The sequence below is a fragment of the Pristis pectinata genome, chromosome 15 (assembly GCF_009764475.1).
Source record: "Pristis pectinata isolate sPriPec2 chromosome 15, sPriPec2.1.pri, whole genome shotgun sequence".
Taxonomy (NCBI): Eukaryota; Metazoa; Chordata; class Chondrichthyes; order Rhinopristiformes; family Pristidae; genus Pristis; species Pristis pectinata.
The window spans coordinates 5,852,715-5,907,363 of NC_067419.1; the positions used below are offsets into that span (position 1 = coordinate 5,852,715).

General features: G+C 49.5%; 1 protein-coding gene across 1 annotated transcript; it reads left to right on the top strand.

Moving 5' to 3' along the window:
• Positions 1-5,577: 5,577 nt before the first annotated feature.
• Positions 5,578-43,090, top strand: LOC127578530 (cytidine and dCMP deaminase domain-containing protein 1-like). The gene is made up of 8 exons (XM_052030670.1): positions 5,578-5,713; positions 10,495-10,601; positions 12,663-12,849; positions 20,107-20,162; positions 20,676-20,800; positions 31,799-31,961; positions 38,518-38,542; positions 43,026-43,090. Exons 2-8 carry the CDS (start codon positions 10,530-10,532, stop codon positions 43,088-43,090), a joined length of 693 nt encoding a protein of 230 aa, XP_051886630.1. The 5' UTR covers positions 5,578-5,713; positions 10,495-10,529.
• Positions 43,091-54,649: the final 11,559 nt, after the last annotated feature.

The following is a 54,649-nucleotide window of genomic DNA, read 5'->3' on the forward strand; positions in this document are numbered from 1 at the left end:
ACATAGTGGAAGGTGCCTGGAATGTGTTTCCAGGGGAGGCGGTGAAAGCTGATGTGACAGCAACAATTAAGAGGCACTTAGACAGACACATGAACAGGCAGGGAGTACAGGGACACAGACCACGTGTGCGCAGATGTGCAGTTTAAATTAGCATCATAGTCAGCACAGACAACACGGGCCGAAGAGCCTGTAACTGAGCCATACTGTTCCGTGTTCTAACTTCTTACTGGAGTAGTGTGCCCAGCTTTGGGCTCCACACTGTAAGAAGGATGTGAAGGCTGCTGAGAGGGTGCACCGGTGTCACTGACTCCAGTTACGTGGATGCACTGGAGAAGCTGGGGTCACTCTCTTCCGAGCAGCGAAGATGGTGAGGGCACCTGACGGAGGTAGTTAAAATCATGAAGGATGCAGGTGAAGTAAATGGAGGGAAAGTGTTTTCATTGGCGGAAGGGTCAAAGTACCAAGGGCCTAGACGGAAGGTGATTGGTAAAAGAGCAGGCCTGTTCCTGTGCTGTACAACTCTATGACACTCGGTTCCAGCTTCACTTACTTTCCTGGGATTTATCACCTTCTCAGTTCCGTTGTTCCTTTTACCAATTGAAGGCAAAAATCTGTATCAGTAAAACTGGCAAACTGCACATGACCATTTGCTGATTTCTGCCATTACAGATCAGTCACAGACACCAACTCTGCTGTGCTCATCTCTTCCAAAATGCCTTGCTCTGAGTGTAAAAAAGCAATCATCGCATCTGGCATAAAGACAGTGATTACTGTCTGGGAAGCCAAGAAAGAAAAGGAAGGACCCAAGGAGCCTGGAGAAGGAGACAAGCAACTCAGCGCTGGCGCTTCGGGAGACAAATGCAGAGGACAGGAAGAGGATGTTAAGGATTCAGGAAAAGGACCCAAGGAATCAGAAGAGGAAGGTGCAAAATCAGAAACTGTGTCACAGGAATTGGCAGAGCCTCTGAAGGAAGACGACTTGAAAATTATAGAGGTAAGCAGAAAAATACATTGCATCTTCATCCCTAGTGTCAGGTGATTGGTGTGTTAGCGTAACACTATTACAGCGCCAGCGACACGGGTTCAATTCTTGCCGCTGTCTGCAAGCAGCTTGTATGTTCTCCCCATGTCTACATGGGTTTCCTCCGGGTGCTCCAGTCTCCTCCCACATCCCAAAGGCGTGCAGGTTATGAGGAACAAAAGCATCTTGCGGATCTTGTTTTTCAAAACCCTATCATTAGTTGAAAACTGAAAGTATCCCAAACTGAACCAAAAATTAAAATCAGAACATTCAAGCCCCAATTATGATCTATCACTTGAAGTCACGTGTCAAGGTGAGAGTGGCCCAGTCTCTTCTCTCAATGTGGCTCAGCAGGTGAGCAGTGGTTACATTACCAGAGAAATAATTCAGAGGCCTGGACTGACACTTCAGCAAGCACAAGTTGAAATCCCACCACAGTGGCTGTGGAACATAAATTCAGGTCAATAATCTGGACTTTTTTTCGAATATTGTCATTAGTAAACTGAGCACACAACCTAACTAGTCCACTAACAGCAACTAATGGAAGAAATCTGCTGTCCTTCCTGGGCCCCAGACCACAGTAACATGGATAACTGTTAACTGCCCTCTGAAGTGACTGAATAACTAAACACAGTTCATGGGCAATTCAGGGATGGGCCATAAGTGCTGGCCTTGCCAGTGGCGGCCAGATCCCAAAAACTGAATAAAATGTCACTTCTTCATTGAAAGTTTGCATTCTGAAATGTGAGTGATTCAATTATTTATTGCTCTGCTCAGTTACGTAGCGGAGTAGTAAAACGATTTTAATTTATTCTAACTAACTAGTTCAGTTAGGCATTTAATTACTAGTTTAGTTACTTTGGCATAACATTGTGGGCTGAAGGGCCTGTTCCTGTGCTGTACTGCTCTGTGTTCTATGTATGTGGAATGAGCTGCCAGAGGAAATGGTTGAGGCAGATACAATAACAACTTTTAAAAAGCAGTTGGACAGGTACATGGATAGGAAAGGTTTGGAAGGTTATCAGCCAAATGCTGGCAAATGGGGCTAGTTTGGATGGGGCATCTTGGTCGGCATGGACCAGATGTACTGAAGAGCCTGTTCCGTGCTGTATAACTGTCTCTCTTTTCTGCCTCCTTTTTACAGTGGAAGTGTCCCAGTGACCTGCAAGGTAAGGCTCAAACATTGTGATCTGCAGCAATGAGTTCATGTTCTTTCTTTGCCAGTAGTTAAAGAAATGAGATCTTATTCTTTAGAAGGTGATCTTTTGAAACATAGGGGGCTCGACAAAGTGAACGTGGAGATGTTTCCACCAGTGGGAGAGTCTCGGACAACGGTATTGGTATTGGTTTATTATTGTCACTTGTACCGAGGTACAGTGAAAAGCTTGTCTTACAAACCGATCGTACAGGTCAATTCATTACACAGTGCAGTTACATTAAATTAGTACAAAGTGCATTGATGTAGTACAGGTAAAAACAGTAACAGTACAGAGTAAAATGTCACAGCTACAGAGAAAGTGCAGTGCAATAGGGTGCAAGGCAGATTGTGAAGTCAGAGTCCCTCTCGTTGTATAAGGGAACCGTTTAATAGTCTTATCACAGTGGGGTAGAAGCTGTCCTTGAGTATGGTGGTACGTGCTCTCAAGCACCTGTATCTTCTACCCATTGGGAGAAGAGAGAATGGCCCAGGTGGGTGGGGTCTTTGATTATGCTGGCTGCTACACCAAGACAACGAGAGGTAAAGACAGAGTCCAAGGAGGGGAGGCTGGTGTCTGTGATGCGCTGGGCTGTGTCCACAACTCTCTGCAGCTTCTTGCGGTCCTGGGCAGAGCAGTTGCCATACCAAGCCGTGATACATCCAGATAGGATGCTTTCTAGGGTGCATCGGTAAAAGTTGGTGAGAGTCAGAGGGGACAAACCAAATTTCTTTAGCCTCCTGAGGAAGTAGGCACTGGTGAGCTTTCTTGGCCGTGGCATCTACGTGATTTGACCAGGACAGGCTGTTGGTGATATTCACTCCCAGGCACTTGAAGCTCTCAACCCTCTCGACCTCAGCACCGTTGATGTACACAGGTGCATGTACACCGCCCCCTTTCCTGAAGTCAATGACCAGCTCTTTTGTTGACACTGAGGGAAAGGTTGTCGTCATGACACCATTCCACTAAGCTCTCCATCTCCTTCCTGTACTCCAACTCATCGCTGTTTAAGATACGGCCTACAACGGTGGTATCATCTGCAAACTTGTAGATGGAGTTAGAGCAGAATCTGGCCAGACAGTCATGAGTGTATAGGGAGTAGAGTAGAGGGCTGAGGCCGCAGCCTTGTGGGGCACCAGTGTTGAGAATAATCGTGCCAGAGGTATTGCTGCCTATCCTCACTGATTGCGGTCTGTTGGTCAGAAAGTCAAGGATCCTGTTACAGAGGGAGGTGTTGAGTCCCAGGTCTCAGAGTTTGGTGACAAGTTTGCTTAGGATTATAGTATTGAAGGCAGAGCTGTAGTCAATAAACAATAGTCTAACGTAGGTGTCTTTACTGTCCAAATGCTCCAGAGCTGAATGTAGGACCCGGGAGATGGCATCCGCTGTAGACCTGTTTCGGCAATAGGTGAATTGCAATGGGTCCAGGTTGTCTGGGAGACTGGAGTTGATGTGTGCCATGACCAGCCACTCAGAGCACTTCATGATGGTGGATGTCAGAGCCACTGGTCGGTAGTCATTGAGGCATGTTACCTTGCTTTTCTTCGGTACCGGGATGATAGTGGTCTTCTTAAAACAGGTGGGAACCTGAGATTGAAAGGAAGGGAGAGGTTAAATATGTCCATAAGTACTTCTGCCAGCTGATCAGCACAAGATCTGAGCACGTGGCCAGGGACACCATCTGGGCCAGATGCTTTCCTCGTGTTTACTCTCCGGAAGTCTAATCTTATGTACTCAACGATGACCAAGGGTTCAGTTGCATTGGAGGCTGTCAGGGTGGGTGGTGACAATCCACTTCCCTCCTGTTCAAAACACGCATAGAATGCATTAAGCTCATCAGGAAGGGATGTGCTGTTGTCAACTATGCAGCCCATCTTTGTCTTGTAGCCTGTTATGGCATGTAAGCCCCGCCATAACTGACGGCTGTTCAGGGACTCTATTTTGAGTCGGTACTGCCTCTTGGCATCCCTGATAGCTTTCCAAAAGTCATACCTCGATTTCTTGTACAGATCAGGATCCCCAGATTTGTGTGCAGCAGTCCTCGACTTCAGTAGGGAGTGGATCTCCCAGTTCATCCATGGTTTACTGTTTGGGATCACCCGTATTGTCTCCTTTGGTTGACAGTCCTCCATCCACCTGCTGGTAAAGTCCGTGATGGTGGTGACATACTCATCAAGGCTGGCAGCTGAGGACATGGTTACAAAGTTATAGAGTGGTCATTTAAAAGTGAGAAGCATCAAAATGTCTTCTTGCACAGGGCGGTTAATCTCTGGAACCCTCTTGCCCCAATTTAGATGATGAGGGTGTTTACGGTGGAGGAAGATACACTTTTGACAGAAGGGATTATTGAGGGCCAAGGGGATCTGGCACAGAAGAAGAGCTGAGGCCTGGGGCAGATAGGGCAGGATCATATTGAATGGTGGGGCAGGTTTGAGGGGCCGATTGGCCTCCTCCTACTCCTGTTTCCCTTGTGTTTGTGGCAAAAGCCCTCCTGCCCTTGCACTCTCTCCCCCTCCCTTCTGTGTTTATTGACTCCGGGTTTAGTCTGGCTGTCTTTCTTTGATCTTCCCATTTGGCTTTCTGCTCCTGGAATCGGTCAGGTCACCTTCTCCAAGTATCAAATGACCACTGTAGGATGGGTAGATGCTGCCCATCGACTTCTCCGATCTCAGCACTTCTGATCACTGCAGACCTCACCGACTCTGTTCATCTCCGGCACCTCGCACTGTGGCGTCATATTATGCAAGACTTTTAACTAGTCGAGCTCTCAGTGTCTGGGCCTGCAAATACTGCTGTAAAATTCCAGGAGGAAAGTTACAACACTCCCCAACTCTGTCACACCATTTTCATTAAGCTGCTGCCAATGTTGTAATGCATGCTTGAACTTCTGTAAATAAAACCACCCTCTTTACAAAGTGAAATGTCTTCACTCTCTTTCTCTGCCCTCACTCTCTGCCCCCTCTGCTTCACTCTCTGCCCCCTCTGCCCTCACTCTGTCCCCCTCTGCCCTGACTCTCTGCCCCCTCTGCCCTCACTCTGTCCCCCTCTGCCCTCACTCTGTCCCCCTCTGCCCTCACTCGCGCTCCCCCAGTTCACCTTCTCCCTCTCCCCCAACCCCCGCCTCCTCCCCTCCCGTTGCCCCTCCTCCCTCTGCCTTCCTCTTCCCACCCTTTCCTTTCACCTCCTTGCTCTTCTTTAACCCCCTCACATTCTCTTAACTCCGTCACCCCCTCCCCTCCCCGTGCCCCCACCCACATTCTCCACCACCTCGACCCGACCCCCCCAGTCACCACTCTCACAAATCCCCTTTCCCCACAGCGTTCCCATGTAATTCTCACCGTCCATATTCTGACGCACTGATCATTCCAACAGCATTGCTTTCTGATTCGTTTTAAATCTCCTTTGCACCCAAATTCCAACTTGGAACAGAGCTGCTCCTAAACTACTTTGTTAACTTTCAGTTCCCGAGCAGAGCAGCAAACAGCCGGATCCTCAGGTAAGCCGAGTCCTCACTGCCTGCGCAGAACCTCAGCTACTGTGTGTGCTGCTCCTCAGCACCCGTGCAGAGTTGGCGTCCTTGGCGCAGCTGGCAGGGACTGTGGGAGCTCAGTCACCGCTGCCGTCACCGGTCGCAGCTCAACTTAAGGGAGGGCAGAGCCGCGCAGCCGTTAGAACCGCTGCCCTCCGGCTCCAGACACCCGGGTTCCAGCCTGACCTCGGGCGCTGTCTGTGTGGAGTCTGCACGTTCTCCCTGTGCCTGTGTGGGTTTCCTCCGGGTGCTTAAGTTTCCTTTCACATCCCAGAGACGTGCGGGTCGGTGGGTTACTTGGCTGCTGTGAATTGTCCCCGGTGTGTGGGTGAGGGGTAGAATCTGGGGGAAGTTAATGGGAAGGTGGGAAGAATGGGTTACTGGGAAATAAGTGGACAGCTGGTAGAAAAGAGCTGGGATAGGCTTGATGGGCCAAATAGCCTCCTTCCATGCCAAGAGTTAATCTGGGAGTCTGGAAGTCCCTTTCCACTGGAAATACGAATGTTTCTCATCGGGACTTTGCTCAGTCTCCACCTTTGTGACAGGACCCAGATTTCCACTGCACACTCTGCAGAGTTCATTTGTTCAAGATAAATAATGAATGAACCTCTTAATGACTTTGATACACTTTGTGCATAGAAAATTGGTATTAGTTTATTATTGTCACATGTACCGAGGTACAGTGAAAAGCTTTTGTTTGTGCGCCATCCAGCCAGATCACTCCTTAATGTAAGTACCTCAAGGTAGTACAAGAAGAAAAAAATACAGAATGCAGAATGAAGTGTTACAGTTCCAGAGAGAGTGCAGTGCAGGTAGACACATAAAGTGCAAGGGCCATGATGAGATAGACTGGGAGTTCAAGAGTTCATCTTTATTGTATAAGAGGTCCGTTGAAGAGTCTGATAACAGTGGGATAGAAGCTGTCCTTGAACCTGGTGGTACGTGTTCTCCAGCTTTTGTATCTTCTCCTTGATGAGAGGGGGGGAGAAGAGAGAATGACCGGGGTGGGAGGGATCCTTGGTTACATTGGCTGCTTTCCTGAGGCAGCGGGAAGTGTAAACGGAGTCAATGGAGGGGTAATAAAAACAATGGTCTACGTTTTGCTTTTGTGGAATTAATACTTCAATTCTTTTTATTACAGGCGGAATCTCCTGGTGAGTAAAAGTATACAATCTTTAAGGAAATTGTATGCATGCTCGTTCACAGATATAAAATCTAATTTTAAATAGTCATCCCTTTTTATTATCCTTTGATGTTTTTTCTTAGAATTTGGCATTCTTCAGGTCATCAACCAGAAACATTAACTCTGTTTCTCTCTCCACAATGTGGGCAGGCACAGTAGTGCAGCGGTTAGCGTAACGCTTTACAGCGCCAGCGACCCGGGTTCAAATCCGGCCCCTGTCTGTAAGCAGTTTGTACGTTCTCCCCATGTCTGCGTGGGTTTCCTCCGGGTGCTCCAGTTTCCTAGGACATTCCCAAGACGTACAGGTTAAGAAGTTGTGGGCATGCTATGTTGGCGCCAGAAGCGTGGCGACACTTGCGGGCTGCCCCCAGAACACTCTACGCAAAAGATGCATTTCACTGTGTGTTTTGATGTACATGTGACTAATAAAGATACCTTAAATGCTGCCTGACCTATTGAGTGTTTTGCCATTGGCACCATGCAGTTATTCCCAATGCTAATGGTTTTGGAAATAAACCCTCAGCAGGTCAGGCAGCATCTGTGGAGGGAGAAACAGAGTACACCTTTCAGGTGAATGAACTTTCATCAGATCTGGGAGAAGTTAGAAATCAAACAAGCCTTTTGATGTGGAGAAAGTGGGGAGCGGAGGAGAGTGTGAAAGGGAAGGTGTGTGATGGAGTGGAGGGATCCACTCACACGTGTGGTGGAGCAAGATGAGGGAGATTGCAGGAAGGATTTCTGGAAGAGATGTTAATGGGAGAAGACAAATAAAATCTGGAACTAAGGGGAGGAAAATCTGAAATTCAAGAGCAGGATTTGCTCATAATTTGAGGACACAGTGCCCAGCTGGAAGATGAGGTATTGTTTGCCGTCATCGAGTGGTTCAGCAGGGAAACAGGGCCTTCAGCCCATCGATTCCATGCCAGCACATTTACCTGAATCCTACACCAATCCCATTTTATTTGTTCTTCCCACACTTTCCTCAGCTCCCCCCCCCCCCAGATTCTACAACTCACCTACACACTGGGGGAAATTTACAGCGGCCAATTAATCTACCACCCTGCATGTGTTTGGGATGTGGGAGGAAACCAGAGCACCTGAAGGAAACCCAGAGGTTATAAGGAGAACATGCAAACTCCACACAGACAGCAGCCGAGGTCAGGATCGAACCCGGGTCTCTGGTGCTGTGAGGCAGCAGCTCTACCAGCTTTGCCAGTGTGCCGACCTTACACTGGGCTGCTGGAACAGTATACAAGGCCAGCCACATCAGCGTAGAAGCAGGATGGAGAATTAAATCACAGACAAATGGTAGTATTGGCAGTGAAAAACACGATGATGCTGGAGGAACTCAGCAGGCCAGGCAGCATCCGTGGAGAAAAGCAGGCGGTCAATATTTCAGGTCAGGACCCTTCTTCAGGACTGAAGATAGGAAAAGGAGGAAGCCCAATATATAGGAGGGAGAAGCAGAGCAGTGATAGGTGGACAGAAGAGGGGAGGCGGGATGGTTCTCCCCATTGCCAGTCACTTCAACTCCCCCTCCCACACTATCCCTGATAGGTCCGTCCTCGGCCTCCTCCACTGCCAGGAGAATTCCAAGCACAAACTGGAGGAACAGCACCTCATTTTCCGTCTTGGAACCTTGCAGCCTAACGGCATGAACATTGAATTCTCCCACTGTAGGTAATCCCCACCCCCTTCCCCACACCCCACCCCCCAACCCCCCCCACCAGGCTTCTTCTCTTCTTCCCTTTCCCAGCCTATCTCTTTATTCTACACTTTTGTTCCCCTCTCTCTCCCTCCCTTTGACCCACCCGCGGTGGATCTGCTCTGCCCTCCTTCCCCGCACCTGCCCATCACTAGCTCTTACCTGCATCTACCTACCACCACCCTGTGCCCACCCCACCTCCCCTCCATTGTCCACCTATCACTGCCCTGCTTTTCCCTCCTATATATTGGGCTTCCCCTCTTCCTATCTTCAGTCCTGAAGAAGGGTCCTGACCCAAAACGTTGACCGCCTGCTTTTCTCCACGGATGCTGCCTGGCCTGCTGAGCTCCTCCAGCATCATCGTGTTTTTCATCTGGATTCCAGCATCTGCATCTGCAGTTTCTGTATATTGGCAGTGTTTGCCTTCTGCTCTGACATCAAGTGTCATCATCAAACAACCCAAGAGAAACACAGTATGGAACAGGTATCGGTGTCATCCCATCCATCAATCCCAAACGAAGCTCATGAAAGGGGTGGCGGCAGCTGCAAGGAACAGCAATATGGCAATCCTTTTTTAATGGAATATCACAAAGGTCGTTCAGAATTATTCTCAAACTGAAATTGAGCAAAGTTTGACACTGTCACATAAAGCACTGCCTGAGCAGATGGACAAAGGGATATAATGCAGAGAGGTTTCAAAGAACATCTTAAGAAGGAAGTAATTTGGATGTAGTTCCAGAACATGGGTTTGAGTGTTGGGTGATTAAAATCAGGAGGCCACTGGAGGGCAGCACTGGGCAAGTGCAAAGATCCAACATCATCGAGCCGAAGAGTTATACAGCACAGAAACAGACCCTTCAGCCCAACTGGTCCATGCTGACCAAGATCATATCTGACCTTATAAATGAGGCTGAAATGAGGTGAGCAATGTAACATCCCAAGTCAATGGCAATGCTCAAGACGATGATTTAATTTCGTCAGAAGGTTGCCTTCCTGCCTGCTCACAGCACTGATGTTTGAGGTACTGTAAGTAAAAAAAAAGGGAACATTAAAGTTATTCTAAGTTCTTCGTAAGCACTTCTTAAGGAAGAGTAATAACCCTCTCCCTGATCCACAGGAATCCACATTTTGGATTTCCTCAATCAAATGGTTTTGCAATGAAATATTTCAATAAATAAAGTAATATTTTAAGCTGAAGAGAAAATGGGCTTCATGCTGATACTGTATTCAGTGCCAGATATCCAGTTTTCCACAAATAATCACAATATATTCAACCCAATTGCACTGCATCAAACTACTGTTTCAATTGGCTCAGTGAGCGCGTTTTCTTGTCTCATGGCTGAAGAAAGGTTGCATGAAGTAAAGAGACCAAGTAGGGAAATATAGCAGAGCACAGGTTTCAGGATAGACTCAGTGTGAGACAGTACTGATGAAAAATCACCAACCTGAGGTACTAACTCTGCTCCTTTCCCCACCAACACTACCTGACCTGCTGAATATTTTCAGCAATTTCTATTTCAGTTCAATTTAAGACAAATTATCTATTAATTAATCAAAAGAAATTAGAACAGCAGGTACAATGTAGTTTTCCAGGGAAATATATCCTAAAGCTGCCTGATTAGCATGACTCCCAAAGCTTTTGAGGTAATTCTATTCAAGGGCAGAGCCTTTTTGTTTGGTTGGTAAAGTGACTGACAGAACAAGTGGTCTCAGCATCCTCTGCCTGGGACCCTCATCACTTCATGTCAACTGTCACAACTGGTATCTCAATATTATTGTCAAGAGCAAATAGGTGGTCAGAGAGGTGACTGTGACCTCTCAGAGTGGGATCTCACACTGTGTCTCCTTGGTTGGACGTAGGTGGCCTGATCCGCTTGTCAAAGAAAGATGACCTGATGATGTATCTGGCTTTGCACATGGAAAGATCTCCCTTGTGTGAGGAGCCAAAAGAAAAGGACAATATTAAAGTAAGTACTTTAAATATACGAGATAGAAGCAGGAGTTGTCCATACCATGACAGTCTGAAAAAACAGAATGCAGAATATAGTGTTACAGTTACAGAGAGAGTGCAGTGCGGGTAGACAAATGAGGTGCAAGGGCCATGACGAGGTAGACTGAGAGAGCAAAAGTTCATCTTTATTGTACAAGAGGTCCATTCAAGAGTCTTATATCAGTGGGATAGAAGCTGCCCTTGAGCCTGGTGGTACGTGTTCTCCAGCTTTTGTATCTTGGAAAAACCTTTAGATCGCTCAAAAGATTTTCCTTTCATAAAGCCGTGTTGCCTCTGCTCAGTCATTTACCTGAGTGTTTTGGGTGCACAGTTACCACTTCCCTAACGATGAACTCCAGCCATTTCCCAACAACTGATTGGTGGTTTTCCCCCATGTTCTCCCAACATGGCCAACTGAATAACAGTGTTACACGTCAACCATCCCAAATGACTGGGACAAACCTGAAATCCGGGGAAGCTTAGACATTCCACTCTCCTGGCCGTTCCTCGTCATTGTGACCAGGTTGTCCCTCAGGCTCTTGGGCCCACACTGAACCTGGCAAATGCTGTGAGAAAGACTGAAAGGGCTTGTTTCAGACCACTGGCTGGTTGGCTCCATGCCACTGCAGTGTAATAGTGATCCAGTTGGTCCCTTTTACCCCTGTAAGTTATTATTCTCTTCAAGTGCTTGTCCATTTCCATGTCAAGCAATGACTTCCAGATCATACACATACCCGCAGGCAATAAACTTTGGGTTCTTGACCTTTCCACCAAAGGAAACACTTGTTCTTTGTTGGGCCATTCATACATTGGACATTGTCAAACATTCAAATCTGGGCAGCCCATGAGGTTGATCATACAGGCGATCCCCACATCACCACTGTTCAGCTAAAGGAAGTTCACACTTACAGAATTTACAAATCACTACCCAAAAGTTTGAGGTACGGGATAAAATTCACTCTCATGGAATCTACATGCACAAAAGTAAATAAATCAACATAAAATTTATCTGCTTTCAACTTGCGTTTCTTGACGCTTGCCCAGAAGACGTGGCCTCATGTTACAGAAAATCACAATACGGATAGTTTTCGAGGAATGCAATCCCCTGTTACCATAGAGTCACTTGGACTGATACCTGCAACTGGTCTCTGCCCAGTACTGGGACGATACTGCTGTCCTATGCTCCCCCCTGCTGATTAGATACAGAGTGAAGGTCCGACACCAACCCATGAGTGATTCCCAGTGACAGGAAATGGGGTGGAGTTGGGAATGGGATCATCCTGTGAGCCAGCAGAGACTGGCTGGTAATTGGTTTATTATTGTCACATGTACTGAGGTACAGTGAAAAGCTTTGTTTGCGTGCCATCCAGACAGATTCATTCCAGGGAGTACAAGGGGAAAAAACAGAATACAAAATATAATGTTACAGTTACAGAGGGAGTACAGTGTGGGTAGACAAATAAGGTGCAAGGACCATGACGAAGTAGATTGAGAGATCAAGAGTTCATCTTTATCGTATAAGAGGTCCATTTAAGAGTCTTATAACAGTGGGATAGAAGCTGTCCTTGAGCCTGGTGGTACATGTTCTCCAGCTTTTATATCTTCTGCATGGGAGGGGGGAGAAGAGAGAATGACCGGGGTAGGATGGGTCCTTGATTATGTTGGGTGCTTTCCCGAGAGAGCGGGAAGTGTGGACAGAGTCAATGGAGGGGAGGCTGATTTCCATGATGGACTGGGCTGTCCCCACAACTCTCTGCAACTTCTTGCGGTCTTGGGCACAGCAGTTGTCATACCAAGCTGTGTTGCATCAGGATAGGATGCTTTCTATGGTGTATCTGTAAAAATTGGTGAGGGTCGACGGGGACATGCCAAATTTCCTTAGCCTCCTGAGGAAGTAGAAGCGCTTTCTTGGCTGTGACGTCTATGTGGCTGGACCAGCATGGGCCAAAACGGCCTCCTTCTATGTCTGAAGGAGATGGAATACATAAAACTCAGAGCTGAAGGTGATAGGTCCTCTCTACCTTTGTTTTAATTTCAGTTTTATAAAACCGGCATTGCTATCCTGAACACCAAGGGCAGCAATCACATACTTGCCATTGACTGCTCCAGAAATGGGCTTCATGCTGTGCAGAAAGCACTTCTCTCCTCTCCAAGGTGTCTGCAGGGATGTACCATCTACCTGTCCAGGTATCCCTGTATCATCTGTGCAAAACTACTCATTCAAGGTACGTGTGGGGTAATGGGATGACCGGGGTTCCCGAGTAAAGTCAGAAATCTTCCTCATTTCATCCCTGCAGTGAGGAGGAAACCTAGCAGAACATTTCTCAATAAGGTATCACCGTAGGATGCGTACACAACAACAGAGGGAATCAGAAGCTTGAACAAAGGGTAAACACTCATGGGAAAAGTGTGGGAGCTACGAGAGAGCTGACAGACACAGCAGTAGGCACTACGAAAGAGAAGAGAGGCACAGGGTCAAGGTCATGGTAGAGGGAGGGGACAATGAGGAAGGAGTCCATGGTAGAGGCATGGAGCAGACAGCTGAGAGACCAGAGCTGGCGACAGAGGAACCAGTAGAGGTGGTAGCAAGGCTGGAGTAGAGCATGCAGTAGGGGGAAATGCACACAGACTAAAATAGATTGAGAAGAGGAGGCAGATGCCATGAATAAGTAGCCAGGGACCATGAGAGAGGAACCACTGGGTTGGGTGAACGTTATGATGGAGGTGATTTGGAAACCAGGATTAAATCTGCCTCGACCACCCTCAGCGAGGTTACAGACAATGGAAGTCACACAGGAACAGGAGTGGGCCGTCAAGATCACACCTGATCTCCTACACCAACACCATTTACCTTGTGCTGCCATCATTCCTGGGTCTGGAGTCCTCAGACGGGACAAACATTCTTCCTGCATCTGTAGCCCTGTAATTGCCTCTCAATGAGGTAACATCTCATTCTTCTCACCTGTAGAGTGCAGAGGTGCAGCCCAGTCAACGCCCTCCCATGTGACAGATACATCATCCCCAGAACCAGTCCAGTGAACCTTCACTGAACTCCCTCAAGAGCAGTTCCATCTTCCGTTGGCTAAAGAGAGCAAAATTATACACAATACTTCAGGTGATGTCTCACCAAGAGCCTGCATGCTTACAGGAAGACATCCTTATTCTTGCAATCGAATCCTCACAGTACAGGCAACAGGACTATTTGTCTAATGAACTGCCTGTTGCACCTGTATGGTGTTGGCTTTCAGTGACAGGTACAAGCACACCCAGACCCTCTGAACATCAACAGCTCTCGGTCTCTTAACATTTTGAAAATACTCAGCGTTTCTGCGTGCCATTTCGATTGGCCTTCCCGCCCCCACACCGACCCGTCTGTCCTCGGCCTTCTCTACTGCCAGGGTGAGGCCCAACACAAACTGGAGGAACAACACCTGATGTTGCGCCCGGGTAGTCTGCAACCCAACGGCATGAATATTGAGTTTTCCGAGTTTAGTTTTCGTTCTTTTTCGTTCCCCCTTTTCCCCTCCCCCTCCCCCCACCAATCCTCCTCTTGCCCTCTCATTTTCGTCTCATTTCTCATAACACCCCCCCCCCAGCCCCGCTTCACCCACCTTCGACCCCTCCCCCTCCTGGTTCCATCCACTCACTACACCCACAATGTTCACACACAGGTTCTCCCCACCCCCATCTTATTCTGGTTCCAACGGCCGTTCACCTCTCCCCCAGTGGTTCCCATTCCCCCCTCCTTTACTGATCAGAGTCCAGTGCTGGTGGCCCTTTGTGTTCCCACTTATCTCCCTCCAGCGGCTGCCTCCCACCTCCACCCTCCCCTCCCCTCACCTCGCTCCATCTGGTTTATTCCCCTTTTTCCTCTCTCTGCCTTTGTCTGCCTCCATCTCTCATTCACCTGCCACTGCCTCCCAGATCCACCCCCCTCCCTGGCACCACCTGCCTGTCATCTCACACCCCTCCTCAGTCCACCAATCACCTCGGAATCCCTTCCCCTCACCTCTCCTCCTCTACTCTTTACACCGGCCATCTCCCCCTCTCCACTCTCGGTCCTGATGCAGAGTTTCGACCCAAAACGTCGACATTTCCTTGACCCGCTGGGTTCCTGCAGCAGATTGTTTGTTGCTGGATCCAGATTCCAGCATCTGCAGTCTCCTGTGTCAGCATTTCTGCTTCCTCTACCAAAGCGGATACCCCCACAATTGTCCGTATTGTACCCCATCTGCCAAATTGTTACCCACTCACCCAACTTGCAGTGTCAGAATCTCCGTCTTCTGTAGCTACCTGTATCGTATCGCTCTACACACACTTGCGAAAATTCTTTCATTTCATCAAATAATGACCCTAACACTACCCATAATTAAACTAATGGAATATATACAGTTGTTAACATTTTACTATCATTATTACCAGCTTGAAAAATTCTTTGAAAGTTTATGGTTTTGTGTATCTCAGTAAATCAGGTCGTCCATGGGAAACCCCTGTGTGCCTTTTGAGCTTTGCATCGTCATCACCACCCACATCCCCACTTCGTTTGGTGTCATGAGCAAACTTGGAAATGCTGCATTTGGTCCTCTCGGTCAGGCTTGGGTACGGATGAGCCTCAAGCGCTGATTGCTGCGGTACACCACTGGTCATACAACATAGAACAGCACAGCACTGGACAGGCCATTCGGCCCACGATGTTGTGCCGACCTTGATGCCGATTTATACTAAATGTCTTCCTCCTGTGTATCATCCACATCCCTCCATTCCCTTCATATTCATGTGTCTGTCTAAAAAACCTCTCAAGCTCCACCAAGCTGCCCGCTCCCACTGCTACCCCTGGTAACCCACTCCAGGCACCTACTACTCTGCATAAAAAAATTTGCCCCTCATGTCAAACTCCCTGCCCACCCCCCCCCCCCAAACCTTAAAAGCACATCCTCTGGTGTTTGACATTTCTACCCTAGGGAAAAGATTCTGACTGTCTACCCTATCTACACCTTTCATAATTTTAAAAACCTCGATCAGGTCTCCCCTCAGCCTCTGACGCTCGAGGGAGAACAACCCAAGTTTGTCTAACCTTTCCTTATAGCTCAGACCTTCTAATCCAGGCAGCATCCTGGTGAACCTCTTCTGCACCCTCTCCGCAATCTTGACAACCTTCCTATAATGGGTCACAGTCTGTCTTGCTGAGGTTTAATCCCATATTTTGTTTTCTACCTGCTAACCAACTCTCTGTCCACATGTTACCCCAATTCCATGTGCTATAACCTTAATCACTAATGTCACATATGAAGCCTTATCGAAGGCCTTCTGAAAATCTAAATATACCACATCTACTGGTCGCCCTCATCTACTCTGCCAGATGCATCCATGAAGAACTCCAATGGATTACTCAACCATGATTTCCCTTTCATAAGTTCACATTTCTCATACTGTTATTTTCTAAGTGGTATCACGTCTTTCATTTAAATTCCAGCATTTTCCCCACTGCTGTTTCAGTAGAATAGGTCAGTCAATCCCAGTTGTGTGTCTCTCTCTTCTTAAATCCTGCGGTCACATTTGTACCCTCCTGTCTTCAGGAGCCATTCCAGAATCAGTCAAATTTTGGAAGAAGACACAGCCAAAGCACCCACTGTCTCCAAAGCCACCTCTTTCAAAGCACTGGGATGCGGGTCATCATGTCCTTAGTATTTATCGGTGTTTGGGCTCATCGACTTCTCAACACTTGCGTATTGAACCCTGGAATTCGTGTTTAACCCCGAGGTAATCTCTCTTCCATCAGGTGGTGTTCATCACGTTTGCTATTGGCCTAACCTGGAACGACTGGAAGAGGAGAAACCAGAGGTTAGGGCTGACATCACCAGTGTTAGTCAGCTCTTTCTTGAGGCTAGAGTCATTTGTGACATGTACATCCCGATAGTGGACTTAGATACCGTTCAGAGGAAGATTTCACCAAAAACAAAAGTGATACCAACAACAGACCCCATAGAATGCAGGTCAATCTTTAACTTGCCTGAAGAGGTAATGGCAAACATCCTGGAAGCTCTGGATTTGTTGCATATTAAAGAGAAAGATTACAAGGCCATGTTCATGAACCAGGTACAAAATGCATATGATTGCTACAGAGCGCTGATAAACAGCTCTGATGGAAGTTTTGAAAATGCAGAAGCGGGACAACCCAGTGAACCTGAGGAAATTGAGAAGAGGAAATATATACATGCCCTGCAGCTGTGCTTCCTTCTGACTGCATGAACTGGTAAGGAAAAGTTGACTTCCCCTCCATTCCTGCCTATGGAAGTCTGTGTGTGCCCATTGAGTAGATTGTTGATGCTGGACCTGGGAAACTCACAGTACATTGCAAAAGGGACACCCTCGATGTGCTGGAAATTTGCAATAAGAACAGAAACTGCTGGAAATCCTGAGCAGGTCAGGTAGCATCTGTGGAAAGAGAAACAGGGTTGATGTTTCAGGTTGATGACGTTTCCCCAAAAGTTCCAGACAAACTTTGTTGCAGAGAGAGGGGACAGGGAGGAAAAATCAAATTTCAGGCAATAAATTCAGCAACCCCCAACTTACACCTTCTCCAGGTTCTTCATTGTGCCTTCACCTCTTGCTCCATCTTTTACCATCTCTACTGCAGAGCAGATTCCCCAGGGTGTTGCCTGGATTGGAAGACTTTAGTTACGGGGAGAGATTGGACAGGCTGGGCTTGCTTTCCCCGGAGCGAAGGAGGCTGAGGGGTGAGCTGATGGAAGTATATATGATTATGACAGGGTAGATCGTCAAAATCTTTTTCCATGGCAGTGGGATTGAAAACAGAAGGGCTTAGATTTAAGAAGAGAGGAAGGACTTTTTAAAGGGATCTGAGGGGTAAGTTATTGATACCTGGAGCTCAATGGCAGAGGAGGTAGTGGAATCAGATATAATCACTACACTTAAGGAGACATTTAGACAGATGCTCAAGTAGGCAAGGCATAGAAGGCATGTGGGCAAGTGGGATTAGTGTAGTTGGGCAAAAAGTCAGGATGGATATGTGGGCCAGAGGGCCCGTTTCTGTGCTGTACGACTGTATGACTCTCCTTTCACAGGTCCTCTCCTCTCCTTCCTCCTTTACCTGAACCTTAATGACTTACATTTATCCAGCGAGAAGAAGGATCATCGGCCTGAAACGTTGACTCTGTTTCCCTCTCCAGAGGTGCTGCTCGACCTGCTGAGAATCCCCAGCATTTTCTGTTTTCATTTCACATGATACATTGGTTTTTGTTTTATTCACTTTCCTTGGGGTTGCCAAGTGAGTTGGACGTCTGGGACCTTTGTTCAGTCCTTTTTTATTTCAACTTTATGTAATTCCACAAGATAAAAGCGTCAGAAGGGAAGCTCTGCCTCTCATTTAATTCAGCACACCTTGTTAACCACCCGTACCAATTTGTGGTGGTAATGATGGTAAAACTGCTGGTGTTCACTGTTAGAACACTGAAAATTGCAGCAACTTTGAATTTTTTATGCAAAGAAGTTTAATCTGGAAGTTGCTGCTGCAATTTAGCTAAAGGCTGCAATGGCAGAGTCCCTGACAATATAACCAGCACTGAAATTAACAGGGCTGTGAACTAAATTGGTCGCTAGTTGCAAAGTTAACTCACCAGGCTGAGGAAGTGCATTCAATTCTTCCCTGTCACTGGGGAAGGTTTTAATGGAAGACTTCCATGTGGCTGTAACAGATCTTAAATATCTTGTGAGCTTACAAAGACTTCTTAGAACCTTTCCAGTGGCTTGTTAATGTAGGAAGACTTTTAACCATGTTTCCAAGTCAGTTTTTTTATATATGTGAGTCAGTTTAGAAACGTAGAAGACCTACAGCACAATTCAGGCCCTTCAGCCCACAAAGTTGTGCAGAACATGTCCCTACCTTAGAAATTACTAGGCTTACCCATAGCCCTCTATTTTTCTCAGCTCCATGTACCTATCCAAAAGTCTCTTAAACGACCCTATCGTATCCGCCTCCACCACCGTTGCCGGCAGCCCATTCCATGCACTCACCACTCTCTGAGTAAAAAACTTATCCCTGACATCTCCTCTGTACCTACTCCCCAGCACCTTAAACCTGTGTCCTCTTGTGGCAACCATTTCAGCCCTGGGAAAAAGCCTCTGACTATCCACACAATCAATGCCTCTTATCATGTTATGCACCTCTATCAGGTCACCCCTCATCCTCCGTCACTCCAAGGAGAAAAGGCCAAGTTCCCTCAACCTGCTTTCATAAGGCATGCTCTGCATTTCAGGCAGCATCTTTGTAAATCTCCTCTGCACCTTTTCCGTAGCTTCCACATCCTTCCTGTAGTGAGGCGACCAGAACTGAGCACAGTACTCCAAGTGGGGTCTGACCAGGGTCCTATATAGTTGCAACAATACCTCTTGGCTCCTAAATTCAATTCCATGATTGATGCTTCTTTTAAGTCAGTTTCTCCTTTTCAATACCTGTGGATCTATTTGATAATTTGGCAACCCCAGACCTGTACTGGATACCCCACCAGGGTTTGATCAAATATCAAAGATAATTAGTTAATTTCTCTGGTTTAACGTAACTATGCAGTGATGGTGATCATTACCAGTAGTACTACCTCTGCAGTGGTAGACATAGAGTCAAGAGATATACAGCACAGAAGCAGGCCCTTCGGCCCAACATGTCCATGCTGACCAAGGTTTCTTCCTGAGCATGTCCCATTTGCCTGCATTTGACCCATATCCCTCTAAACCTTTTCTATCCATGTAACTGTCCAAATGTCTTTTGTAATTGTACCTGCCTCAACCACTGCCTCTGGCAGCTCGTTCCATTTACCCACCACCCTCTCCGTGAACAAGTTGCCCCTCAGGTCCCTGTTAAATCTTTCCCTTCTGACCTTAAACCTATGCCTTCTAGTGTTTGATTCCCTTTCCCTGGGAACAAAGACTGTGTGCATTCACCCGATGTACGCCTTGCAGCAGATTCTTTTCGCCCGGAGGGTGGTTGGAAGCTTGGACGCACTGCCTGCAGGTGGTGGAGGGAAAGACTCTCACAACATTTAAGAATCTCGAGCACTTGGACTGCCAAGGCATCGAAGGCTAGGGATCAAGTGCCGGTAAATTGGCATTGGTACAGGTGGGTCAGCATGGATGGGATGGGCAGAAGGGCCTGTGTCTGCGCTGTGGCTTTATGACCTCATTGGTGACCCACCAAAGAGTTTTGCATTGTCAAACTGGCCCTCCCAGCAGAACACTGGTGCCCACCAGGTTTGTGCTTGCAGTGTTCCTGGGGTGGTCTTCCAGGTGTCTGTGGCCCGGCAAAAAGGCTTGTCCTGCACCCCGGGGTCTGCGAGCCCACCTGGGAAGTCAGGGCTCCCACAGACCCAAGCACAGCTGTGGCTTCCGGGCATCCAGAGGTCTGGTGGCTTCGGAGACATTCGGCTGTAGAGCCCTGAGTCACAGTCTCCAATAATTCTATGTTTCAGATAATCCTGGCCAAGCTATTGGAGTAGGAGCATTGATCTGCCAGGACGATTGCTTTGTGAGTACTTCATGTGAATTTGTTTTGCTCATTTGGAAAATTACACCTTCCTCTGACGTACAGAGTACCTTCCTTCTCTGACAAGGAGGATTTGGTCTCATTGGCTAAACTACAGGTGGAGGTAGAGGTGGTGGAGGTGGAGGTGGGGGTGAAGGTAGAGTTGAAGGTGGTGGAGGTGGGGGTGGGGGTAGAGGTGGAGGTGGGGCTGGAGGTGGAGGTGGTGGAGGCAGAGGGGGTGGGTGTGGAGGTGTTGGGGGTGAAGGTGGGGGTGGAGGTGAAGGTGGGGGTGGGGGTGGAGGTGGAGGTGGGGGTGCTGGAGATGGGGATGGGGGTGGTGGAGATGGGGATGGGGGTGGTGGTGGGGGTGGATCTGGAGTTGATCGGGGCCTCCAGAGGGAAAGTATTGGAGGGATACAGGGGAGGAGTGGGCAATGGTGCCAGCTGGATGAGTCTACCGGAAGTGGGATGGCCTCCTCTTGTCCCGGAACGGTTCTAACCATGATCGTCCTGCAGGTAGGAGTGGGCTACAACGGTTTTCCAAAAGGGAATCTCCACAGCCACTATCTTCAGAGTCCCCAGCATTCAGGGAAGACCGAAAACCTGCTCATCTGCGCAGAGGCTAACGCTCTCTATTTCAGGTGAGTCATAAAGTCAACAGCGTAGGAGGCAGACCCTTCGGCCCACAGTGTCTGTGCTAGCTATCTGGCGCCCTTGCACACTAATCCCCTATCCCCGCACTCTGCCGGTCGCCTTCTCTGCCCTGGCATTTCAGGCACTCCTCTGAATAAGAGAAAGGCTCCTTTAACCTGGCACACCCGAGTCTCCAGTGGTGCCAGAGTGGCAGATTTTCCAGATAATCAGATGTTAAAGCTCCATCACATTGACTTTGCTTTTTCTTTGGTCAAAGTCGAGTTTCCGTATGGACAAGTACGTGTGTGCACAGGTGCTATGAATAACTTGCAGCAGCATCACAGGCACAGAGCATTAGAGACACAAGATTCACAAGAAAAGCATAAATTAAACATAAATTATGCAAAATTATACAAGACAAAACACAATTAGAAAAAAAAAGCAAAGTCCATTGCAGGGCAAAGTGGTCAAAGTAGTCATAGTGTTGCTAAACTGTAGTGACTAGGGTTGTGCCGGTTGGTCCAAGAACCGAATGGATGAAGGGAAGTAGCTGTTCTTGAACCTGGTGATGTGGGACTTCAGGCTTCCGTACCTCCTGCCCGATGGTAGCTGCGTGAAGATGGCATGGCCCGGAGGGTGGGGATGCTGGATGTTGCCTTCTTGAGGCAGCACCTCCTGTAGATACCACTGATGATGGGGAGGTGTGTGCCCGTGATGTACTGGGCAGAGTCCACTACTCTCTGCAGCTTCTTACATTCCTGTGCATTGGAATTGCCGTAGCAGACCATGATCCAACCAGTCAGGGTACTTCCAACAGTACATCTGTAGAAGTTTGTTGGAGTGTTCAGGGACAAGCCGAACCTCCTTAACCTCCTAACAATGTAAAGGGGCTGGCACGCCTTCCTTGTTATCGCATCTACGTGCTGGGCCCAGGACATGGCATCCAATATGTTAACGCCCAGGAATTTATAGCTGCTGACTCTCTCTACCGCCCATCCCCCAATGTAGACTGGTGCATGTTCACCCTGCTTCCCCTTCCTGAAGTCAACCATTGATGTAACACACTGGAATGCTAAATTTTCCAGTAACCACTTGGTTTAAAGGGAGTGTGGGAAACAAGGCCCCGTTTTCAATGGAGTGTGGCCAATGGAATCAGGAGAGTGGAGAGGGAGGGGGGGAACCAGGGCCCCAGTGAGTGGGGAGGGAGAGGGGGAGCCAAGGCCCCGGTGAGTGGGGAGGGAGAGGGGGAACCAGGGCCCCGGTGAGTGGGGAGGGAGAGGGGGAACCAGGGCCCCGGTGAGTGGGGAGGGAGAGGGGGAACCAGGGCCCCTGTGAGTGGGTGGGGAGATGGGGAACCAGGGCCCCTGTGAGTGGGTGGGGAGAGGGGGAGCCAGGGCCCCGGTGAGACGGTGGGGAGAAGGGGGGGACCAGGGCCCCAGTGAGTGGGTGGGGAGCACAACAAACTTCTGGGTCATCACTGGTGCCTTTCAAGTTGCAGCAGTTTGGGCCACTGGATCTGTCCATTTGCCTCATTCCCTCCTTTCACCTGAGCCAGATGCTAAACCATTAGGATTTCCGAATCATCGGAGAGCGGATTGTCGGAGATTCCCTGTTCTTCTCGAACGTTGTGAGATCACCTCTCCTCCCCTTCAGGCTGTACGTCCCAAACTTCAACCACTTTCAAGGTGAAAGCAACCTTCTTTAAATGCCCTCTGTAATGAGCGGAGGCCCCAGCACCGATCGCTGTCACATACCACTCCTTACATTTGCCAACCAGGAAACAACCTGGCAATGCCGACCCCTGTTCTCCCCACACTCACCTGTGACCTCCCATGGCAGCAGCTTTCACTTTCCACAGTGACCTTCCAGTGACCCTCTGTCGAGTGCCTTCTGGAAGTCTAAGTGTGGTACCTCTTCCAGCTCCCCTGGATCCACAGCACGTCACGTCTTCAACAAACTCCAATAAGTTGGTCAAACTTGATTTCCCTTTCACAAAACCATGTTGATTGCCTTGAATTTTATCTCTGTGCTTTGTTCTAACACCTTTCCTCACAGCTTCTACCATTTTCCCTCTGACGGATGTTAAGTGAACTGGCCTGGAGTTACCCACTTTCTGTCTCTCTCCCTCTTTTGCTGAATGAAGGAACTCTCAAGTCATGTAGTCACACAGACACAGACCGATCGGCCCACCATGTCCACACTGACCACACGTCACAGACACAGACCGATCGGCCCACCATGTCCACACTGACCACACGTCACAGACACAGACCGATCGGCCCACCATGTCCACACTGACCACACGTCACAGACACAGACCGATCGGCCCACCATGTCCACACTGACCACACAGCACAGGCACAGACCGATCGGCCCACCATGTCCACACTGACCACACAGCACAAGCACAGACCGATCGACCCACCATGTCCACACTGACCAGTGGGCACCCACCTGTACCAATCCCATCTTCCATTTTATTTGCTACTTCCCCCCACCTCCGAATCTAGAAAATTGCAGAAAATTAAAACTAATATTGGTGAAGCCGTCTCAGTAAAACAGCCGGGATAATCAAAGACCACACCCACCCCGGACATTCTCTCTTCACCCCTCTCCCATCTGGCTGAAGATGCAAAAGCCTGAAAGCACCTACCACCATGCTCAAGGGCAGCTTCTATCCCGCTGTGATAAGACTATTGAACGGTTCCCCAGTACAATAAGGTGGACTCTTGACCTCACAATCCACCTCGTTATGACCTTGCACCTTACTGTCTGCCTGCACTGCACTTTCTCTGTAGTTGTGACTCTTCACTCTGCATTCTGTATTGTTTTACCCTGTACTACCTCAATGCACTGTGTAATGAATTGATCTGTACGATCGGTATACAAGATAAGTTTTTCACTGCACCTCGGTACAAGTGACAATAATGAACCAGTTCCAATTCATTTGAGACCCCGGGGGAAGTCCCTCGGGACCTGGATTCCTGTCACTCACTGCTACAACAATCTGCTCAGTGCTTTCTTCTTACACACAGAAGGAGGCCATTCCGTCCAGCAAGTGTATGCTGGCTCAGAACGGAATCCCATCAATCCCATTCCCCCAACTTATTTCCCTACAACTCATTCTCTCTCCTCTCACCGAGGCAGTTCACAGCGGCTGATTGACCTACCGAGCCGTATGTCTTTGGGATGTGGGAGGGTACTGGAGACCACCACCCACCCCCCCCCCCCCAATCTCTTGTGCTGTGAGGCAGCAGCCCCACCTTCCGGTCAAGGTGCCGACGTATAATTCACAGTGAAGATCTGTCTGGTTCATCTGCCATCTCCTGGTTTTCCATTATTAATTCCCCAGCCTCACTCTCCACAAGGCCCAAGTTCACTTTGTTAACTGATTTTTACATACATACAGAAATCTATTACAATTTGTCAGGGGGATGAGATTAAAAAGCAGGACTTTGTAACACCTGGATTCCTGTCGGTGCTGTGCCCAGTGAATTTAGAAATAGGAGAATGGAGTAAATGAGTGTATCGGTGAAGGAACGGTGCAGGGGGTGTAAGATCCCTCTGGCATGGGCACCTGTCCTGGGACAAGTGGGCCCTGTACCAGGTTGCTTCTCGACAGTGCTGCCACCAGTCACCAGTCTGTGCCGACCGTGATGCCAAACTACACCAATCCCACCTGTCCGCACATGGTCCGTATCCCTCCACTCCCTGCCTGTTCATGTGCCTGTCTCAATGCCTCAAACGTAGCTATCGTACCTGCTTCCATCACCTCTCCAGGCAGCACATTCCAGGCACCTACCGCTCTCTGTGTGAAAGAACACATCACATAAACCTCCTTTAAACTTCACCCCCCCACCACCTTAAAGATGCCCTCTGGTATTTGATATTTTCACCCTGGGGAGAAAGACTCTGTCTATCTACCCTATCGATGCCTCTCATAATTTCATAAACTTCTATCAGCCCCTCAGCCTTCAAAGCCCAGAGAAGACAATACAAGTTTGTCCAACCTCTCCTTGTAGCTAATACTCCCTAATCGGACAATGTCCTGCTGAACCTCTTCTGCACCCTCTCCAAAGTCTCTACATCCTTCCTGTAACAGGGAGACCAGAACTGTACACAAGACTCAAAATGTGGCCTGACTGAAGTTTATACAGCCGCAACATGAGCTGCCAACTCTTATACTCAATGCCCCGGCCAGTGAAGGCAAGCACGCCGTACACCTTCTTTACCACCCTATCCACATGCATTGTCGCTTTCAGGGAGCTATGGACACCAAGATCCCTCTACAAATCAATGCCCGAAAGTTCTTGCCATTTATTCAATACCTTCCTATTGCAATCAACCTTCCAAAGTGCAACATCTCACACTTGTCCGAATGAACCTTCAACTACCATTTCTTTGCCCATTTCTGTAACTGGTCGATATCCTGCTGTATCCTTTGACAATCTTGCTCACTGTCCACTGCTCCACCGATTTTCGTGTTGTCTGCAAAGTTACCAATCAGACGACTTACACTTCCATCCAGATCATTAATATATATCACAGACAACAGAGGTCCCAGTACTGACACCTAGGAACACCACTGGTCACAGACCCCAGTCAGAGAAACGCCCCTCCACCACTACCCTCTGTTTTCTACAGCCGAGCCAACCTTGAATCCAATCTACCAAGTCTCCATGGATCCCATGTGCCTTAATAGAACCCTAGAACCATACAGCACAAAACAGGCCCTTCGGCCCACCATGTTGTGCCGTCCATCAAACCACCCTCACACTACCTAACCCCTTCCTCCCGCATATCCCCCCATCCCACACTCCTCCATATGCCTATCCAACAAGCTCTTGAACCTGTTCAATGTATCTGCCTCCACCACCACCCCAGGCAGTGCATTCCATGCACCAACCACTCTCTAGGTGAAAAATCTCCCCTGAACCTCCCACCCATAACCTTAAAGCCATGACCTCTCGTCTTGAGCATTGGTGCCCTGGGAAGGAGGCGCTGACTGTCTACTCTATCTATTCCTCTCGGTATTTTATATACCTCTATCATGTCTCCTCTCATCCTCCTCCTTTCCAGTGAATAAAGCCCTAGCACCTTAAGCCTCTCCTCATATTCAATACTCTCCAATCCAGGCAGCATCCTGGTAAATCTCCTCTGCACCCTCTCCAATGCCTCCACATCCTTCCTATAATGAGGTGACCAGAACTGAACACAATACTCTAAGTGTGGTCTAACTAGAGTTTTGTAAAGCTGCATCATCACCTCGCGGCTCTTAAACTCAATCCCGCGACTTATGAAAGCCAACATCCCATTGGCCTTCTTAACTGCTCTTTCCACCTGTGAGGCAACTTTCAATGAACTGTGAATATGAACCCCCAGATCCCTCTGCTCCTCCACACTGCCAAGTACCTTGCCATTCACCCAGTACTCTGCCCTGGAGTTAGTCCTTCCAAAGTGTACCACCTCACACTTCTCCGGACTGAACTCCATCTGCCACTTGTCAGCCCAGCTCTGCATCCTATCAATATCCCTCTGTAAGCTCCGACAGCCCTCCACACTATCCACAACACTGCCTATCTTAGTGTCGTCTGCAAACTTACTAACCCAGCCCTCCACCCCCTCATCTAAGTCATCTATAAATATCACAAAAAGTAGAGGTCCCAGAACCGATCCCTGCGGGACACCACTAGTCACTGCCTTCCAATCCGAGGGCACTCCTTCCACCACAACCCTCTGCTTTCTACATGCAAGCCAATTCCTAATCCATACAGCCAAGCTTCCTAGGATCCCTTGGCCTCTGACCTTCTGAAGAAGCCTACCGTGAGGAACCTTATCAAATGCCTTACTAAAATCCATGTAAACCACATCCACCACACTGCCCTCATCAATCTTCCTGGTCACTTGCTCAAAGAACTCTATCAGGCTTGTGAGGCAAGATCTTCCCTTCACAAAGCCATGCTGGCTGTCCCTAATCAGTCCATGATTCTCAAGGTGTTCATAAATCCTATCCCTTAGAATCCTTTCTAACAGCTTACCCACCACAGACGTGAGACTCACCGGTCTATAATTCCCTGGCCTATCCCTATTACCTTTATTGAACAAGGGGACAACATTCGCAACCCTCCAATCCTCCGGCACCATCCCCGTGGACAACGAGGATTCAAAGATCCTTACCAGCGGTTCAACAATCTCCTCCCTAGCCTCTCGAAGCAGCCTGGGGAAAATCCCGTCAGGCCCCGGAGATTTATCCGTCTTAATATTATTTAACAACCTCAATACATCCTCTATCTTGATATCTACAACCTTGAGAACATTACCCCTACCAGCACTCCCTTCCGCATCATCAAGACCCCTCTCCCTGGTGAATACCGAAGAGAAGTACTCATTGAGAACTTCTCCCACTTCCGCCGCCTCCAAGCAAATTCTCCCACCTTTGTCCTTAATCGGACCTACCTTTACCCTAGCCATCCTCCTACCCTTCGCGTACTTGAAAAAGGCCTTGGGATTTTCCTTAACCCTACTAGTCAAAGCCTTTTCATGTCCCCTTCTAGCTCTCCTCAGCCCTTTCTTAAGTTCCTTCCTCGCTACCCTATATTCCTCATGGGCCCTGTCTGAACCTTGCTGCTTATACTTCACGTATGTTACCTTCTTCTCCCTAACAAGTCGTTCCACCTCTCTCGTCACCCACGGTTCCTTCACCCCGCCATTCCTTCTCTGCCTCACCAGGACATATTTATCCCTAACATCCTGCATAAGATCCCTGAACATTGACCACATCTCCATGGTACATTTTCCTTCAAAAAGGACATCCCAATTTACACTCCCAAGTTTTCTCCTTATAGCCTCGTAGTTCACCCTTCCCCAATTGAAAAACCTCTTGTCCTCTCTGCACCTGTCCCTGTCCATGACAATTTTAAAGGTTATGGAGCAATGGTCACTGTCCCCCAAATGCTCACCCACCAATAGATCCTTCACCTGTCCCGGTTCATTTCCTAAAACTAGATCTAACATGGCATTCCCTCTAGTCGGCCTGTCAACATACTGCATCAGGAATCCCTCCTGGACACATTTGACAAATTCCGTCCCATCTAAACCTTTGGCACTAAGCAGGTTCCAGTCTATATCTGGGAAGTTGAAGTCTCCCATTATAACAACGCTGTTATTTTTGCTTCTCTCCAAACACTGCCTGCCAATCTGCTCCTCTATATCTCTACTGCTACCGGGGGGCCTATAGAATACTCCTAGTAGAGTAACTGCTCCTTTCTTGTTCCTTAATTCCACCCATACGGACTCTAGAGATGATCCTTCTACAACATTCATCTTTTCCACAGCCGTAACAGTGTCCCTGACCAGTATCGCCACCCCTCCCCCTCTTCTCCCCCCTTCCCTATCCTTCTTAAAACACCGAAAACCAGGAATATTCAATATCCACTCCTCTCCTGACGTCAGCCACGTCTCAGTAATAGCCACGATATCATAGTCCCCCATACTTATCCAAGCCCTCAGTTCATCCCCCTTATTCCTGACACTTCTTGCATTTAAGTAAACACACTTCAGTCCATCTACCTTACTACTTTTATAGCCTGTATTCTGCTTCTCCTTCCCCAAAGCCTCACTACCTATTTGAACTAACTTTTCCCCATCCCCTTCTTCCTCTGACCTACTCCTCCGGTTCCCTTCCCCCTCACAAACTAGTTTAAACCCTCCCGAACCACCCTAGCAAACCTAGCCACAAGGATATTGGCCCCCTTCTGGTCGGGTGTAACCCGTCCTCTCTGTACAGGTCCCACCTTCCCGAGAAGAGATCCCAATGATCCAGAAATCTAAAACCCTCCCTCCTGCACCAACTTCTCAGCCATGCATTTATCTGCCACCTCCTCCTATTCCTACCTTCACTATCACGTGGCACTGGCAGCAATCCCGAGATTGCTACCCTTGAGGTCCTGTTCCTCAATTTTCTGCCTAGCTCCCTGAACTCACTCTTCAGGACCTCATCCCCCTTCCTACCTATGTCGTTGGTGCCAATATGGACCACAACTTCTGGCTGCTCTCCCTCCCACTCAAGAATTCTGTGGACCCGATCAGTGACATCCCGGACCCTGGCACCTGGGAGGCAACATACCATCCGGGATTCATGCTCACTGCCACAGAACCTCCTGTCTGTTTCCCTGACTATCGAGTCCCCTATCACTACCACATGTCTCTTTCCCACCCTTCCCTTCTGAGCAGCAGTACCAGTCCCAGTGCCAGAGACCTGGTAACTGCAGCTAGGTCCCTGCAGGTCATCCCCCTCAACAGCTTCCAAGGCAGAAAACTTGTTACTGAGGGGAACAGCCTCCGGGGTTCTCTGCTCTGTCTGCCTGCCTGACTTCTTCTTCCTCTTCCCTCCCCTGACAGTCACCATTCTATCTGCCTCCTGAACCTCAGATGTACCTACCCTAAGGGGGGTGACTGTCACCTGATGCACCGTGTCTACATAACTCTCTCCCTCCCTTATGCTGCGCAGTGTTTGTAGCTGCGACTCCAGCTCATCAACTCTGAGCCAATGTTCGTCCAGCCTCAAGCACTTACTGCAGATGTGGCTATCGTGGACCACAGCAAGGTCCATGAGTTCCCACATCAAACAGCTGCAGCACACCACCATGTCCTCCATCTGACTACCTTTCTTTTTTCCCTAGTTAGTCCCACCTACAAATCTATAATGAACAACAGGTAAACCTTGCCTTTACCTACTTACCAGCTACTTACCCTCCTTGCCCCTTCACGCCGAAGCCCCTTGAGCCAAAGCCCAGAACACTCTGCTGCCACTCACTCCGCTGCCCGCTCTATAGGCTGTTTCCTTTTTAAGCTGCCCGCGCCGCGCCTGCACAGTCCAGCCCCCACTCGACTACTTAGAAAAAACTTATAAAAATCTAACCCTTACACTAAAAACCTTAACAAAAACTAACCCTTCACCTAAAAACCCTAATAAAAGTGATAAACAGAGAAAACACTTAGCTGCTCCGAAGTCCTCCGAACCGAAGCCCAAGTCCTCCGAAGTTTTTTTTCTCTCTCCTTTTTAAGCTGCCCGCGCCGCGCCTGCGCAGTCCAGCCCCCACTTGACTACTTAGAAAAAACGTATAAAAATCTAACCCTTACACTAAAAACCCTAACAAGAACTAACCCTTACACCTAAAAACCCTAATAAAGGTAATCTTCCAGACCAGTGTAGAGTTTGTGGTCGACTGAGAGTGACACAGGTCAGTTGGTACTTCCCCGTCCCCAACAGTGTTTGCTGTTTGTCCCGGCTCCTCCGAACCATATTCCCGGCTGCTCCAGGTAATCGGACCTATCATTGAAAGGAACGGAGGACCAGTCACACCAATTGCCAAAGAACATGGCCTCATTTGTGCTGTAGTTATGGCACTGCTATTGGTTATTATTGTCACATGTGCCAAGATGTTGTGAAAAGCTTTTGTATGCGTGCCACCCAGACAGATCATTCCACACATAAGTACATCGAGGTAGTAAAAAGAAAACAGAATGTAGAATATGGTGTTACAGTTACGGAGGAAGTGCAGTGCAGGCAGACAAATAAAGTGCAAGGGCCACAGTGAGGTAGACTGGGAGATCAAGAGTTCATCTTTTAGCACATGAGAGGTCCGTTCAAGAGTCTGATAACAGCGGGATAGAAGCTGTCCTTGAGTCTGGTGGTTCGTGTTCTCCAGCTTTTGTATCTTCTGCCTGACGGGTGGGGGGAGAAGAGAGAATGACCGGGGTGAGATGGGCCCTTGATGATGTCGGCTGCTTTCCCAAGGCAGCGGGAAGTGTAGACAGAGTCTATGGAGGGGAGACTGGTTTGCGTGATGGACTGGGCTGTGTCCACGACTCTCTGCAATTTCTTGCGGTCTCGGTGAGAGCAGTTGCAGCTTACCAAGACCGGATACCAAGCCGCAATGCATTCTGTGGTGCATCTGTAAAAACTGGTCATCGGGGACAGAAGGAATTGGCCACAGGCACTCCTCCACCCCCACACGACCGTCTGCAGAGGCAGCAAGCTCGTTCAGGAAACTTTGACCTGAGGGCCCATGCAGCCTGTGATCATCAACCCCCCCACTCTCCCACCGGTTCCCACATCCTCCCTGACAGATTCCGCAAAGCAACATCCAAACAAGGCAGAGGAGGGGCCTCACCGGACCCCACATTTGTTTGGGAAACTCACTAGTGTGCTAGAGGGAGGTGCTGAGGAGAAACTCCCCTCCCCGTGACTCACAATCAGAGAAAGCAACCGCTTTTGCAATCCCTCAGAGGGGCGACATACATAGGGCGTTGGTGAGACCACACGGAGTTCTGTGTACAACTCTGGTCGCCACACTATGAAAGAAGGTGACTAAGCTCGAGAGGATGCAGAAGAGATTCACTGGGATTTTACTGGACTGGAGGGCTTGATTTATAAGGAGAGATCGGATAGGCTGGGACTGTTTTCCCTGGAGCATGGGAGGCTGAGGGGTGACCTTGTAGCGGTTTATAAAATCATGACAGGTGTAGATAAGGTGGAATCTTTTCCCAGGGTAGGGGGCTCTTAAACTAGAGGGCATAGGTTTAGGGTGAGAGGGGAAAGACTTAAATGGGATCTGAGGGGCAGGTTTTCCACACAGAGGGTGGTGGGTATATGGAACGAGCTGCCAGATGAAGTGGTAGAGGTGGGTACAATTACATTTAAAAGACATTTGGATAAGTTCCAGGATAGGAAAGGTTTTGGGGGATATGGGCCAAATGCAGAAAAATGGGACTAACTCAGGAAGGCACCTTGGTCAGCATGGGTGAGTTGGGCCGAAGGGTCTGTTCCGTGCTGCATGACCCGATGCCTGAGGCATGTGCAGTGCTGTCACACAGTGGCTGAGTTGCTACGATCAGTGCAGAGAGGAGCTGGTGCTTGACTCAGTTTGAGTCTCTGCCTATGTTCCTCCTGTGCTTATTGTGCTCTGCCTGAAGTGAGAACATTTTCTGTGTTTTTTCAACAGATATAAACAGGATCTGAAAGAAGCAACCCTGTACACCAGCAACTACCCCTGCCCCCAGTGCATGGATTTAATAACAGCAGTTGGAGGCATCACAAAGATCGTTTGTGTGAAGCCCAAAGAGAAAACTTTGCACCCACCTCCACAGGGCACAACTTGTTGGATGGTAAGTGCCTATGGGAACAGGAAAATCAAACACACAGCAACCTTCAAACACTCATTAAAGAACCTGTGATTTACTCAGTGATCCCCTTTCCCCTCCCCTGCCCTCCGCTCTCAGCTCTCTCCTTCCATCTCCCAAACTGCACCTGCTCCCGACTTTTACCCCTTACACTGGAACACAGCAGCACTGCTCAATGTCCTCAAACAGTCAGTAAAAAAACACTCGCAATTCAGCAGAAAATACGGGCAGCTCCGTGGAAGAAGCCGTTTTTACTTTGCCCACTCATGCACGAGAAAGGTCATGAAGCCACTACGGTTCCACTGAAGTCCACGAGTTTGAATCCCATCTCTTTCCCCTTTTAATTTGGATGAAAACATTCACTAAACACAGCCAATAAAGGCCAACGTGAACAACTAAATTGAAAAAATAACATTTTCCTTATTTAGAAATTCTATCTCTGGTAGAATCTGAGGTTTACTAAGAACAACACAGGTTTGCTTGTGCTGGGGTGACTTCATCGTATGACGATCATTCAGATGGATCACAACCTCAGCTGGTCCACGCACTCGTACGTGGTGTATCCCGGGAGTGAAATAGGGAACCTGTAACTTCCAGCTCAGTTTTGCCTTCTGTCATATTCCCAGTCTCTTTCACAGCCTGAGCTGCTGTTTTATATGACACATGGCTCCATAGAAAGCATCCGATCTGGATGTATCACAGCTTGGTAGGGCAGCTGCTCTGCTCGAGACTGCACAAAATTGCAGAGAGTGGTGAACACAGCCCACCCATCACACAAACCAGCCTCCCCTCCATTGACTCTGTCTACACTTCCCACTGCCTTAGAAAAGCAGCCAACATAATCGAAGACCCCACCCACCCTGGACATTCCCCCCTCTCGCCACTCCCATCAGGCAGAAGATACAAAAGCTTGAGGACACATACCACCAGGCCCAAGGTCAGCTTCTATCCCACTGTTACAAGACTCTTGAACAGACCTCTCATACAATAAGGATTAACTCTTGATCTCTCAGTCTACCTCGTCATGGCCCCTGCACTTTATTTGACTACCCGCACTGCACTCTCTCTGTAACTGCAACACTATTTTCTGCATTCTGTTTTTTCTTCCTTTTCTACGACCTTGATGTGCTCACATATGGAATGATCTGTCTGGATGGCACACAAACAAAAGCTTTTCACAGTATCTCGGTACATGTGACAATAATAAACCAATTAGCAATTCCCATTAATTCCTGAGGCACTTGGTAAAGTTGCCTCTGCAGTCCACTGCAGGCAACTCTGAGAAACCACCTTTGACCAAGGTCATTCTCACATCTGAAACCATGCCTGCGAGCTTGAAGAACCTTTGGGAGCCGCTTCTGTCCAGAAAGAACGGACATCCCCCAAAAACGGGCCAGCAACATCCACATCCGTGTTGGAGCAACAGTTGGGAGCACCTCTGGGTGGACTCTTGTGATGACCTTGACATTGTTTTCGTTCCTCCGCTTCAGCTGCTTGTTTGTTCCAGAAAACTTCCAGCAACTTGCTGGCTGCGAGGTTCACCCTGGGTCTCCTGCAAGTGGCAGCTTCTGAGTAACTGCTGTGTCTTGTGGAGGAACCACGTCGCTCCCAGTGCTGCAATAATGCAGTGCCGTGCAGTGCAGAAGAGGACAGCAATATGTTGTCTCCTCCTTCTCGTCCATGCTGAGTGCTGTCAAATTGTTCTACCTCACCATGGCAACGAGCTGTTGGGTTGTGACTGAAGTAATGTCCGTGTACAACCTCGTCAGGCTCCCACATGGAGGTGCACCAACTGACGGTCAATGCAATACACCAACCGTTTGACTGTACCTCAGACCTCAGCTGTATGCACGCATGCCATTGCCTATTTCTGCACTCTGGCTGATGCCATTTGTGGTATCGACCTGGATCCACCAAAAAATACCCCACAGAGGCTTGTGATGTTCTGGCTGTACACGTACTTGTGGAACTTCTTCACTCTGTAGATGATGGCTAAACATTGTCGATCTGTCACTGATGTTGAACTGCTTTGGAAAGGACCTTGAAGCAACGGTCACTCATACAGAGTGGCACAGTTACACTGACACTGTAAGGCATCACCTCGAAGGGCAGCAGCAACGGCCTCACTGGATCACGAGGAACAAGAACCCGCGAATTCCATAGCAACTGCTTCCACTCTCCGTTCTTTTGCCCACACCCACTTGTCCAAAGATTCAGCCACTTGCCCAGAGGTCCCAACACTTCGCTTGAAGTCGTTGAGGAATCACAATTGGGTCTTTCAGTTGATCAGACGAGAAGCATCCACCACTGCTTTGTCCTTGTTCTCCTCTGGGTGGAATCCTTCATCATCTCTCTGATAATCAAGATAAACCACTTCTGGGGCAGCAAAGACACTCCCCTTTCCTGGAAACATTGACACACACTTTCCGAATTCTTCTATACCTGCCGTTGATTGCCAATAATCGCGTGACACGTCAAGGGTTGTGGAGACAAGATAAGATAAGATAAGATAAGGCAGGATCTTTATTTATTAGTCACATGTACATCAAAACACATGTGAAATGCTTCTTTTTGCGTTACCGAGAATGTGCTGGGGGGCAGCCCACAAGTGTCGCCACACTTCCGGCGCCAACACAGCAGGCCCACAGCTTCCTAACCCGTACATCTTTGGAATGTGGGAGGAAACCGGAGCACCGGAGGAAACCCACGCAGACACACGGGGAGAACGTACAATCTCCTCACAGACAGCGGTGGGAATTGAACCCAGGTCGCTGGCACTGTAATAGCGTTACGCTAATCACTACACTAGTCCTCCTCCCGTCTAGAGGACTCTCAAATCACTCGGGAGAAAGGGTTATCTGTCTATCTTTGCTTCTCTGGTACCTTATGGTCTCCCCAGACCCTAATGGCGACATTTGACTTCACCACGGGAACAACTGGAGCAGCTGCAGCAGAAAAATCAGCCATTTCACTGACATCTGCTCCCTGTCGTCACTTCAGGATTTCCCCAACCTTTGCCTTCATGCAGTAAGGGACGGGCCATGCATTGAGGACCCAAGGTAGAGCACTCTCCTTCGGTTGAAGCTTGGCTTTCACACTTTGGTTCATCACCAGTCACCTTGGCGCACTTACCAAGTGCAGCCAATGCAGACAGCTCTGGTCTCTCCCCAGTACAGCCTTACGTGTGACAATCTGTTCTGGTCCATCAAATCTCTTCCTTGTACTGGGACAATTCCCTGCCACTGCCTGTAGCTTCACACATCCCCGTCACCGTGATCCCGAGGTAGGGAGATGGATGACTCCTTGAGCTCCTCGTTAAACTCCTGCTCACACGTCATCAATACCACTGCACCGATGTCAGTCTCCATTGGCACTTTCCTTCACTGCGTACTGATGCACGGAGAGTTTCAGTACAGTTCGAAACAATCCCTCTCATTCTTCACCTTGTTCATCGAGTTCATGTGTACGATGTCCCTTATCCAGTAGGCTCCAACCTTGCTGGGTTGCTTGGAGAAACCATGGTCTCAGTTTACTTTCAAGCAAACTGCTGTTAACTGTCGACACACGAGACTGTTGATGCTGGCATCTGGAGCGAAAAACAAACTGCTGGAGGGACTCAGCGGGTCGGGCAGCTTCTGTGGAGGGAAATGGCCAGTCGACGTTTCGGGTCGAGACCCTTCATCAGGACTGGTGCAGGGTTTCACCCGAAACGTTGACACTCCCTTTCCCCCCGCAGATGCTGCTCGACCCGCTGTCATTTGCCTTCCTCTCCCCTCTCCTCCCCTCCCCAGTTCCTGCTCTATACTTCCCACTATCCCTCCCCCTGGTTTTCACCTCTCTAATCTCCTCTCTCACACCTTCTCTCCTCCCCTGTCCTCTCCCTTCTTTATCCCCATGTTCTTTCTCCCACCTCGCTTTCTACCACCCACTTTCCTCTAACCTCGCCTCTCTTCCATCTTGGAACACCGCTCATCCCTATCCCCCTTTCCCTTCATCATTCCCAGTCTCGTCCCTCTCCTCCTCCAACTATCCCAGCCCAGGCTTTTCTCCCCCCCCCCCCCCCCCACACACACTGCTTCCAGACCCCAACCTCTCTTTTCACCACTGATTCCCCTTCTCTTTACATTCACGTTCCCTTCTCCCCCTCTCCTTCTCCCCCTCTCCTTCCCCCCTCTCCTTCCCCTCTCCTTCTCCCCCCTCCTTCCCCTCTCCTTCTCCCCCCCTTCCCCTCTCCTTCGCCCCCCCCTCTCCCCCCTTCTCCCCCTCTCCGCCCCCTCTCCTTCCCCTCGCCTCCCCCCTTCCTTACCCTCTCCTTCCCCCCACCTCCTCCCCCTCTCCTTCCCCTCTCCTTCCCCTCTCCTTCTCCCCCCTTCCCCTCTCCTCCCCCTCTCCTTCCCCTCCTTCCCCTCTCCTTCTCCCCCCTTCTCCCCCTCTCCTTCCCCTCTCCTTCCCCTCTCCTTCCCCTCTCCTTCTCCCCCCCCTCCTTCCCCTCTCCTTCCCCTCTCCTCCCCCTCTCCTTCCCCTCTCCTTCTCCCCCCTTCTCCCCCTCTCCTTCCCCCCTCCTTCCCCTCTCCTTCTCCCCCCTCCCCCCTCTCCTCCCCCCCTCTCCCCCCTCTCCTTCTCCCCCTCTCCTCCCCCCTCTCCCCCCGCCTCCCCCTCTCCTTCTCCCCCTCTCTCCTCCCCCCTCCTCCCCCTCTCCTTCTCCCCCTCTCTGCTCCCCCCTCTCCTTCTCCCCCTCTCCTCCCCCCCTCTCCTTCTCCCCTCTCCTCCCCCCCTCTCCCCCCCCCCTCCCCTCCTCCCCCCTCTCCTCCCCCCCTCCGCCCCCCAACCCCCCCCCCCTCCTCCCCCCCTCCTTCTCCCCCTCTCTCCTCCCCCCCCTCCTTCCCCCCTCTCCTTCTCCCCCTCTCTCCGTCTCTCTTCCTTCCCGTTCTCTCTCCAACAGCCCTCCCTATACTTGTCCCTCCTCTCTCTCCTCCCTCCCTTCTCCCCTTCTCTCTCTCCACCTCAACCTCTCCCCCTCCCCCTTCTCTCTCCCCCTCCCCATGTCTCCCCACAACCCTTCATCTCTCATCTTCTCTCCTCTCTCCCCTCCCTCACCTCTGCGCCCTCGCTCCATCATCTTTCTCCCTTCCCTCCCTCAAAATCTCTACCCTCAACCCCCTCCCTGCAGTTCCTGCCCTCCATCTTTCCTCTCCCACCTCGCCCCATCTCCCTCTGCCCTATCTTCCCCTCCCCCACAACGCCCTGAGAACCGAATAAACAGAACAAAATGTGGATGTGACAGACTTGTGACCGTTTACTTCTTTGAACAGAACCGTGTCACCCAATATTCCTTCCGTAGACAGGGCCCAGCACCTTACACCCATTCGTCTTGCTTTAAATGTTGCCTTGATACATTCAGCCTCGCCGAGGTTATTGAACGATACAACCTGGGAGACTCGGGATAATGACATTCACCTCCTTCAGTGAATCCGTAACTGGGTCATCGACAGATACAGCTCGGAAAAAGGCCCTTTGGCCCGTCGAGTCCATGCCAACCATTCAGCACCCCTTCACACTAATCCCATTTCATTCACCCCACATTCTCATCAACTACCCCCTGGTTCTACCGCTCACACTGGGGACAATTTGCAGGGGTCGATTCACCCACCGACCTGCACGTCTTTGGGATGTGGGAGGAAACCGGAGCTACTGAGGGAAACCCACGAGGTCACAGGGAGAACGTGCAAACTCCACACAGACAGCACCAGGGATCAGGATCGAACCCGGATCTCTGGAGCTGTGAGGCAGCGGATCCACTAGCTGCACCATTGTGCTGCCCTTTCGGTGACTAGCCTGTGTCTGACTGCACCCTACCTGCTCTGGGGCTGCTGGATTCAGCTGAATGATCATTAAAAATTATAATTGTGGGAGCCCTAAATCTCCAATAATATTCCAAGTCGTGTTTGTCAGAGGCTTTTCCGGAGCTCTCTCTATATCCGCACTGGGAATATTTCATATGCCTCAAACATAAACTGTAGTTATGTTCATCAAACTTTGCTCTAATCAACCCAGAAAGAGATTGGATGCTTTGTTGCCGTGACAATGACCCACAGCAGGCACAGTAGTGTAGCGGTTAGCATAACGCTATTACAGCGCCAGCAACCCGGGTTCAATTCCGGCCGCTGTCTGTAAGGAGTTTGTACGTTCTCCCTGTGTGTCTGCGTGGGTTTCCTCCGGGTGCTCCGGTTTTCTCCCACATTCCAAAGACGTACGGGTTAGGAAGCTGTGGTCATGCTGTGTTGGCGCCGGAAGCGCGGCGACACTTGCGGGCTGCCCCCCCAGAACACTCTCAGTAACACAAAACAATGCATTTCACTGTGTGTTTTGATGTACATGTGACTAATTAATAAATATCTTAAATAAGGTGATGCTCCTGCCTTGATATCCTGCAGTGGTTCAGTTGCCAGATAATTTGACTCAGAGCTGTGTGTTGTGTTTCTGCACATTGTGTTGTATTTATGGCTGACTCCCTCTTTCTTTCTTCCTCTCTCTCTGACAGTGGAAACAGAACATCAACCTGAGCGGTAAGAACTTCAGACAAAAACGACGTTATTTGCCCCCACAGAACCACCTCTGAAATGGCCCCACAAGCCCACCAGCTCAGGGGCAACAGGGGAGGACAAGGAGGCTGCCTCCTGCCGTCCACACTCCAGAAGCCAGTGAAGCAAATACCTGCATTCCTCCAGTTCCAGTCTTCAGAGTTGCCCCAGAATACAACCGCTCCATCATAAGCGGCTGCACCTTCCGTGTTTCCTCCTGAACTCCCTCCCTGTCACTCCCCAGAACCTGCTTCTTTTGCCAGGTTTTTTAGTCTCTTCTGTTGAGTGGTCTTCACATGGCACAATATCAAACTTTGCCCACTCGTGCCGCTGTGAAGCACACCGGCATATTTTACAAGTTGGGAGTGTTTTACTGAATCACAGCCAACTTGCAATACGGGAGGAGGCCTTTGATCCCCTCGGGTCTGAGTTCCCCAGGTCCGCAGACCTGCGGGTCACAGCTCCTCATGTACACATCCCAGTCTTGCATAGAACATAGAACACTACAGCACAGTGCAGACCCTGTGCACCTCTCCCTGTGCAAATCTCCTCTGCACCCTCTCTGAAGCTTCCACATCCTTCCTATAATGAGGCGACCAGAACTGAACACAATACTCCAACTGTGGTCTAATTTCTATAGAGTTCTATAGAGCTGCAACATTACCTCGTGGCTTTTGAACTCAATACCCCGACTAATGAAGGCCAACACTGCATACACCTTCTTAACAACCCTGTCGACCTGCGTGGCAACCTTGAGGGATCTTGAGCCCTTGAGCCACTCCCCCATCTCTTTTACCTCTGTCCCTGTCCCTTTTGAAACATCTAAACCCTGGAATATCCAGCTGCCACTCCTGCCCTTGTGAGAGCCAAGTCTCTGTAATTGCCACCACATCAAAGTTCCACATACTTACCCACGCTCTAAGTTCATCAGCCTTGTTCCTGATACTCCTGATACACATGATGAGGGTTTCTGCCTCTCGCACCCTGCCAGGCAGTGAGTTCCAGACCCCACCACCCTCTCTCATTTTCCTCATCGCCCTTCTAACCACGTACCTTAAACCTCTAGTCTTCCTGTTTATCTTTGACCTTCATAAGTTTATACATCTCAGTTCAATCCTCCCTTCATCTCCTCTGTCCTGAAGGAAGCAGCCACTCCCTGTCTGACCATACCTCATATCTACAGTTTTCCGGTCCTGACAACATCATCACAAATCTCTTCTTCACCCTCTCCAGCTCAATCACATCTTCCTGTGATGTGGTGGGTGAGCAGAACTGCAGTACTCAAGCTGTGGTCTAAGTCGTGTTGTACACGGTTCCGGCATAACCCTCCTGCTCTTATATTCTGCGCCTTCCTAAGCACTTCATTGACCGGGCACGTTAAAGATCTGTGGACCTAGTATCCGTCCCTCTATTCCTCCGCAACTCTCATTGTCGTCCATTCACTGTGGATTTCCTCACCCTGTTGCACCTCCCCCAGTGCATCACCTCACATTACTGTGGATTAAACTCCGCTTCAGCCCAAATGACCAGTCCAGCTTTACCTCCCTGTGACTAAAACTTTCTTCTTCATTGTCAGTGACTCTGACAATATTTGCATCATCTGTAAACTTCTTTATCATGCCCCTACTTTTAGAACTGAATCGTCAACGTTACTCAAAGCACAAGACCAAGCACTGATCCCCGAGGTACCGCTGTGGCAACAGGTTTTCTGTCATAAAAACACCCATCAACCACTACCCTTTTCCTCCTGAAATTGAGATGATTTTGAATCCAATTTGTCCCGCCCTTGGATCCCGGGGGCTTTTCATTTTCATCAGACTGACATGTGGGACATTGTTGAAATTCATGTAGATTACATCAGGCGCGCCGCCCTCATCGATCCTCCTTGTTACCTCCACCAAAAAAATCTGTCGTTGACATGACGTGACTTTCTCTAAACAAATCCATTTTACTAACCCTGGTTAATTTGTGCCTTTTAACTGTTCTGTAGAGTGGATTCCAGTAACTTGCCAAACGCTAAACTAACTGATCTGAGTACTTCTTAGACAACGGTACAACATGAACATTCTCGAATCACCAATAATCATTCCTCTACCTGGGGGAGATTACGGAATTGTAGTCAGAGCTCCTGGGATATCTCAGCAGCTTCAAATGTATTCCATCTGGGCCTGGTGTCTCACCTACATTCAAAGAACGCCGGGCTCCTCAATACGCCCTCCTTTACCATGTTTATCCCACCTAACATTTCACATTCATCTAACTTGACAGCAGCAGCAGCCCCCTCTCTTGTAAGGACTGCTGCAAAATATTTATTGTAAAACCTTACCCATGTCATCTGCCTCCGCACCTTGGTGACCTCGCTCGATTTTCTTTGAATTGATTTGCCAATATGTTTTCATACCTTCTCTTTGCTTTTCTAATTTACCTTTTCATTTCACTCCTACACTTTCTGCATTGTTTAGGCTTTCTATTCCGTTACACTCTCAGCATCTGACAGTGGCCTCCTTCCATTGCCGTTCTCCCCTCGATACATCTCGTCACCCGGGGACTCCAGATCGGACACATTCCAGTCTTCACTTATTGGGGGAAGGGGCACCTTGATTACCCTTGAATCTCCTTAAGTGCCTCCCATTGCTTTGAGACTGATTAACGCCAAGTAACCATTTCCTGTCTGATTTATTAAATCACTTTGTCCAGTAAAATTGGCCTTCCCCCTCATTCAAGATCGTTCTTCCCATTTCATCTTTGACCTTCTCCATGACCGAGCTAAATCTAACTGAATTCTGGTGGGTCGCATTGAAAGAGTTTGTGACAGTTTCCCGGACTTCCACCCTCCCCTGTTGGACTCCCTACTTAGAGTTATAGAGTCATACAGCATGGGAACAGGCCCTTCAGCCCAACTTGTCCATGCCGACCAAGTTGCCTAAGTGAGCCAGTCCCATTTGCCTGCATTTGGCCCACATCCCTCGAAACCTTTCCTATCCATGAACCTGTCCAAATGTCTTTTAAATGTCGTAATCGGCCCACGTCTACCACTTCCTCTGGCAGCTCGTTCCATATACCCACCACCCTCTGTGTGAAAACGTCGCCCCTCAGGTCTCTTTTAAATCTTTCCCCTCTCACCTTAAACCTACACTCTCTAGTTGTAGATTCCACTACCTGAGGAAAAAAGCTGTGACCATTAGCAGTTAGTGTAACGCTATTACAGCGCCAGCGACCCAGGTTCAATTCTGGCCGCTGTCTGTAAGGAGTTTGTAAGTTCTCCCCGTGTGTCTGTGTGGGATTCCTCTGGGTGTTCCGGTTTCCTCCCACATTCCAAAAGATGCATTTCACTGTGTGTTTTGATGTACATGTGACTAATAAAAATATCTTAGCTTATCTTTGCCCCTTATAATTTTATAAACCTCTGTAAGGTCACCCCACAGCTTCCTTCACTCCAGGAGGAAAAGTGCCTGTCTGTTGGCCTTCAGAGCTTTTTGGGGAATTCCATACCCTCTGCACTCTCTGGATCCTGGTTAATATTTGGGTGACTGAAACCTTCGACTATTAACATCCTCATGGGGAGGTTTGCATTTTCCAGAAATTTACCGGTGGATTTGCCCTTCTCTCTCCTGTTTGGAGGACAATACTGCACTCACAACAGTGTGACTGCACCTTTTTGTTCTGTAGTTCAACCCATACAGCCCCACTTGATGATCCAACAACATCCCTTTCTACAGCTTTTATTGTTTCTTTAGCCAATATTTCCCTGCCCCGTCCTTTTCTATCTCCACTGGAAGCTCTGTTTACCACTTTAAAGCTGCAGTCTCTTCCTCCTTTCAGTAAGATCTTTTTAAGATTTTTTTATTAGTCACATGTACATCGAAACACACAGTGAGATATATCTTTTGTGCAGTGTTCTGGGGGCAGCCCGCAAGTGTCGCCACGTTTCCGGCGCCAGCATAGCATGCCCAGATCTTCCTAACCCGTACGTCTTTGGAATGTGGGAGGAAACCGGAGCACCCAGAGGAAACCCACGCAGACACACGGGGAGAATGTACAACCTCCTTGCAGACAGCGGCCGGAATTGAACCCGGGTCGCTGGCACTGTAAATAGCGTTATATCATGCTTTCATCAGTGCCGTCAACTCAGCTGCCTTATTCATTATCCTCCTTGCATTTAGGTGGATACCACGAAGCACAGCTGGATTCCTTTTTTGGTCTAGTTTGCAACCTTTGATCACTCCCTCCCTCTTCTTTCAGCTTCTCCCCCACACTCTGTCAGTGATGATTGTACAGAGATCATCAGGAGGTGATGCTCACCTTGTATATACCTGCTGTGAGAGGCAGACCGGTGTGATGGGTTTAAGGCATTGCAATCTGGGCATGTGTTGGGAATTGCTTTATAAGCAGTAAATTTGTTTTTTAGTTCTCACTCTGCAACATTGACAAGCAAGCGTATAACCACAGGACCCTCTCTTTCTTGCAGGAACCTCCGCAAGGGCCCTGGACTCCCCTCAGGAGCCTGAGCAGGACCCCAATAATGAGGGATAATGTGGCGTTCAGGGACCGATGCATTGCAGCGTAGATCTTACTGCAGCCGGGCCGCTGTGCAAGCAAGCATAACCCTGCTGGAGGCAATGGGACAACTATTCAAACCCAGCATCAGTCTACAATCTTCCTCCACAGTCCCCTAGAAACAACCCAATACTTCTGCAGTTCAATGACATAATCTCTTTAAACATTTAAACTGAATAATAGACATCGAGAAAAAACAAATGAAATAGGAGGTTTGAAAGGCCGGTGAGATACAAAGGGGAGATAAAGCATTACGGGAGGAGAGAGAAATGTTTTAATTTGGCTCCAAAGTTTACTGGTTGGGAAACAGATCTGGGAAATAGGTGACAGCTCAGGCAGGTGGCTGACTGTCCACCTGAATCAAACCCTGATTAGCGTAGCTGCCGTTGCAATTCCCTTGCTGATTGTTAAGCAGGACGTGCACTGGTGGTTGCACCTTTTTTACACAGTGCACCTGCAGACCAAGGAGGTAAAGAACATCTGATTTGAAGGGTGGAGCAGTGGCTCAGCAGGTAGAGCCGCTGCCTCACAGCGCCAGAGACCCAGGTTCGATCCTGACCTCGGCTGCTGTCTGTGTGGAGTTTGCACTTTCTCTCTGTGACCGCCTGGGTTTCCTCCGGGTGCTGCGGTTTCCTCCCACATTCCAAAGACGTGCGGGTCGGGGAGTTAATTGGCCGCTTGTGAATTGTCCCGAATGTGTAGGTGAGGGGTAGAATGTGGGGAGGGGTGGGGGGGGGGTTGGGAGGAATAAAAAATGGGATTAAGTTGGGATTAGTGTAGCGGGTGGCTGATAATCGAATGATGGGCTGAAGGGCCTGTTTCCGCTGTATGATTCCGTGACTAAGATTGAAACAAACAGCTCTTTAGCATAAAATATTATAATGCAACCTCTGTGTTATGTGGTGGGGGGGGGGGAGTAGCGGGGTGTTGGTAATTGTATAAGCAATATGAGAACACGTTGAACAGTGTGCCCAGTATTGTTCATGGGTCAGTGTGTGTTTAGCAGTGCTTATATCTGGCAGGTTCGGGTTTCAGTTGTTAGGGTGTAATGGTTAGGGTGTAACAGATGGTTAGGGTGTAGTAGGACGAAAATGACTTCATTCTAGAGGGGGGGAAGGTTAAAGGCGACCTGAGGGGCAAGTTCTTTACGCAGAGAGTGGTGGGTGCCTGGAGTGGGTTACCAGGGGTAGCAGTGGAACCAGGCAGTTTGGTGGAGTTTAAGAGGCCTTTAGACAGACACATGAATATGAAGGGAATGGAGGGATGTGGGTGATACACAGGAACAGGACATTTAGTATAAATTGGTATCAAGATCAGCACAATATTGTGGGCCGAAAGGCCTGTCCGGTGCTGTACTGTTCTACATAATCAAACTCCAGCTATCAATGACACTTTATGTTTACAAAGCCAGTGACGAAAAGAATGTGTTATTTTGAATCAAATTTTTTAATCCAGCTCATGATCAAATTTGTGTTTTGATGGCGATTTAAAAATCAATGGTGATGACTTCCATTTAAAAGGGAAATTCTTGGTTGAATAAACAAAAATCATTAAAGCCGTTTCCTACCGATCAAGTACTTGAATGAGTGTGAAGTAGTTTGAGAAGTCGAATGGGTGGCTCAGTGAGGTACGAGTCTTCTCAAATGTCCTTTCTTTCAAACGTTGATCCTTCCCAAAATTATTGGGAGCCTCCTTGAAATAGAAGCTAAAATATCATTGAAGTCAACCTTGTTACGATGGACCTGTTTCACCTTGCTCTACTTTAACCAAAGTGAGGGCCCAGATCGGTATAAAATATAACATATTTTACAACAGCAAGCAATTATGGCCCATTGCTGATAATGTCAGTCGTGGCCCCAATAATGAACAATACCAGGTTCAGGAAAAAAAAGCTGTATGAGGGCAGAGAAAATGTGGGAAAATCATGGAAAAATATCAAAGAAAATCTGAAGATATTTTATATGGACACAAAGAACAAGAGGAAAGAAAAGGGTCACCCACGTGTAGAGAGCGAGGATGTGGGTAGGGTTCTTGATGAATATTCCACAGCTCTTTTCAAAAAAAGAAGTGTTGCTATAGTCAAGGTGGATATAGAGGATGATACAGGATAAGAGTGTGAAATACAGGATGGATACACACAGTGGAAGAAGTATTGAGGAATTTTGCGTTGTCCGATGAATTGTCCGGCCTGGGTGTCAAATGAAGCAAGGAAGGAAATTCCGGGGGCTTTGTCCATTATTCCTAATCTTTCCTGGCTAAAGGCACAATGGCAGATGTTGAAGGACTCCCGACATTGCACCGTTGTTTACAAAGGGAGGACGGGACAAACAAAGTAATTAGCTTTGGTGGTGGGCAAGTTATTGGAATCCATTCGAAGGGACAGTATTAACTATCATTTCAAAGGCAAAGATTCATCAGGGCCAGTCAGCATGGATTTGCTCAGGGAAGTCTGCGTCTAACTAACGGGATCGAATTCCTTGAGGAAATGGCAAGGAGGTTCCATGAGGGCAATGTGCTTAATGCAGGTTGCATATTTTATCCAGGTGTTAGACAAGGTCCAACAGAGAAGGCTTGTCTAAAAGTAAAAGCCCATGGCATCCAAGGGTAAGTGGCAAATTGGATCCAACCCTGCCCCAGTGGTGGGAAGGTGAGGGCAATGGTGGATGGGTGTGTCTGTGACTGGAATGTTGAGGGTCCCCACAGCTCAGTACTTGGTCACCTGTAACATATATCAATGATTTACATAGAAATCTGATGGGACAATGAAAAAGTTTGCAGCTAATGCAGAACTGGGTGACAGTGAGGAGGACAGCTTTAGACCCCAGGGAGATATCTTCTGGTCAAATGGCAGGGAAGTGATCAATGGAGTTTAATCCAGCAAAGCCCGAGGCAAAACATTAGGGCAGGGTGCAATAAGACAAGCGAATATATAATAAATGGAAGGATAATGAGAGATGTGGAGGACCAGAGAGAGTGAGTCCACAGATCTTTAATTGGTAATTGATTTTTTATTGTCACATGTACCGAGGTACAGTGAAAAACTTAGTTTCCATGCCATCCAGACAGATAATTCCAAACATAAGTACATTGAGGTAATACAACAGATAAAAAACAACAATATATGGTGTTACAGTTACAGAGAAAGAGCAGTGCGGGCAGATAAATATAGTACAAGGGCCGTGATGAGGTAGATTGTGAGCTCAAGAGTTCAACTTTATCGTATAAGAAGTCTGTTCAATCGTCGTTTCACAGTGGGATAGAAGCCGTCCTTGAGCTTGGTGGTACATGTTCTCAAGCTCTTGCATCTTCTGCCTGATGGGAGAGGGGAGAAGAGAGAATGTCCGGGGTGAGAGGGGGGCCTTTGATTATGTTGGCTGCTTTCCTGAGGCAGCGGGAAGTGTAGACGGAGTCAATGGAGGGGAGATTGGTTTGTGTGATGGACTGGGCTGTGTCCACAACTCTCTGTAATTTCTTTCGGTCTTGGGCAGAGCAGTTGCCGTACCAACCTGTGATGCATCCGGATGCGGTACTTCCTATGGTGCATCTTACAAAGTGGTGAGGGTCGACGGGGTCATGCCAAATTTCCTTAACCCTTCTGAGGAAGTAGAGGCGCTGATGTGCTTTCTTGGCTACGTGGCTGGACCAGATCAACTAAATGCTGCTGTTTACACCTTGGAACTTGAAGCTCTCAACCATCTCCACCTCAGCACCAGTGATACAGACAGGGGTATGTGCTCCACCCTGCTTCCTGAAGTCAATGAGCAGCTCTTTTGACATTGAAAGGTTGTTGTCTTGACACCATGCCTCTGTCTCTTTCCTGTAAAGGTAGCAGGACACGTATAAGACGGCTAAGAAGACAAAAGGGGTGCTTTCCTTTATTAGAATAAATACTGGAACAGCAAAATTAGGCTAGAACTGTATACAATACAGCTAGACCACCGTTCAGCCTGTGCACAGTTCAGAATCAGGTTTATTATCACTGACACGTCATGAAGTTTGTTGTTTTGTGGCAGCAATACAGTGCAAGATATAAAAGTTACTGTAAGTTACAAAATAAATACTGCAAAAGAGGAATAACAAGGCAGTGTTCATGGGTTCATGGACCATTCAGAAATCTGATGGCAGAGGGCAAGAAGCTTATTCCTGAATCATCGAGTGTGTAGTCTTTAGGCTCCTGTACCTCCTCCCTGATAGTGGTAACGAGAAGAGGGCATGTCCCGGATGATGAGGGTCCTTAGTGATGGATGCTGCCTTCGTGAGGCACCACCTCTTGAAGATGTCCTCGTTGGTGGGGAGAGTTGTGCCCGTGATGGAGCTGGCTGAGTCTACAACCCTCTGCAGCCTCTTGCGACCCTGAGCATTGGAGCCTCCGGACCAGGTTGTGGTGCAACCAGTCAGAATGCTCTCCACCGTACATCTACAGAAATTTGCAGGTCTTTGGTGAACACATCGCAGGAAAGACATGATCTCACTAGAGAGGGTGCAGGGGAGATTGACAAAGGAGGTTGTCAGGAGTGGAACATTGTAGCAGTGAGGAAAGATTGGACATGCTCATGTTATTTTCTTTGGAACAGCGAAGGCTGAGGGGAGACTAATTGAGGTGTATAAAATTGTTAAGGGCCCTGGATAGGAAGGACCCACTGCCCTTAGCAAAAGAGTCAGAAACAAGTGGGACAGATTTGAATTAGTGTGAGAGACAGAGAGAAGATGAGGATTTTTCTTTCACCCAGAGGCAGGGATCTGGGAACTCACTAGCTGATTAGGTGGCAGAGGGAAAGGCCCTCATTACATTTAAGCAGTGCTCAGAGCCAAGATCTAAGGCTGATGGATCAAGTACTGGGAGGTGGGGTTAGCTGGGTAGTCTTATTGCGTACAGCACCTCATAGAGCTTTGAAGACTCGCTGAATCATATTTTTTCCAGTTGAGCCTGTCCACTTGTCGTTGAACCTGTTCTGTACAATAGAGTTGTAAAGAGCCGATGTTATGTGAGCATTGTATGCTGTTTGACATCACCAGCATGCTAAATGACCTCCATTCATTGACACATCATGTGTGTGGAACTGCCAACACCGATTTGAGCCTCTCTGATCTATTAAATGGCCCACCAAGTACTTGGAGCCCCCACTGAAGTGGGATGAGTTTGCAGGCTGGAGTTTACCTTGTGGATCTGAGATCAGCTGTATCAGGGGAGGGGAACAGGGGTCAGTCAAGTGGCTGCTTTCTTCTGGATGGTGTCAAAGTGGCTGAGCATTGTGCCTTACACTGATCCAGAGAGGATTACATCGTGCTACCAATGTTCTTGACAGCTGGAAAGAGTTGGGAGAGTCAGGGGGTGAGGCTTTCACTGCAGCAGTGAAATTTGTCCTTGAATGCATTTGCTAAACGTCCTGGATGGAGATGTTCATGCAATGGAGACACAAGAAACAGCAGGGCAAAAGAAAACAAACTGCTGGAGGAACTCAGCAGGTCAGGCAGCATCTGTGGAGGCAAAGGGATGGTCAACATTTCGGGGCAAGACCCTGCAAGGTTATGCAATGTTTGATTCCACTGACGTCAGTGTAGTTGAATTTTGGGACTGGAGAAGAACATACAGATGCCAGTGTGCGCCAGTCTTCAATCTTCCCTTGAGGCCACGGTATTTAAGGAGCTGGCCAGTTAGGTCCATGGTCCTTGGTGATCCCTAGGATTCTGACAGTGAGGCATTCCGCGCTGGACGTCAGGAAAAGGTGCTTCCACTCTCTTGTTGAACTGGAGCTTCCAATGGGCAGGTGACCACCTCACAAATCACAATGATCGTGCCTGCTCAAAATCCTGGGTGGGCTACTATCACTCCCGTGATGATCAGGGCTAGACTGAGAGCCTGAAATCCCAGACTTCCAAAACTGGATAGCACTGGTCACTGTAATGCGCAGTCCCACCTGGTGATAATGAATGCAGCATCCACAATGAATCGACCAATCATATTAGTGCTTCTTCACGGAGAAAAGCTGGCACCGGTTAGTGCTAGCTAGTTCGAAGCTAATCAGTGCTGATGAAGTCTTTGCTCTAAAGGCAGGAAATGCCAGAAATACTCAGCAAGTCAGGCAGCATCCAGAGAGAGAGAAACAGAGTCAATCTTTCAGGTCAATGGCACTTCATGCCTTCTCCTTTTAGGATGGGGGGTGTTCATCACCTCCAAGGGCAGTGGGAGCACGCCACATGTTTGGGAACATGAGTGGGCATCTCAGATTTCTAGCAAGGCCCAGGACACTCTGGTGGGCGAGATGGAGCTGAGGAGAGAGCTCCTCTACATTCAGTTTGGGCATCTATTGACAATGAGGCACTGTTGGTGCGAGGTTACTGCTGGAACATGCAGTACAGGGAAAGGTTTAAAACATAGAACAGTACAGCACAGGAACAGCTCATCACTTCTGCACCGACCGTGATGCCAATCCAAACTAATCCCACCTGCCTGCACATGGTCCTTGCCCTATCTGTACCCTACCTGTTGAAATGTTTCCTCAGCATCACCATCATATCTGCTTCCACCACCCAGCCACAAATTCCAGGCACCGGTCACTCTCTGTGTAAAAGACTTTTGTCAAAAAACTCCTTTAAACTTTCCCCCTCTCACCATGTCTTCTAGCATTTGACGTTTCCACCCTGGAAAAAAGACTCTGTCTACCCTACTTGTGCCTCTCACAATTTTATAAACTTCTATCAGGTCTCCCCTTGGCCTCCGACTCTCCAGAGAAAACAACCTAAGTTTGTCCAACCTCTCCTTATAGCTAATGCTCTCCAATCCAGGCAACATCCTGGTAAACCTATTCTGCACCGTCTCCAAAGCCTCCACATCCCTCCTGTAATGGGGCGACCAGAACTGCACACAATTCCCCAAATGTGGTCTAACCAAACCTTTATACAGTTGCAATGTGACTTCCCAGCTTTTATGCTCAGTGCCCCGACCGATGAAGACAAGCCTGCCGTATGCCTTCTTTACCACCCTAACTACTTGTGTAGCTACTTTCAGGGAGCAATGGGCCACACCCCTAGATTCCTCTGTACATCAATGCCATTTACTGTGTACTTTCTTCTTGCATTTGACCTCCCAAAGTGCAACATGTCACACTTGTCCAGATTCATTTCTCTGCCGGTATCTGCAACTGGTCTATATCCTGCTGTATCACTTGACAAACTTTCTCACTGTCCTCACAATTTCACCAATTTTTGTCTGTAAACATAACGTAATAATCAGCCCACCAACATTTTCATCTACGTCATCTACACCACTGGTCACAGACCCCAGTCAGAGAAACACCTCTCCACCACAATCTGCCTTCTACAGCCGAGCCAATTTTGAATCCAATCTACCAAGTCTCTGTGGACCCCATGTGCCTTAATCTGGATTGCCCCATCATGAGGGACCTTGTCGACTGCTTTACTAAAGTCCATGTAGACAACATCCACTGCCCTACCCTCATCAATCACCCTTGTCACCTCCTCAAAAAACACAATCAAATTTGTAAGACATGAAAAACACTATGATGCTGGAGGAACTCAGCGGGCCAGGCAGCATCATGTTTTTTATCTAGATTCCAGCATCTGCAGTCCTTTCTCTTGTAAGACATGACCTGCCCCATACAAAGCCATGCCAACTGTCTCTAATAAGTCCATGGTTGTCCAACTGTGAGTAAATCCTATCGCTCAGGATCTTCTCCAGTAATTTCCCGACCACTGATGTAAGGCTCACCGGCCCATCACTCCACCCCATCTCTCCACACCAACTCTCCATCCCTACTCACCCCAGGAGGGGACGTGGCCAACTCCTGACGCTAAATTATATGTTCATATATTCCCCTCACACAATTCTCCCTCTGTTCCGTTTCACTCCCTCCCCCCCCACTCCCTCCCCCCCATTCCCTCCCCCACTCCCTCCCCCCAATCCCTCCCCCCACACTCCCTCCACCCCACTCCCTCCCCCCCACTCCCTCCCCCCACTCCCTCCCCCTCACTCCCTCCCCCCCACTCCCTCCCCCCACTCCCTCCCCCCACTCCCTCCCCCCACTCCCTCCCCCCCACTCCCTCCCCATCCCTCCCTCCCCCCACTCCCACCCCCCCCTCCCACCCCCTCCCCCACTCCCTCCCCCCACTCCCTCCCCATCCCTCACTCCCTCCCCCCACTCCCTCCCCATCCCCCACTCCCTCCCCCCACTTCCTCCCCCCCACTCCCTCCCCCCCACTCCCTCTCCCCCCACTCCCTCCCCCCCACTCCCCCCACTCCCTCCCCCCCACTCCCTCCCCCCCACTCCCTCTCCCCCCACTCCCTCCCCCCCACTCCCTCCCCCTCACTCCCTCTCCCCCCACTCCCTCCCCCCCACTCCCTCCCCCTCACTCCCTCCCCCCACTCCCTCCCCCAACTCCCTCCCCCCCACTCCCTCTCCCCCCACTCCCTCCCCCCCACTCCCTCTCTCCTTCACTCTCTCCCTCTCCTCACCCTCTTCTCTCTCTCCCTCTCCTCTCACTCTAACCCCTCCTATTTTCTCCCCTCGCTCCACCTCCCCTTTCCAAGTTCTTCTATCTCCCCCTCCCCCCTCCCACTGCGTCCCCACTCACTGCGTCTCCTCCCACTGCGTCTCCTCCCACTGCGTCCCCTCCCACTGCGTCTCCTCCCACTGCGTCCCCTCCCACTGCGTCTCCTCCCACTGCGTCTCCTCCCACTGCGTCCCCTCACTGCGTCCCCTCTCACTGCGTCCCCTCACTGCGTCCCCTTTCACTGCGTCCCCTCCCACTGCGTCCCCTCCCACTGCGTCTCCTCCCACTGCGTCTCCTCCCACTGCGTCTCCTCTCACTGCATCCCCTCACTGCGTCCCCTCCCACTGCGTCCCCTCCCACTGCGTCTCCTCCCACTGCGTCTCCTCCCACTGCGTCCTCACTGCGTCCCCTCCCACTGCGTCTCCTCTCACTGCGTCTCCTCCCACTGCGTCTCCTCTCACTGCGTCTCCTCCCACTGCGTCTCCTCCCACTGCGTCTCCTCCCACTGCGTCTCCTCTCACTGCGTCCCCTCACTGCGTCCCCTCTCACTGCGTCCCCTCCCACTGCGTCCCCTCTCACTGCGTCTCCTCCCACTGCGTCTCCTCTCACTGCGTCCCCTCACTGCGTCTCCTCTCACTGCGTCTCCTCTCACTGCGTCTCCTCTCACTGCGTCCCGTCACTGCGTCCCCTCTCACTGCGTCCCCTCTCACTGCGTCTCCTCCCACTGCGTCTCCTCTCACTGCGTCCCCTCACTGCGTCCCCTCTCACTGCGTCTCCTCTCACTGCGTCCTCTCACTGCGTCCCCTCTCACTGCGTCCCCTCACTGCGTCCCCTCTCACTGCGTCCCCTCTCACTGCGTCTCCTCTCACTGCGTCTCCTCCCACTGCGTCTCCTCTCACTGCGTCTCCTCTCACTGCGTCCCCTCACTGCGTCCCCTCTCACTGCGTCTCCTCTCACTGCGTCTCCTCTCACTGCGTCCCGTCACTGCGTCCCCTCTCACTGCGTCCCCTCTCACTGCGTCTCCTCCCACTGCGTCTCCTCTCACTGCGTCCCCTCACTGCGTCCCCTCTCACTGCGTCTCCTCTCATTGCGTCTCCTCCCACTGCGTCTCCTCCCACTGCGTCTCCTCTCACTGCGTCCCCTCACTGCGTCCCCTCTCACTGCGTCCCCTCACTGCGTCCCCTCTCACTGCGTCTCCTCTCACTGCGTCTCCTCTCACTGCGTCCCGTCACTGCGTCCCCTCTCACTGCGTCCCCTCTCACTGCGTCTCCTCCCACTGCGTCTCCTCTCACTGCGTCCCCTCACTGCGTCCCCTCTCACTGCGTCCCCTCTCACTGCGTCCCCTCTCACTGCGTCTCCTCTCACTGCGTCCCCTCTCACTGCGTCTCCTCCCACTGCGTCTCCTCTCACTGCGTCCCCTCACTGCGTCCCCTCTCACTGCGTCCCCTCACTGCGTCCCCTCTCACTGCGTCTCCTCTCACTGCGTCTCCTCTCACTGCGTCTCCTCCCACTGCGTCTCCTCTCACTGCGTCCCCTCACTGCGTCCCCTCTCACTGCGTCCCCTCACTGCGTCCCCTCTCACTGCGTCTCCTCTCACTGCGTCCTCTCACTGCGTCCCCTCTCACTGCGTCCCCTCTCACTGCGTCTCCTCTCACTGCGTCTTCTCCCACTGCATCTCCTCTCACAGCATCTCCTCTCACTGCGTCTCCCCTCACAGCATCCCCTCCCACTGCATCCCCCTCACAACCCCCCCACCCTCCCTCATTCCCCTTCACATCTCCCCTCCTTATGTCCCCCTCAGCTTTGTTCCCCCCCCCACCACAAACTCCACCAGGTCACTGTAAATGTAAACCCTTTTATTCTACCTCCGGGCTGGTGGGCAGCCGGTGAATTCTAACAACTGCAATGCATGTGTAACACAGAAAGCTTCAGAACAAGGCTGTGCACTTTAATCTGGCTCATACATCCTTCACCACGTGACGTTTAGTGTCCAACATAAACACACCATATTGCTCTCCCCCTTTGAACGGTAGAGTACAAATACCCTTCACACAGAGATCGAGTCACTGCCCATTTAGTCTGTTGATTGACTTCCTTAATCACCGCCGACCCCTCAGCTGTGCACCAGCGTTGCCTTGGCTGGTTAACCTGGAGACCACGTAGCCTCCTGAACCAATAGTCTGCTGCTCTGAATTTCTGAAGCCATCCACATCAGGAATGGATCTGTCACCACATATTCCTTCTGCATCTTCTAGTCGTCTCTCGCTACCACCATCTGATTGATGTGGAAATCTCTGACCTTATTTCCAGTGTGCACTAGATACTCTCTCGGACCGCAGACTTGGACTACTTCTCCGGTGTCCCATTTCCATGTCTCAGGCTCACTCACTGCTCTAGTGGTGCTCTCTCTCTCTCTCTCTCTCTCTCTCTCTCTCTCTCTCTCTCTCTTTCCCTTCCCCCCTCTCTCTCTATCTTTCTCTCTCCCTCTTTCTCTCCCTCTCCCTCTCTCTCTCTTTCTTGCTTTAATTGCCATCTGTTCACTCCCCTCACCCCTGCCCCTCCTCCCCACCCCTGACATTAGTTCCACCAAACCCAAAACTCTTGTCAACTTTTACAGATGCACCATAGAAAGCATCCTATCTGGATGTATCACAGCTTGGTATGTCAACTGCTCTGCCCAGGACCGGAAGAAATTGCTGAGAATTCTGGACACTGCCCGGCGCATCACAAAAACCAGCCTCCCCTCCATGGACTCTGTCTTTACCTCTTGCTGCCTTGGTGAAGCAGCCAGCATAATCAAAGACCCCACCCACCCGGGTCATTCTCTCTTCTCTCCTCTTCCATCAGGCAGAAGATACAAAAGCTTGATAACATGCACCACCAGGCTCAAGGACAAAATCTATCCCACTGTTCTCATACTCTTGAAAGGACTCCTCATACACTAATAGATGAACTCTTGATCTCCCAGTCTACCTCACTGTGGCCCTTGCACTTTATTTGTCTGCCTGCACTGCACTTTCTCTG

Bases quoted from the DNA above. Each gene is read 5' to 3' on its own strand.
- LOC127578530 (XM_052030670.1), top strand. From the start codon at position 10,530: ATGATGTATCTGGCTTTGCACATGGAAAGATCTCCCTTGTGTGAGGAG. The intron at 12,850-20,106 runs GTACGTGTGGGG...TCTATGTTTCAG, and splicing joins TGCAAAACTACTCATTCAAG to ATAATCCTGGCCAAGCTATT. The intron at 38,543-43,025 runs GTAAGAACTTCA...TCTTTCTTGCAG, and splicing joins ACAGAACATCAACCTGAGCG to GAACCTCCGCAAGGGCCCTG.